Source organism: Haemaphysalis longicornis, unplaced genomic scaffold, assembly GCF_048455015.1.
Source record: "Haemaphysalis longicornis isolate Haplotype H1 unplaced genomic scaffold, Haemaphysalis longicornis Haplotype H1 scaffold_10, whole genome shotgun sequence".
Lineage (NCBI taxonomy): Eukaryota > Metazoa > Arthropoda > Arachnida > Ixodida > Ixodidae > Haemaphysalis > Haemaphysalis longicornis.
Window position 1 is genome coordinate 83,419,175 of NW_027526204.1, and position 72,089 is coordinate 83,491,263.

Genomic DNA, 72,089 nt, shown 5'->3' on the forward strand with positions numbered 1-72,089 from the left:
ACAAGCCGCTACTCCACTGTACTGGAAACATTATGCACTCGGTGTTCTTTAAGTGGCGCCATTTCTCTTTCTTAAAATATTGGTGCATGACAGCTAGGACACCCTCTATGGGCGAAGAACTGGCTCAGACTTAAAATCAGTCGCAGTAGTCGTACTCCCGTCCTCGTCTGCTCTGTGTATAGCTTTACTCAGCGCTACCAATTTTTTAATGCTATGAACAAACTTAGCCCGGCAGCACGCCTTAATAAAAACCTGACTTAGTTTGGTGAGCGTAAGTTGTGACTCATTGACAACATATTCCTGCAACACCGTACGCAAAAGAAACCTTTTCTTGATCCTGACGAGACTGCCAGAACCCATTTTCGTGCTTCAAAATTATTGTGCACGTATCGATATTTCTGTTTGTTTCAGGAACTACCTTTCCTATATGTTTTGCCTGAGCCTTTCAATGCAAACGGCATGTGTCAAATAGAACCTGCAAAGCTGCCGTCGCTTTCCAACAATTCCGTGTGCGCGGCGCGAAAATTTTGCTTTCAAATGCGTAGCCACTGTTCGTTCAACCCAAGCCAAGATTAGCCAAGCCAACACTTGGCGAGCCTAACAGAGAGTGCAAAACTAAGTTGAAGCGTCTAAAAAGCCAGTGATGTGCGAATCGCTTCCCATCTTGTTTTTACCGACACTCCGCCGTTTTCACTCGTACCACTTTCCAGCTGCGCTTTCCTTGGTCGGAAAACGTCTCTGCACTTTCCTGTTGCCGACAACATTCACGCAAGATGCCCGAGTATTCAACCGATGTGTCAGCCTTGCCATTTTTTCTGCACTGATTCGCGGACCTCTTCTGTTCTGCTTGTCTTCTTGCCTTGCGGGAACATTTGGCGTTGTCCGTAGAATTCGAATGGAGAAAGCTCTGAATCAGTTTTTGAGGTTCCTGGATGCACAATTTATCTCATAAACAGTGCCCCTATGTAGGTTTGTTTTTTGCAGGTCAAACGGAATGGGCTTCCCCTATTTGTAGCTTTTTATAACCCACTTCTTTCGTCGTGCGGATTCCACGACTTCTACGGGACCCTAAAGGCGGTAATATTTTATTTAACCGAGTTGCGCAGAGTTGGCTGTATAGGCATCTCTATTTTCGGTCGGCACACTCATTTTCCTTCAATGATGTTTACTGGTAATCAGTGTCAACGCCGCCTGTATTAACATTGCCTGACGCGTCGCGCGCTTTTCGATGGGAAGGGTAGGGACGCTTAGTTCAGGCACTGATCCGCTACGTGGCGCGTGCCGGCGGACATCTCGCCTTGCGACAGTGCTCGCGAGTCGCGAACGCTGCACTCACTTCTACGACGTGTGTCTGTCAGCTTGCCTGTCGGGCTTCAAGGGCCGTTTGGCTTACATCTTAGCCGCGACTTGGGCGCTAGTTCTGTGGCGCACTGGGGATCTCGTTCAACGTGTCGCTCGCTTCATACTTATTGCATTTTTCCAAAGATAAAGACGGAGGCGGACTGAAACAGTGTAAGAACATACTGATTGTCGGGTAGACATATGGCTAACAGAAAAACGATATTTTCGGATGGGGCAGCCATTATTTTACTGGTATTTTTCTTTCTGTAGTATTTAGAGAAGAAAAAATTGCGTGCACGTTTTTTGTTCAGGCGCTCCCTTCTACGAGAACTTTACAATAATATCACATGCTTGTAAACTTCAGAAAATTATAGGAAACAGATAAGGATAAGGATAAGGAAAAGGATAAGCAGCTGGGGTCCCGCCGCGCTGTCCGGGCGCTTCTACAGTACAGTCCTCAATTTTAGAAGTGCGTACCGATGCGGAGTGCGAACAGCGGGGTCAAAACAATACCTAAATGCGGAGGGGATAGAGGTGGATGCCCCACTCAGAAAATTTCAGGGCCTGTGATCCGAGTAGATAAGCCCGCAAAGCCGGCATCAGCCTGCGGCAGCGCAAGGGATTTTTTATCTGTGACAGACCAAGACAGACAGGCATGGTGAAAAACAAGAAGGCGTAGGAGCGCCGTCTCGGGAATGCTAACAAACTTTCCACTATTTTGCGTAGTTTCCGAGAAGCGGCGCTGGCTGGCGGACACGAAAGCACGCTGGAAGGCTACGGAGCGGGGAAGGGTAGGAGAGAGCAACAGGAGAGTGGCTGTTTGGCCATTTTTCGCTCACGCGTTAGGCAATGTTTATACAGGCGGCGTTGTCAGTGTAGTCAGAAGTGTTACCTTTCCGCCACAATTTGCAGTGAAGTCACAGTTACATTTACAGTGAAGTGTGTAAATAAATAAATAAATAAATAAATAAATAAATAAATAAATACAGAACAGCAATTACATAAACAATTTTTGGTCAACGGTTCTACAGGACGTGCGTTGGCTGTGGCATATAGATTCGACAGCTTTAGCTTACCGTGTGTTCCGTGTGTTTCATGAGTGCCGTGTGTACCGGTACCCGATTGCGCATGCGCGCGTGGGCACGGTGCGACGGATGCCCCTCAGAGTAACGAATAAGCGTGCATTACGAGGGACGGACGCCTATCAGCGTGTCTAAGTTACCGTACCGGAACGAATGCACACGTGCCCAGTAGGGTCCCGGTAGAAACAGACCATATGGGACACACAGTACACATGGTCTGCTAAAGCTCTCTAATGATGCATGAGAAGCCGTGTACAATGTGCGGTGGTACGGGAAGTATGGATAGAAACCACAACTGGTGATTCCGTTATAAGGAGAGGACCCGCAACCTCAGGCAATAACTCCTCCCGTACGCACTGTTTGCATATACGTTTGCCAATTTACACCCCATCACTGTTTAATGTCACCGTGGGGCATCCGGGGACGTGTTTCGTTACAGTCCCTATCATCCCTTCATGCACTACGAGTATTTTGGAGACCGTAGGAGTTGCGGGCGCAAGACCACAGACTAAGTCGCATGGCACCCGCATACGTGTATGGTGTCCGGGACGAAAGCGCTGTGCTTGACATAATGCGTTGGAGTAGAGGGAACGGAAGGGGGAACGCCTTTTTCGACCGGTACACCAACGTTAATGTGTCCTTTTTGTTATTTTTAGGATTTACACTGCACTGGATATTTCGTAGTGCGAAACACGAAAAAACACGGCGAAATTATCGGGTCTTTTCCTGCGTGCATGGTTCGTGCAACAACATGTTTTCAGTAAAACCCTCTCTATTCTAAGACTCCTACTTTCATTCTCGAGAAGTTATTAACACAACCTGTAACTAAGCGTCCCGTTATTGCCGCATTTGCCTCCTTTACACATTTTTTTCCTCGGCGGTTTGTCGCGGGCTGTTGCTGATTTTATGGGTGAGGAAAACATGCTTTGGACTTACGGGGATTGCGTTGCAATAACAGCATAATGAGGCATACGTGGTGGGACGCAACCCCACAATTATTGTCAACAAATTAAAACCTTGAAAACAAAATCTAGCTTGGTCGAAGGTACCACCTACTCGTGCCGAAAAGCCGATATCCTCTACTTTCTATGGCAACCACGCTTCGCTGTGCGTGATTATTTTTCTTTCTGGCAGGTAAAGAGAAAACAAAAAAACTTTTCTGCGCCATTTTTAGCGGTGATATATATGTCGGTGCGTGGGGTATTTCAAAAATTACACGGTGGTACTGAACCCTTCGTCCCAAGTCTGGTCGTAGTACCAATGCAATACGGAAGAGTTTCGGGAAAAAAATTCCCTCGCACTTCCCCGAGGGGGAGAGTGTGTAAGTGCGAATGCACGGTTGTTGATTGCGCGATTACGGTGGATATCGTGATCTTAATGAGTAGTCGAGAGATCACACACACGCACACAACTACAAAGAAAGATATTTCACTCGTTATTGCTGGTACCGTTGCCCGGTGCGCCATCATCGTTATCGAGATGCAGGACCAGCGACCGCTCTCGACGACGGCGCGCGCTCGACTAATACCCCGCGGTAACTCAGCTGCTGGGGACGGCTCTGGGTACGCAGCGGCGGACCGAGCAGGAGGCCGGTCGCCTCACCGGCGCCCCCGGCACTCCTCGCGCTCCGCTCGCGGGACCTTGAAGACGATCGTCCAGTCCCGTGTCCCTGGACACTAAGGTCAGGGCGGAACCCTGTGAGGTGCTCCCCCTGAAGCCGGGTTACTTATAATAAAGTCTCTCTCTCTCTCTCTCTCGACTAATACCCTCCCGCGCCACGCGCCACGCGGCCGCTACACGAGCGCCCTCACGCGTCGGAATGCGGAGCGCCCGCTACGCGAGGGAGAGCTCTCCCGCCCGAAGTGGAGAGAAGGCGCCCAACACCCGCAGTCACTGAGCGGAGAGAGGAGGAGGAGAGTAGCGCCCGCCGTTACGGCGAGGGCTACACGAGCGCCCTCACGCGTCGGAATGCGGAGCGCCCGCTACGCGAGAGCTCTCCCGCCCGAAGTGGAGAGGAGGTGCCCAACACCCGCAGTCACTGAGCGGAGAGAGGAGGAGGAGAGTAGCGCGCGCCCATCTCCCCCCGTTGCTAGGGAAGACGAGGAAGACGAGGAGCGCGCGCACCCGCAGCTGTTGCTATGCGGACGACGGCGGCGGACGATTCAGGCTCGCTTAAGAAGTGCATTCGCACTTAAAATGAAAACAAACGGGAAAAAAGGAGCGGTACTTCGCTAGGGAAGTAACCTACGAACTGGGACCTTCTTATGATATCTACAGTTCGTACGTGAGGCTGCGTTGTCCCACGACATGCCCCGGAGGACAACAGCAATACTGAAAAAAAACAGCCTGTGACCATCTGTTGTGGTGTTGCTGAGACCGGGAAAGACAACTTTCCTAACGATCAGTTGCATGCTTAATAAAATGGCGTGTTAAAGACGTTAACGTTAGGAGCGTGTGGTACGAGACGCAACTGTAATTGATCAATTCAGTATGAACTGTCAAGAGTCGTAGACGAGAAAATGCAGAAACGGGTTTTTCAAAGCGCACTGCGCGGCGGTCTTTTTTTCGGAGTCTCTTTTTGCACCGTAGAAAGAGGATGGTATAAGGGCATTAGGGGGTATGAGGGAGATAAAGATAAGCACGCATGCGAGTCAGATGAAACGCAAAAGGAAAAGCGAAGTGCGTATGATCTTCTCTTAGTACTGACACAGCCTGTGCAAGTATTCTCCCACTGAGCGTCTTGAGGTTCCTGTCACTAATAAAAGTGAACGATGTCCAACATTCTGAAGGGAGGATCTACAAATGCATCTGCCATACAAGTAGGGAGAACTGGGAAAAGAAAGATGGCAGTGGGGAATGGAAAAGCTGGCTTTTGGAAATGGACAACACCTCCAGAGTGCAGTTAGCGTGAAGTGGGAGACGTAGTAACGATCTCCAAACAATAAATCTCCCCGGAACAAAAGATAAAAGCAAAAAGAAGTAATCGCGACTGGACGAGATAAAAAAAAAACCTACATAGTCTCTGGGCACTGTTTGTCCGCGATGAACAAGAACTCGAACAAGAGAGAAACAGCTCTCCCGATATAGGGACAGGTCTGGGCACACGGGTGTTTAACAAAAAAATAGGGAAACGTTCCCCCAACAACGAATTTATACACAACCCGATTCGGCAGGCTCTTTCCAGTTTCAGCATGGCGCAGACACCTTTAGCGAAAGGCGGCTGCAGCCTCGAAACAAAATGGCGGATAGGGAATGTAAGGCAGGGGATAGCGAATTGGGGAAGAATGAATGAGGAATGTGAATTGAAATTGGCGGATTGTATTGTGGGTATAAAGAGGCCCAAGCGTGGGACAGGAAGCGTATGAGAGGAGGAGTAGGGGGAAGTAAACGCATATTTGTTACCAGGTTGATGGGTAGAAACATTCGAATAGGGATATAGGAGAGAAGTGTTCAAAAAATGCCCTTGTCTGCTGAGCGAAAGCTAGACGCATGTGCTGCTGCCAAGTTACGCGGCAGAGGATGAAACATGCATGCCAAAGGTGGCAGTCAGATCCCACCGGCACACCCGGTGTAAAGTGACAACCACGTAATAACTGTTTACCAGGGTCATTGTGCTGCGGGTGCAAACGATGACACTTGGTACGGTCATAAAACCTTCAGCGCTAGCAGAGCCTTCAGGTTTTCAGATGCCATCCGCTGGCAACGAGCGACAGAAAACAATGTTCAGTGCGACTTGCGACTTTACAGGGGGGGGGGGGGGGGCTTTTCTATTAGACCCGCTTTGGTCTTCATTCCCTTAGCCCTTGTTATTCTTGAATAGCTTATACTGCCCCTAACCTTGATCATGACGCCCGTTTCATAAGCGAGAGCGATAAAAATAATCGCTAGGTCTATGCGCTACTTTATGAACAAAGCATAATATCCGTTACAACTGCACTTCATAAACACCGAATAATTGCGGATGAGTAAAAATGCATTTTTTTTGGAAAGCGAAAGATTTTTTATTCAAATTATTTAACTTAAGCTCTTTGAATACGAAATTCCAATCATTAAGACTGAGGCTTACGCCGAGATATGTTTGTAACCATTGAATAGATGACACGTATTTGAGGATCCTTCCCCCGTATTTCTTTCGCTACCACACTAAAAACACTAAATGCAGTTAAAGAAAAATCAAGTCCCCTATCTCCGCTTTAAGTCGCAGATTTACAAACTTTCATCGTGCTCTTTTATAGCTCCGGTGCTGCCACAACTGCTGCGCTTCAACAATCCCCCTCCACGCATGCATATTCCGTCCGTGGGATAGTGTACGGGAGAACACAGCACTAGCACTGGAATTTCCACCATCGCACACTACAAGTCACAGAAGAAGGAAACTGGTGCTGATTATGCCTCCGAAAAACCACTAGCTATCTTCTGCTCGCAATACCAAAATATAAAAAAAAATGGCCGTCTTATGGTAATGAGCGGCCACAACTTCTGAACTCTTTACGGTTCGCATCGTTTTTCGGAGCCAGAAGTTCTACAAAAGTGTGGTGTACTACGGTTTCTTCCCCAAAATCGCTTTTTTTTTCGTTTTTACCTTTGAAATAGATTTTGAAACAGTCGGATAGCACACGACGCCACCACCGTCGTGAGGTCGTCTGCTCGCACCCGCCGCCAAAGATCCTGTAATAGGGCATCGTCTGCTACGATATTGTTGCATGCCGCGCGGTGGCATTTTTAAGACCTGCATATGCCATTACTCATCATAAGCAACGAAGAAGCTGAGTGTACCTACATGACACAGAAGAAAGCGTCAAGGAAGCGCAGTGGGACAACGCATACAAAGCCGTGGAGAAGGGCGCACACGGACCAGCGAGCGTTCAACTGCAAAATAAATAAAACGTTGAAAAAAAGAAGGCCAGCTCCACTGGCATTTCAGGCCTGTGATTGCTTTTCACCCCCCCCGGTGCAGCCCTTGCGGATGCACTGGAAAATCGCCAAACAGGGTGAGTCTTCTCATGGAAGTAAAACAACGGGAAGCCGAAGTGGTTGGGTGACAAAAGCTGGAACAAAGGAAGATTTCTCTTTCTTAACTTTTTTTTTGTAAACGTAACGCAGGAACCGTAAAGACAAGTTCGTCCAAACGAACAGATGACAAAAAAAGTTGGGAAAAAAATGACAGGCACCGTAAAATGGTGCCTGCCGCTTGGGCTATGCGACCTGTTCGAGTCTGTTATTCAAAGTCCGTCGCGAAATGCTGACCTTTGGCGTAAATTATGCGCATTGATCAACAGCTGAGAGAGTGAGAAAAGCAGGAATCGTTTCCTTCTTTTTTTCCGCTGTCCTACTCTTCCTTCCCTCTGCCATCAGCGACCACCTCCAAGAGAAGCTAACCCGCCCACCCAGTGACGAAGTGCCTTACGGCCGAGTGAAGGGGCAATTCGGTATCTTCTTGCGCTGTTTTTGTAGTTGGCAATAGCCGGCCTGACCTGAAAACTTGGTTGGCCTGTCTCTGACTCTTGCAAGAAAAGGTGAAAAGGGGAACAGAAATTGTACAGGAGAAGAAAGCTGCCTTTCTTTCTCTCTACAACAGGAATTTCCCAGGCCTTTGACACGCCCGAACGCAACACCTACAAGACACAGGGCTCCATCCAGGCAGACCCCCTGATCTCAAGCGCTGGATATGGGGGCCCCAGCACCGGTCTCTACATGGATTTTGCGCGTTACGGGTGCAGTGTTGTACCTACGAAAACATTTTCTTATGCCGTAGGGCAATCTTTCGCAAAAAAGTTCACCGCGGCGTTTCCCACACCTTCCTCCGAGAGGGGCAACTCTGAAAACCTTCTTGCCCTTTGTATATATTTTCCGTGGAAACTTAAGGGAAATGGCAGATATATACTGCGCTTCTAATGACCCCTAAAAGTACTTTTTTGACAAAACGCATGGATGAATGCGCTTTCTGAGGTGGGGCTTATTTTATCAGGATTGGGAATAATTCCAGGAGGCACCTGTGGCTTTACGTTAAAGGCATTTCTAAACAAAGAAAAAAAATGCTCTTTGTGAAGCGGATAACACAACGCAGAGCACCTTCTGAACTCCTACTCTAAATTACTATTTGTTTCTTTTTTGGGGTCACATCAGTTTCTTTCTTTGCGCTAGCATAGCAAGTACACAAAAAAGTATACAAATCAAAATCTGCACTCTCCGAAAGGTGAAACCCTTTCGAGCTGCCCCTGCAACTTTTTTCCGCCCTGTGTTGGCGTTGGGTTTTTCGGGGTAGTGCTATCCTGCTTCAGATTTCTCTTTCAAAACCATTCAGACAAACAAAGTGACGTTTGCTTCCTGAGATTACAAGGTCAACAAGGGCCGTTGAATTGTGTTAACTATATACACAAACATAAAAAGCCGGAACGAACACTTCCTGTTCTCTGTTCTTCCTGTAAGCTTTTCTGACAGCTGTTGCAGATCCACGGGCATCGCCATCCTAGTCGTCTGCGCGCAGCCACACGCCATTTTCTCCCTCCGTTTTCAATCCTGTGATCCGGTACAAGCGTAGAAACTTTTTCATGTTGTTTCTGCGTCCTGGAGTGTCTTTCAATTAGATTTCACAAACGCTAGAGCAGGAAGCCCAAAAATATCTTAACCAAAAACATCTTCTACAGGTTGACGCAATCAACAAAATATTTCTGTGTCTGATGTTTCTCTCGGGGACAACCCGCATACGACGTAACGCCCCATCCGACCAAACAATAAATCCCCTTTTGACCCTCATAAACCTATTTGCTCACTGCCGTGTCCTTTTAGGAGCGAAGCCCCTTAGGGGCCTTGGGCTGTCGGCGTCTCCTGTCGTCGTCGTCGTCGTCGCATCTTGTAGTCACGGTACTAAAACACTGGGACACTCGTTTTCCAAAGCCCCGCGCTAGAACGCTTCAGGCTTCAAAGACGCGAGACGTTTAGAACAAAGCTGTATACCTGTACCCCCGACGGCTTAATCTCCGCGGGCAAAAACACCAAGGTGCAAACACTTGGATTTAATTGGAAATCCAATCCAATTCAATCCAATCTAATCCAACCCAATCCAATCCAACCCAACCCAACCCAAATCCAAATCCATTCCAATCCAATTTTATCCAGTGCAATGTAATGCAATGCAATGTAATCCAATCCAATACAATACAATGCTCATTGCGCTTGCGCAGCATGACCCTTCAAGGTCCACGCGAAACTGCTCAACCTCCGCCAGTGTAGCTTATGCTACAAAAATGGCATGCTGTGTAGTATGCGTGTTTTTTCCGTGGTAACCGGGTAGGCGAGTGGTCTCCAAAATGCACGCGTGTGAAGTACGTGAACCGCTAGCGATCCGTTTTCTTCCGCCTGTTGAGCGTGCCTGCCGCATAGTTTTGGTGCTTCATAGGCAGCCCACCAACTGCAAGCCCTTCTTTTCCGCATGCAAAAAGCTTGCTTTGCGGCGCAATCTTCACGGTAAAGTAAAGAAGGCGAGCGGATAGCATCCGTTTAAACTATACCGGCAAGCACTCTGTGCCAAACATTCACCAGGACGAAAACTAGCAATTTTAGGTGCCCTTGCAAAATATGCTCGTTGGCGCGTATTTATTGCAGCTGCGTAATGATCTGCGTCGAAAATGGCATTTCCAGTTCGCTTTGTTACCATCCTTGAAAGAAATATTTCTAAGCCCACATCACAGGACAAAGGTTTATGCAGTCGATGGTTTAGCGGGCGCCTGTGTGGTCGGGAGAGGGCATTTGAACAAGAAAGAAGTTCATGAATGTTAAAGCTGGCATAATCGTTACCCTACAATCACGAATTCCAGACGAAGGCTCATTTTTATATCACCGACTGTTCCTTCGTCGGGGTGAATATTTGTTATCAAATTTTACGCAGTGGCTTAACCTTCTAACACAACCATACTAAGCGTGACCTAACTGAACAGGCATGCTTCGCGTTAAAAAAACACTGCCGAAATGTTGATTACGGCGCCGAATAATGTGCACTGCATGACATATATAACGTTTACGTGTATCCTTCGATAAAAGTAAATGCGCTTACGCACATATGGCATTTCAAGAAAAGCAGTCAAAGGAATCTGAACCGGTGCTTACGTGTAGTGAGTGCCGACTGGGTTTTCTAATGGCAGTGCCATTGAATAAATGCGCACGCCTGTATTTCCGACGGATTATTTATAAAAATTCCCGCCATCTCCACGAAGTGAATGATGATGAGAAGGGCGAAGCTAAAATGCTTAAGGGTAAAACCATGAAACATTCTCCCGCACATCATATAAAGACTCGACACGTCAAGCTTACCACCGCTCTGTTGACAAGCCCGTCGACGACGTCGATGGTTGTGGTGATTATGTAGGGCTTGTTTGGGATGATGAGAATCTCCATGGGTAAGTTAGCGAATTCGGTGTGTGACATTTTAGCCACCTTGACCGTCTCCTTCTGCAGACCGTCTTGTGACGCGTACCCCCGGTACGTGTCTTGAGCTCGCAGACGACGAGCGACAACCTCTTCTTCTTCCTCTCCTCCTTCTTGGGTAGCAACGAACGCGTTGAGCGTTTTGACCTCTTCGGACAAACTTTGGTTGGCCAATCCCCAGGGGGATCCGGCCACAATTATCATTGTTGTGCCGGATATAACAGCAACGAGGGCGGAACAGGGTCCGAGCAAGAGGAGCTTTGCCCCTAAAAACCACCCGCCTTGCTGGAAAGGGCACTGCTCTCCACTCCTTGTAAGGATGCGCGAGCGACCAACCACAGTCCCAACCGCATCCCTAAACTTCCACCTCGTTGGGGCTGCAGTAGACAATTGCGGCATGCGTTGGGACCAGGGAAGGATACAGGGTAGGAAAAAGAAATCTGCAGGCTTCAAAATCACCCAGAAACTGTGTCACAGAGCTTAGAAAAAACTCAGGGGACTTAGGTGAGAAATAGTTGTCGGGGACAGCTGTGTTTGCTGCATTGCTGGGCATGACTGCCAAAGGCGCTGACGTCTAATATCTTCAGTCATCTCATGTTTATTGATCACAGGCTTTCACCCCCTCTTGTGGGAATCATTTGTATCGATTATATTTGTCTCAGTTAGTGTTTTGTTCGATGAAACGGCTAGCTTTTTATTATGTAGGAGCCTTGTCCGCCTGTTTGTTGCAGGAAAGAACAGAGTACAAAGCACTAATAAGAATTTCCCGACTGGGGGAAATAAGGTATACGCTAACAGAAAGCCCACACGAGAGACAGCGTATATACTTTAGCAACATTTGGGCAAAACGTAGATGCAAACTTTTTAAATTAGGTCATTAACTACGGTTTAGTGCAAGCTGAAACGTAAGGCTATGTAAGCAGATGAAAGAAAAGAAGGGCATAACTGTGTTAGAGCACTGCACGGGCCCGGGCCGGCCCAAAAGCCCGGGCCCGACCCGGCCCGCGGGCCAGGCCAATCCGCCCGAAGTCGATTATCGGCGGGCCCGGGCCAGGCTGGGGCTCAATCTCACGGGCCCGGGCCGGGCTCGGGCTTGACGGTGTGGGCCTGCGCCGGGCTCGGGATTGAATTCATAGGCCCGGCCGTGAACAGGTCTTACGTGGAAGTGTAGAAAAGAGCATTAAAATAAATGTTCTTAGTTTATTTTTGCGCGCTTCTGTATGTTAGTTGTACGCATTGTTTTAAAAGCGTGTTTTACTAGGTCTGATGGTCACTATACTGTAATTTAATGACATTTTATGTACTGCATCAAACTTTTATATTTTGGTGCATAAGATATCAAAGATACGATTACAGGGAATGCCCTAGCGGGGAAAGAATTAATTCAGCCAACCTGGAGCTGTGCACCCATGTCAATGTACACGTGTGTTTTAGATGTCGCACCAATCAAAATGCGGCTGCTGTGGCTGGTAATCAAGCTCGCGTGCCAAAGGAACACCACCGCTTAACAACCACTGCAGGTGAAATATTTCAACGCACGTACTATTGTGAGCAATATGAAAGGGAACACGGGAACGCGTGGCAAACAGCCTCGAAACAGACTCGGAGCGATACCCGGATGGCGCTGTGAAAATCAAAGTGAGAAAGGAGGGCGCTCTTCCACTTACTGTTGGCACTCCCACCACGCTGGAATTTTTACAAAGCAGCAGATTACGTCATTTCGCCGATAATATGGTATCGTCCGACAGCCGATAAGATGCACGGCGGGAATGAGAACAGTTGTTAGAACAGCGTCCCCCTTTCCACTTTGTTTCCGACGGCGGCCGCTGCGTATCACGCATAGCTGGGTCTGAGGGTGTTTTCTATGCGTTCCCGTGTTCTTTTTCATATTGCTCATAATAGTACATGCTCGTGGAATCAAATGAGGATAAAAACATTTCAGCAATACCAACTTGTGGCCCAGACAACCTCGTCAAGTTGCCAAGAGTCTGGTCTTGAAAGTTGATGGTGTCTCTCATGTTAGAATGCGAGCTATTATTACACCGATGTGGCGTGAACTGCAGACGGTGAAAGCTAAAGTACGTGTACTTTTAAACCCTTAGTTTTTGCGTTTCAGCTCATGACGTGCTTGTACAGACCAGATGCTCCGTCTGATCGCCCGCTAAGAAAACGCTGAACAAATATAATAAACAAATTTTCTTCAATGTCGAAGACCGGACCTGGTCACACAGGCGCGGGCCCTCCATAGGCCAAAAAATAAATGAGCGGGCCGGGCCGGGCCTGGGCTTGAAACGACGAGCCCAGGCCGGGCCCGGGCCCAGGCTCACTTATTAATGCCCGGGCCCGGGTCGGGTCAGGCTTCGCAAATCGGGCTCGGGCCGGGCTCGGGCCTTAAAATCAGGCCCGTGCAGTGCTCTAAACTGCATGACAGTGTTAGAACGCGGGGAAAACAAACCCTTATTGGAGTGCTTGTTATAGAACGGTCCCGGGTCTGGCGGTCCCGAAAGAGTTAATTTGCCAGGTGGCAGTGCGAAACGCTACTTGCTCGTGATGGAATTTGTAAGCAAGTTATACTGCTTACGCATGCCCAGGTACCTCTGTGAGTAAAGTGGCTTCCGTTGGCTTCCAATCCAAAAGGGTTCGTTCCAGCTAATTAAATAAAAATAAAGGATTCACTGATAGTTAAGCTGCGTTACCTGAAAAGTGGCGGCAAATTTCATATCGTGCGAAATTTCACAGCGCAACTTGATATTGTACCTCCACTTGCGAATACACGAAATGTTTTTGTACTTCCGAAAAAGTTGTAGAAAAGCAACAAGAAGTTTGTGTAATAGTGTACCTTATTAAATTTGAAAGTGGCATTCGTTAGAGGAAATGATTTGCGTACGTGAATTTCAAAACGTCATGAATTACAACGGACACACTTAGCGTTGACGTCACGTTAAAACGGAAGTCGTAGAATCATGAATTGGCCAAACAGATATTGGTCAAACAAGAAACAATTGGTCAAACAATTGTTCAAACAAGAAACAACAAGTGACAAAGAGGGAAAACAACTCTAAATATCGATAAGGTGGTTATACGGCTGTTGTCTCCCGTACTGCAAATGTAAAGTACACATAAAAAAATAAACCAGTCCCTGTCAACGTGAAAGCTGTCGAAGTGTGGAGCAGCGATTCGCCAAAGGGGCTGGGGCGCCCTCTCTACTAGTTCCAGTATCAGCCTGGCGTTGGTACCGACAGTAGTCAATAGGTGGTGCCCCAGTCCCTGAAAAGGCCTATAAAGAGACGCTGGGTTACTTTTCATTAATTTGGTGTAATAATGCGTTAATTTATTGTCTTCGTTATTTTGTATTATTCTGTACTGATATTTTGCCTACCAACGACAGCCTCCGTGGCAACGGCGCAGCGATAGGATCATCCACAAGACTTTGCATTTGTAACGTGTGCCTCTGTGGGGACAATGAGATAGACATCAGCTTCACAGCCTGAGGGACCCAGCTTTGATCCTGAACAGGGAAAACGGTTATCTTTTCGAAGCCTCTGCTTGGGTGTGTGACGCCGAGACGCCGTGACTACCGAGGGGCTCGATACGGTCACGAGCTACGACGACAACCCGGGCCCGTACAGCGCTCCGCACTTAATTTGCCAGTCCACTGTATTGACGTCCCCTTAGGTGTGCATACACACGAGTGCTTGGCGTTACACTCGTCGTGAGGGCAAGGGACCACTGCTTTAAGTCGTCTGAATTTGATTGTAGGGTTTAAGGCGCCGACGCAACGCAGGCGATGAGGCGCGCCGTAGTGGAGGGCTCCGGATTAATTTTGACCACCTGGGGATCTTTAACGTGCACCGAAATCTCGTACATACGGGCGTTTTTGCTTTTCACCTCCATCAGAAAAGCGGCCGCCGTGGCCAGGAATCGAACCCGCGACCTCGTGCTCAGTAGCGCAACGCCTTAGCCACTTTTAAGTCGTCTCAACCCGTCAGCAGGTACACTACCTTTGTGGCGCTCGTCACGCAGGCAGTTTCCTCAACAGGCGTTCATACCTAACATCTTTCTTTTTGCTTTATATTTTGAGTTGACATATTTCATCACACACGCACCACTCACCTCGTGTGGCGCTAGGTGCACTGCAAATCCAAATAAAATATATTCGAAAGATGACACGAGCGAATGCCAAATGAGGACTAGAATATGTACGGCGTTAGGCAACACCTGTTGTTAAAAATTCACCTTCCACAGGTGCAGAATGAAGGACAGGTTTGAAAGAGAACTGCTTTTGAGAGAAGGAGAGGTGTCCACGCTGAACATGCGTTCCGGAATCAACAAACTAAGAGAAGAAATTCGCACTTCGCGTATACCCTCGTGGAGGAAAAACGGGCTCGTGCACGGAGCGTGCGCCCTGACAACGGCGCAAGCGAGAGGAGCCCGCCTACATGCATTACTGTGCCGTCATAATGAGGCACATTTTTTTCTTCTCACCTCCACTTTCACTCTGCTTTCGTGCCGTTGTCTATACATCTCAATCTTTCATTGTTCTTTTTTTTTTCATCCCTGCCCTCTCATCTAACCATGTCACTTCCCCCGTCCGTTCTCTTTCTCGTGCGAGAGCTGTGAGAGGAGGGAGAGAGGCAGGTAGAGGTATAGTACTGCATGCAAATGAGCCAGATAATTATATAGCCCTCTTTTCTTCTCTCTGGCTTTTTCTTTCACGCTTGAAATTTAGTTTGCCCCTGACTTCCCCATCCGCGGCAGCTTATAGTAGGCTAAAATGACTGTTCGATATTGCTGAGCTAGTGCGCACGTGTCCATGCTGTACTTGGCGTTGGTATATTCTTCGCGGTGTAATTTTTATAATGACTTCCGTCCTGTCTTACGTCGACCTGAGCCTACAACACTCCGGTTTTTGGAGTCTTTTTGAGGCCTGCGACGGTGCAATATAATTTGCTCGCAACTCGGGCGCGGTTTGTTTGCCCACGCACGAGAAACTGTACCATTCGTTGCAGTTATACGCAAGGCACTTATTCCGCCCTGTTGCTTCGGGCTCCACGCGTGCGTGTTTGTGGATAGTAGGCGCATTAGCATGCAGTACGAATGCGTTCGTCGATAATGAAGTGCCCGCCTTTAGAGTGCCGCTTCATATAGCGCAGAGGAAAGAAATCGACTTGCACCACTCCCTTTCCAAATGAACCAGCGCCGTCTTTCTGTTAGCTTAGAGAAATTAGCATTATGGATTCGGTTCAGCGGCTCATCGTGCGTTTTAATAGATCTATAATGTGTTTGTTTCGATAGTTCATAATGTTTGTCGTTGCAAGCTACAGAAAATTGTCCCTCTAAAAGCGATTCCAACTACGGAATCTCTTTTGTTATTTTCACCCGCGCCAACAACTATCTAGGCACCTATACTAACATTAAGGCCAGCCGTAATTTTGTGGGCGCAAAAAGCTTGTTAGCAAGCCTACACTAATGGCGCTGAGGTACGCTTGCTCAAATCGCACGCGTTGCCATGTAGCTGTCACGGGTTCACACTTCTTGCTTTGGAAGGTTGGCAGAGGAAGTTGTGACCACGGTTTCCGCCAATCGGCTTTCCGGTAGTACGACACCGGCTTCTAGCAATGTAATACATTGGCACCATGTCCGCCCAAATTCCGTGGCGCTGTGCCACCGCGATGGTACATAGTAAAAGCACACACGGTTCAGGAAACAAAAGAGTTGAGGTCACTCTACGTGACTTCGTAGCGTGTTTTAGAGCGGAATCTCGGTACCTTGGAGAAATACCTCAGCGCGCAAGTGAGCGTAGACACAAGGCATAATAACTGCTAGCGCTATCGGGTCAGAGCGTCTGGTACACTGATGGTCTCACTCGTGAGGCAGTGAGCACTGCACGGGCCCGGGCGGGCCCGTAAGCCCGGGCCCGACCCGGCCCGCGGGCCGGGCCGGGCCGCCCGAAGTCGATTATCGGCGGGCCCGTGCCGGGCTCGGGCTCAATGCCGCGGGCCCGGGCCGGGCTCGGGCTTGAATTCATAGGCACGGCCGTTAATAGGTCCGATGTGAAGTGTAGGAAAGAGCATCAATATGAACATTCTTGGTTTATTGTTGCGCGCTTCTTGCTGTTATTTGAACGCATTGTTTTGAAAACATGTTTTGCTATGTCTGATGGTCACTATACTGCAATTTTAATGACATTTCTTGTACTGTATCAAGATTTTATATTTTGGTGTATAACATACCAAAGATACGATTACAAGGAATTCCCAAGAGGGGAATGAATTAATTCAGATACCCTGGAGCTTTGCACCTATGTCTATGTATGTACACGTGTGCTTTAGATGTCGCACCAATCAAAATGCGGCTGCCGTGGCCGGGAATCAAACTCGCGTGCCAGAGAAACACCACCGCTTAATTAACCACTGGTGGTGAAGTATTTCAACGCGCGTAGATACTCGTTGATTCAAATGCGGATCAACAAATTTCAGCAATGCCAACTTGTGTCCTAGACAACCACGTGAAGTTGCCAAGAGTCTGGTAATCAAAGGTGATGATGTCTCTCGTGCAAGAATACGAGCTATTATTACGCCGATGTGGCGTCAACTGCAGACGGTGAAAGCTAAACTACGTGCCCTTTTAAACCATTATTTGTTACGTTTCAGTTCATGACATGCTTGTACAGACTAGATGCTCCGTCTGATCGCCCGGAATATAATAAACAAACTTGCTTCAGCGTCAAAGACCGGGCTTGGTCAACCACGCGCGGGCCATCCCTAGGCCAAAAAATAAGTTACCGGGCCGGGCCGGGTCTGGGCTTGAGATGGCGGGCCCGGGCCGGGCTCGGGTCAGGCTCACTTATGAATGCCCGGGCCCGGACCGGGTTCGGGCTAGGTGTTACGGGCCCGGGTTGGGCTCGGGCTTCGCGAAGCGGGCTCGGGCCGGGCTCGGGCCTTAAAATCAGGCCCGTGCAGTGCTCTAGGCAGTGATACGAGTGGTGAGTGGGGGAATGGAGCGGCATTGGCGCGGCACTTCCGGGGGCGGTGTGGGCAGCGGAGATCGCGTAGGGTAGTACTGACCGTCGGAAAACCTGAAATCTATAAAAACTAACTCCCTTCTATTTCTCTAAAAGTACAAGGTGACTGCAGCACCTTGTTATGAACGAGTTTTTTGTGTGGGGCTTTTCTCACGTCGCAGTGTGAACGCAGGTTGCAAGGGCGGCCGTCAGAAAAATAACTTTTTTGTCGTTTCTTTACTTCGCGAGTACATACTCCCCTTCAAACACAATATCCGCCTACCGTGTACGCTGTTTGTGTTACGCTCGTTCGTGTTGAAAATTTCCTTCGTGCAACGCTCATTCTTTTTGTAGAAACCTTTTAGAGAAGTTTTATATCTGAAAAAAAAACTTGTGCTGCCTCCGAGACCTAGTTCTAAGGTTTCACCTGTGCGCGGTGTCATATGCATGGTTGACTATCGCAGATACTGTAGTTTTGCATGAAACATGCAAAGAAAAGTATAATTCCCGCGTATAAAAACTTTTCTGGAGATGAACCAGATTGTGAGAACAAAAATTAGGTCTTTCGAGGATTGTTTCATTTTCGTTTTTTTTTTTTGCCCTGTTTTAGATTTTTATCATCGCTTTAGGGTCCCTACCAACATATTATCACGCAGCCAAGGACGGTGCAGGTTTCCTTCAAGGCACAAAAGTTTATTGGAGCGATTTAGTGCTCCAAAAAAGAAAATACAGGGCTCCAAATTATACACCAAGAAAATACGTGCTATAAACACAAAAAATTGGTCTCTCTATTTTTCACTGAATTCAGGACACCAGCCAAAAGTAGAAATAGTGGTTGACTGGGAACTGTATATAGACAAGACATTTCCAATCTGCTGAAACTGGTCACGTGGAGAACGCATAATGGCATTGTTCAACAGAAAGAATTTAGTAGTCATATTTGAAGCAAGACATTGGTACATAGCCAGTGGTAGCGTTATACTTTCGTGTTAAAAATGAAGATAGCCAGAATTTTTCTAATAATAGCACATAACAGCTATGCCAAAAAATAAATACAAAGAAAATGTGCTTCCTAGAACTGTTCAAGGAAAAACGAAAACATAGCGTTCCAACAGTTTGGCGTAAGAGCAATGCGGATGCGGGAAAATTTAATCTAAGTAAGCAAAGTGAAATTACGCAAACACTAGATATCTGCCCAACTTGCCTAGGCATATAAAACAAATGACGAAAACTTGGAAGTTTATTTTATGCTCAGTTGGTTGGTGCACATTTAAGGGGCCACGCAGAAAAAATACAAGTTTGTTTCATTCTAAAGACTTCGTGTTTTATAGTGCCTCCAGTGATTTCCCGGATGCGAACGATGTTTTAATCACTCGGAAATAAATCAATTTAGGTTAAAATTTTGATTTTAAGTCTAAATCGTGTGTTTTCGTGGTCTGCAATGACATCACAGGAACCGACCGCTCTGCAGCCGATTGCGAAGCCTTGCTTACCGTTAGTGAACCTAAATAGCACCACCAAATCGCGGCAAGCCGTTTTATGCCTTGGGTTTTTTTGACCGCATTTAATCCTGGCTTGTTTTTCTCCAGGGAGAAAATATTCGTTTCAGAAAACACAGTGGTCGCTAGACAAATATGGTCACGTAAGCCACCGTCGCTTGCGTCAATCGGCCAGTGTCGTCTGTGACAACCCAAAGCCCCGCAGTCCTGTGCAGCTAAACCAAGCATAGTGCCCGCGGTACCAACAGTTGTACGCATCCGTATTTCTATGTTTACGTGTGCTCTCGTAACTTCCACTGTTTGTCCCACCGTTCTTACTGCTTCAACAAGAATGTGCCCTTAATGTAAGAGCAAACAGCTCGCTCGGCAACCTTATAAGCTCTGCCTAATTTGCGTGTGCTTTTGCCGGCCTCCACCAATTGCAGAGGTGGCCGATATGACATCATAGGTTCATGTTGCGGGAAATGAACTAGTGGGTCGCATGACCATTCCCTTGTTTCTAATTATATACCTTATTGGAACGAAGTTTACGTTAAAAGTGGCGTCAGTATGATTCTAACTAGGCAATCTTTTGAACGAACCAAACTTGTGTTTTGTATTCATGGCCTCTTTAAGCACTCCAAGCATAACATAAAAGGTTGATAAAAGCGCAGCGCGCCAATCCGGAGTCGTAAGCTGATTGCTGTTACTTAAGCTGTGGTTTGGAGGTTCGTGCGTAGAGATTATTGCACGGCTTCGAAAAGAAGCGCTCAAAAAGCTCAGGGGCACCTCATTGATTGATTGACTGTGAGGTTTAGGGCGCCGACGCTACACAGGCAATAATTGTGACCATCTGGGTATCTTTAAGGCGCGCGGAAATTTCCAACAAACGGGCGTTTTCGCTTCTCGCTTTCATCATAAAAGCGGCTGCCGCTGCCGGGAATCGAACCCGCATCTTTGGGCTCAGCAGCACAATGCCTTGGTTACTGAGCCACCGCGGCGAGCAGGGACATGTCGTGCCGCTGCTTGATATGCTGTCACGACATGCCATTTTGTCACCGGGCTGTTTTGTCAGCGTGCTGTTAGGTCGCAATGCCGTTTTGTCGCTGCGTTAATGTGCGCTTTCGCCACGGTTCTGCTCTGATGTTTCGCTCACTCGTGTTTCGCCGCTATGCTGTTTTTCGCGGGTTGTTCCGACAAAGTACAGCTTTAGCGGGGGCTGTACTGTCAGGGTGTCAGGCTGCCTGGAATGCTTGAACTTGCTAGCGACTATTTTGCGGACTTGTCCACAATATAGGAGGACAGTGACGCGAGAGATATCATAAAAAGAGAAAAAGACTGAAAACAGATTCTCACTCGCATGCTTGCTCGGCTCCCTGGTGCAGCAGTTGCGATGGCAGCTTGGCTGGAATGCAATATCTGCGCCTTTTTTTCGAAGCAGGCAGAGGCGCAATTGCGAAAGTACGGGTAATTCGCGTGAGAACCTGCGCTTTAGTCTGTTGCGCCTCGACGCTTTCGCGGTAACCTTTCGCGAACTCTCTTTATATGTTTGTATACTATCCTCATAGGCGTTCCTTTCGCCCGATGCCCCTTTTTTTCCACAGTACATTTTTATATGTTTTTCTAGCTTATCTGAAGTGCCGCATGTCTTAAGGACGAGCAGAATGCTTCTGTTAGAACTTCAGCAGTTGCAGCTGAGCAGAAACTCCTTTACTTCGCAGTAAAGCATTAAGCCACGCCAAGCCGATTGCAACGAGCAGATTTGATGGAACGGAGTTCCTCATGCGCCAATGACTGCGTCGTTCAGGAGCAGTTATGCAACTTTGATGGCACGAGAAAAAATACATCGTTGCAAAATAGCGATGCTGTATATATACGGCTGAATGGTTTGGTCTCACTTGGTTCTCTTCTGTAGGTTGCTTTTCATTTCAGCTGCGTTATCGGAAGGTTCGGTAAGGCTCAAGGAAAGTTAACTTTTCAATCTCATAAGTAATTAAAAAGTTTTTAGCGCAACTAAAGGTTCAGGGACTCAATGCAGGATAGGTAAGTTGAAAGAATAGTCCTATAGGAAGTAGCGCCTGATTGCAGGATTCGGGGAAGTGTAGTGCGAATAATTGATACATTTTATGCTAACTGAAAGAATGTAAGACTGAAGTAGTTAATCATTGGCTGTTTACATGCGAATAGTAATCACTCTATTTTAAGGAGGTGATTAACAAGCTACATATGGTGAGTACGCTGTAGCTATTTAAAAGGCGGGAAAATCTCTAGTTAAGTACAGCAAATTGTTTGTTTGTTTACTTGTCTGTTTGTTTGCTTCATTGTTTGAAAAAGTACTGACGACTACTATACTCCCTTACGCAAAATTTCTGCGCAGCGCGAACTGCAGTCTCTTCAACCACGGCGCATATCTGCTCCGTCTCAGGAGGTGATCTCATGATTAGCGAACGCACGGCGCCGCGCGCTACTCGGCTGTTAAATCGCAACGCATCGTCGATTATGTCGTTGCAAATCCTGTTTGAACCTCCCGTGAAAACGTCACCTGGTTAGGATGAGCTGCGAACGAAGATGCGTCTGGCGAAAACGCGAGGGAAGGGGCACTCCTCGGCGGAGGCACACACTGAAAGTGTGAGGCACAGGCAGTGAGTGAGATAACGCCATAGCAGCGCGTGCCGCCCTCCCCCTCACACTTTTGCCGGTCGCTCCGATGAGCATCTCGTGCGGGCTCCGCCTTCTTCCCTCCCCCTCACACTTTCGCTACCTTTCCTTCGGCATTTTCTTTGTCTTCACTCACTCGTTTACAGCGCCGTCGCCATCGCCAAACCCCAGTAGCGACCGTTAAAGTGCTGCGCACATAAAACACACATTCAAACAAGTAAAGCCTCGTGCAGCCGGATATGGCAGTAAAATGAGAAGACTTCATTAACGGGAGGTAAATTCATACTGCGAGGCGCGCCGTAGGCTGGGTATAAGCAATACATTACACATGGAGAGGCGAAATGAGGAAATTCGTCAATGGGAATACACCTTACAAAATAATTAAGAAAATAAGACATTCGAAATTAGGAAATATCAATTAAAGGTGGGCAGACGAAGTAAGCAAATTCAGAGGCAGAGAACGGACTCGAATGGCGCAGGCCAGGAGTGGTTGGAGGTCCATCGGAGAGGCCTTCGCCCTGCCAGGGACCACACAGGATGTTGATGGTGGTGGTGGTGATGACTTGGGGAGCACCTTCAACATGCCCGAAATCGCTAGACACACCGGTTGTGTTTTCTTTTTTTACTGCCAGCAAGGAAAGGGTTAACGTAGCCGCCAATAGGCACCGCCTCGTTGTGTGCAGTAGCACCCCGACTTAAGGCCCAGCCACATGGATGCGAAATCACGCGTCGCGCGAGCATGCGCATCGTTCTTCGGCACCGCGCCGACACGCAGCACAGGGCGAGTAACCACGTGACACTAGCGAATGAACGGGTTAGCCGCTGAGTCGAGGTGCGTTGGTCGACACGTTTGCATGGTCTGCGATCCTTTTAAAGTTTTGTTTGGTGGTTTATGAGCACTATGTTTGATTGTTTAAATGTACTCATGAGGACCCTAGATTGTACATAAGAATGGGCTGGTGATTACGATATTCACTAATGCGATAATTGGGCGCAGCAGCAGTGTGCCGAGACAGCACTCGATCGTGGGTTTTTTTGACGGCAGCGATGATGAGCCTCTGCTTCGGCGGCCTCAGGAACGGACCGCGAACTGCGTCTTAAGCAAATGTCCATCATAGTCACGCGCACACCCCCGTCATGTTTTCGCCACGCGTCGCGCCGTCGAGCGTCTCGCGGTGGCACAGCATACCTCCCCCTCCCCTCCCACATCCCACACTTTCGGAGAGTGCTGGCTCGCGCCGCCACGGCGAACCGCCCTCCCCTCCTGATTTCACGACACACTCCTCCCTTGCTATCGTTCCTCGTCCGCTTTTTCTTTCGCTCGTCGGTTTTGCCATCATAAACTTGGTTACGCCGACAACGCCAGTCGCCACAGTCACCACAGTACACTAACAGTACACCGCTGTACACTAGGCCAATCACCACAGTACACTAACTTAGGTTGCCAAAGAATACTGCGGGTGTGTTTACTTTTGGCCGCATTTGAAAAAAAAAACAAGCAGTAAAAACGCTTCTTTTAAAGCAAAGGTTTTTTATACCAAAGCTTTTACCTCTTCCCCCCAAGGGTTCTTTCGCGACCGTTGGTGTCACCAGAAAACTCCAGTGAACAAATAAAAGAATTCACTGGCACCGCCGGGAATCGAACCTGGAACTAATAGACTAACAAAGCGAGAGCCCGTTGTCTTACTGATTTAGCTACGAGCCCGCGCGAAAACGGGGAAGACAGGTGGTGTACTCACCAAGCACATCTACGGGTTTACCACCTGCGTTCTCGCTGAATGCCACTTGAAATCGTCAAGCGACCACTCACGTCCGTCTAGCGGCCCTGTGCGCACCTTGCTCATGCGAAAAGAGTTACAAAAATTAAAGGAAGCTCACACCAATGCATGACATCTCACTTCTAGTACGCCAATGTGCTAAAGCCTGTGACCTCCAGTGTTCACGTAAAAAATCACAGCTCCTTGTCGTCCGCCCTCACGCCAAATCAAGGAATACATTCAAATACTCCTTGATGGTCAGGCCATCCAAGCCCGAGCATGAAGATCCTGGGCCTACATCTCGAGGCTAATACCAAGAGTGACGTCTCTTTGCAGCGCCTCAAAAGCAGCATTAATCAAATCATACACATACACATCAGTTGCCACCAAGAAGCGAGGCCTAAAGGAATCCGGTACAGTACGATTTATTGAAGCTTTTGTCCTCTCGAGAGTCACTTACGTCTACCCCCTGTTTTTTTCTCGGCAAGGAATACATAGACATGCTTTATATAATGATTAGAGAGGCGGTCGAGCAGGCCATTGGTCTTCTCATGAATGCGTCCACACAGATGCTGCTTAGCACGGGGCTCCACAACACTGTGAAAGAGCTGATAGAAGGCCATCTTTCTAACCAGAAGGTACGACTCAGAACTGCGGTGGATAACCGCATGTTTCACCAGATTGGCTGGGCAGCCCAGAATGTCACTCCGCTTGACGTACTCCCAGACTCTTGGCGATTAAAACTAAAGATGCCCCCTTTGCTTAGTAATATTAACCGCTCACATGACGAAGGTCACCGAAAAGCGCGGGCTCAAGCGCTAAACACCACCCTCGGTTGGGATCATGCAGTTATCTACACAGACGCCTCCAAACATCGAGGGTAGCAATACGCCATCATTGTGGCTACCGCCAGAACCAACCTCCTTGCGTGTACCTCGCTTAGGACCCAAGAAATGACGGCAGCAGAAGAGGCAGCCATCGCCTTGGCTCTCACTCAACCAGGAGTTCGGAGGGTAGTCACCGATTTCCAGCAAGCCTACTGGAATTACCAGTCGGGTTTGGTGTCCTGACCTGCACAGCGCGTGCTAAAAAATCACTCCCCAAACGGTTCCATTCAGCTCATCTGGACACCCCCTCACGTTTCAATGGAGGGCAACAAATACGCCCACAAAACAAGCCTGCGCTTTTACCTCCCGTGCTATGGAGCTGCACGAGGACAGTCACCCGCTTGTCACGTTCAGGGAGATAACCCAGCATTATCGCCTTCTGAGACAGACCGTACCTTCGCCTTACCCTGACCTTTCCAGAGAATAACTACCTTACGGCTCATACAATCCGGGCTCCTTCCCACAGCCTACGCGTCTTCACTTAATGCATCCGAATCGCTACGACGCTGAATTTAAATTTTGCTCAGAAGTAGGAACACTCCCCCCCGCAATCGGGGTGTGCGACTTTAGCCCTGAGCACCCTCCTCTCTTTCCGTCAACTACCCAACAAGAGCAATTCGAGATCCTGCTGTCCAGGCCCTCTCTACCTACCCAGCTTCAGCGGGTGGACAGAACACAGGCCGCGCGGACTGCATATGGGCCCCAAAGAAGAAGGAATCACTCCCCAGGGCTGCACTCTCAGCCGTTCAGAAATCTGACCAGAAGTATTTCTTCCTCCTCCTCCTCTGCCGCAAATCTCGTCGCCTCCGTCCGCGGCGCAGAGACGGAGAAGTCAGATCGTCTAACACCGCGTTGGAGCTTGCTTTAATTGTATCAAAAAGGCTTCCACTCTAGTACTACACCAATACAACTCATCCAAACACCGTTCATGCATCATGCATTGATTTAACCTTACCAAGAATATCTCCTTTAAGTAATAAATGGTGTCCTTAAGTACATTTCACTTCTCTCTGGTTTTACTATTTGTAGAGCGATGTGAGTGACTTTAGGTGACGTCGCATGGGTAATCGTGATGGGTGCCGTTTACAGCTTTGCTTTCCAACCACATTCACGGGGTGGATTGGCGCGATATTTTTATCGCACCGATCTTGCAGGTGAGGCCAATTATGCTGGTACTACAAGCGATGTAACCAAAGCAACCCTATTTCAGTAAACAAAAGCTATCGCACATCAGCGGTCTCCCCCTACGCAGGCCACGGCAGTCCCGAATGGAACGGAATGCGCCGCTAGAATTCTGTCGCTCATTACGCTTGTTCTTCGCGCAGTGGTCTTGCAGATAAGCCAAACCATGTTAATACTACAAGCGATGTAGCCCGAGCTTCCGTATTCAACTCGTAAAGATCTATCGCAAATCCCCGATCTCCGTGATGAAATTCCAGCAAGCCACTAATAAAATGCGCGCTTTTGAAAATATATAGCTTGGAATTATTTTCAGGACAGCTGTCTGCCTTAAAAAAAGAAAAAAAAAAGTTTGTTTGCTGTTGCACGCAATGACCCGAAGTCCCGGCATAAACAGGAAACCCGGACGCTGCCGCCCGCTTTCCGATACTTCCATACGTAGCGTCGACGGCCATATCTGGCGAGCTTTAACATGGCCGTTGCACGCGCGACAGCGCACGCCCCACGCATTTTGTCGGCGCGTCGAAACGCCCAAAATACGCTGCAAGCAGCCAGCGCACCAGATCCTGAAATAAAGCCCATTAAACTAATTTATTGCTATTGCGTTCCTTTTGTTTTACTTTTTGCCAACTTGATAGCTAAATTTTTAACAGACGCCTGTAGTAGGCGACCGCGGGAACGTTGACAAGGGGCAAAACTAGAGGCGTGTCTCGGTTAGATCAACACGCTGGCAACGCAGACGACGTGCCATGGAGGACGAGGGGGACATACGACGGAACCAACTACGGCGACAATCACTCATGTCGTCTGCTGGGGAGCGGAGGCAGTCATTACCGTTTAGCTGCTCGGTTTGCACTGTCACGCTTCTGTCTGTCTACGCATGGAGGCAACGGCCTTTCAGAGACCGCGTAGAAGGTCATCTCAACTTGCGCGTTTTAAATTCGCGCTGTTATTTTGTCCCAGGACGCTTGAGAGGACAGTGGCTGGCTCTGCTCAAGGCGAAGTGCGTGTCAGGAAACGTGAGGAACGACGAGTGAAAGAGGAGGAAGGGAAGTTTGCTACTCGCACGCCACCGCATCTCTAAACTTCGATGCACGGGAGACAGGATGACAACAAATTAAAGACGAGTGTTGTCATCATTCGTACGCAGCTAGTTGTGTGCACTGCGGCATTGCTTGTAGTTGAGTGATCATTCAAATGAACGAGATTCTTCATTCAAGCAACGGTCCGGTTCGCCAGGAAAATCTTCATTGAGAGCGGTGTCTGCACATATCGTCTGTGATTGGCATCTTGCAATAGTTTTACACGAGTTTGAGTTTTTAGTTTTGTAAAATGTAGTCGAAAAATTGCTTTTTTGTATTCAGCGCCAACAACAAAAATTGATTCAACCTACCCGTACTATAATAGTGGTGCGGTGGTTTTTCGGTTGTCGTCCGAATGTCATTTATCTAAAACAGAAGAGTAGAAATCGCCATGCTAAGTCGAAATCGCCATGCTAGGCCAAATACAGCAAATATGGTAAAGCACGCATTGCTGCCCAGAAAGAGTATACACGGAGTTCTTCACGCCTATCTAATTACTGACATGCCTCCCTTGCGTAGATAACTTGAAATGAAAGGAATTTTCACCTTCACTAGGCTGCAGTAGTTGAGGCTTGTATCAATAAGACACTCGGTATAAGCTCGTACGGGATAATGGTAAAGGCGGCTTTTTACACTCTCAGCTGCCACAGTGCTGCACGCATTTAGCCGGAAACTGGGGACGGCGCCGAGAAAATACTCATTAAAGGGGCCCTGAAAGGCGTTTTGAGCACACTAAATTGACTAGCGCAATCGTTAGATTGGGTCGTCAACATCATCTGTGCCAAGTATTACTCTTTTACGCGCAGCGGAAAGCTCACACTTTTGTTGCAAAGTTTGTCGCTTTTTTCTCACCCTTCCCTTCGTGTTTTTGGACGCCGCCATCTTCACATGTCTACATCATCGATTCCCAGATGTTCGTCATGAGCTAGACATCTTGCTCTTGGGCGGCTTTTTCACGCACTTCCGGCAAAGAGATGAGTCGTCTGCTCAGCGTCGGCTCGCCGGCTGATCTGCCAGCGGAGTGCCGGAGTGCTTAACCATTTGTATTGAATGCAACAGGGCCGTAACACGACATGGATATTCTCTTATTTGAGTACGTTCCATAAAGAAAGCGCTGAAGCCCCGTGGCACTTCTTTCTTGCAATCCCAGAGAACGCACTGAGCCGAATCCCGGGTTTGACGCATACATTTTATTCAACTTCCAAACAATCCAGAGATGCGTTTCGAACGAACACAACGTCACAACATGCGTTGCAAGTCCGAACCGCGATTGACAGATGATGGGTTGCCTCCTCCTGTCCGTTGTAAATTCGGCACTCACCTCGCGCGCGGTTTGCGGGGACGAACAGCAGGTCACTTAATTCTGGCGCACAAGCCGAGATGGCTTTTAGCCACGCACACTGCACATACCCCATGCGAGGTTGAGTCGTACGCCGCTCGAGAAAGATAATCCAGACCATGGGAAGCACTATCCACCCGCAGAAGCACAACGTCGCATTTCATCGCGAAACAAAGGCGTCCACAACACACACACACACACCATCGCCTCCTGTAATGCCAAACGCATCTCCCACTTCCAAATAAGAGTGACTAGTATGCCTGCAGTGCCCATATGCCGCGAGGTGGGGCCCCAAGCTGAACCGGGATCACGCGACCGTAACTGACTTCTAGAGCGGTTTGTGCCTTGTTGCCAGGGCAATCGATGTTTTATATTGTCAAAGAATAGGCGCTCGCTCCAGCGCTAGAAAGCTCAGAGCCGCGGCGGAGCATGTTCTGCCAAAGTTGCCACGCGTCGCCCCAAGCTGAACTGGTGTTTTGTGCACGGGTTCTGTATCGGTTTAAAATATCTTTTTACATGCCACCGGCAGGAATTACCACCGCCACAAAATAAGACCGGGCACCAGCGGGGCCACATCTGATACATCGCTTTTTGGATAAACAGTGCGCTGTGCATCCAAGGGAGCGAGCGCACGATCCCCCCGTGCGGCTGCGAGTTCGCCGCCGATAAAGAGTCACGTGCCGCCGACAGCAACTCCAGCAACGTACACCGCGAAAGGGCAAGGCCAAGCCGCCGCACACATGCGGCCAGAGTTTTCGTTCGCTTTTCCAGCCTTGAGCGGAGTGCGGGATTCATGGTGTCAACAAAGCTCGCCCGTAGCAGACGGCAGTGTGAGCAGCGCAATAGCGGAAGTACGTCACCGCCGAGGAGCGCAGCATCATGGGAGGGAAGGCTAGCTCGCCATCAACAGCGGAGAGTAAGTTGAAAGGAGGAGGAAACGCGGCGCGACGATATTGCGCGGTTTTTGATTTACGATTTCTCAGCTAATACTCCTCGCTTTAACAAAATTCTTGCGGGAGGAGATTGCTAATACATTGCTTTATTTGGTTACATGTACATCCACGCATCGGCGGAAGGTATTTCAGGACCCCTTTAACGTTGCAGGCCGTGTGAAGCCCACATACACCAAGTCGAATCCAGGGGTGAGGTCGGATAACGTCGCATGGATCCTCATATTTTGCAACTGCATATGTGAGAAGTGATTGATGAGGGATCAAATAACCAGGATTCCGCACGGTCCCATTGTGTTGGCTATTTCGGGTGACGCCTTTTGTACACAGCAACAGCGACTAGTCTGTGAAGCATTTGCCGGGAAAACCTTGGCGCTCTGGCTAACTGCTCGAGAAAAAAGACAAGTTTTCAATTGACATCCTCTTCGGATGTTCCTTGCTTACTTCTTGCAGCACATAAGCAGTGGTACTTCCCTAACAGAAATGTTTAAAAAAGTACTGTGGATTCACCAATCTGTGAACCCCAAATGTTGCTGGAAAGGGCTAGGCTGTAAAATTGACTTTTGTTTGCACTGCGGCATTACGCGACCAGAGCTCATAATTTCCCTTTAATGTTTTTACACCTACAATGCACCAGTGAGCTGGTAATACCTTGTGGAACTGCAGTTAAAAATTAAACAGGAATTTCTCCGAGAATTCACTAAATGATTCAAAACAGTTTGGAAGTAATCGCGTGCTGTTTGTAGGTAAGTCAGCTGTAAGCCCGTTCCGCCAGCATCACGTACCAAATGCGCTGCTTCAAAGATACTAAACGTCGTGCCGTAACGTCACGTAAAACCTGCCTGACCTAACGTAACTCGATTAGAAAAGTAAACTCAACCTAAAGTAAACCAAAGTTAACCTGATCTAACATATTCAAAGTTTTTCGTTTTTTTTTTTTTTTCAATTTTATTTCACTGAAACTAGCGTTATGCGGCGGGAGGACGTGCAGAAAGCTTCAGCGTTGTACGTCTTCCCATGCTGCTGCATTAGGTGTAACGGCCAGAAACACCACGAAAAAACTGCGGAAATTCAGAAATACTGCTGCAAAGCCATGAATAAGAAGAAAGGAAAAATGTTCAGAAACTGCTTCCAAAGTGTGCATTGTCGGATAAATGCTTATGGCTCCATGCTATACACAGCGCCCCGTGAGGTCGGCTTTACTACAATGACAGAGACATTGTTGGGAAGGGCTCATTTAGTGCGTGATATAAGTAGTCTTTGGAGATTTTTAATACATACCTTCATTACACTAAGTTTATCCCTGTGATGAGCTAAGAACCAAACCCCCTAAAAGTCGGCGGCAGGACTACCCACAAATGTATTGTTAATAAGACAATTTTCAGCGACAATAAGGTGTGCTGTATATGAAATTACGGAGGACCTCGCGCCTTTAATCAAATACCTCTATAGGATCGCGTATTCTTCAATCAAAATATTGGAATATAGCGAATGAGATTTGTTGATGAATAACTCCTTGAATGGACAAAGAACGGAAGAAATTCAATAGTTTACAACGGAACGCGTAGGGAAAGAGGTGAAGTATTTATCTATCTAGAGCGCCGAGCGACTTCACTCTAAGAACTATACCAAATTGACGCCAGCTGCCTTTTGTTTAGATAAAACGCCGCATCTGGCACTACTTTGAGGTCAGCAACGTTTTCACATTGGGTGAACTAAGAACTTTGGGTTTTCTTACCCTAACCTAACCTAATGTAACGCGACCTGAACAATTTAACCCAGCGTATCCTCAAGTAAAGTTAACTACGCTAACCTAACCTAGCATATTGTAATGCACCACGGCTAACATGATCTAATTAACGCAATTCCTCATTTAAAGGTTTTTAAGCTAAACCTAACCGAAAGAAAAACAATAATCAAAATAACAAATACTAAAAAAATGGCAGCATCTCCACTCAGTGGATGATGGCGAGGGTGCGGAGTACGGAGACTCGAAATGACATCTAAGTTGCTCCCCGTGTGACATCCGATTTGCGCCCGACCGTCATTCAATTTGAGCCGTGAGTTTCACCTTGATTATTCCTTAAATGAAACTGCAGCTCACGGCTCAAATCGAATTTCGCTTGATTTTCGCTTGATGGTGGTGTGCTCACGGATGGACGCGGACGGACATTGGGAGGTCCCAAGGTACTCCGCACCATTACAGGCGAGGGAGTAAGCCGTTTGACTCTCGGTCGTAGCCCGATGGGTAAGACGACTGACACTAACTCTGTCTGGTCTACCCGACACATCCTCGAATCCTGCCGGTGCCTCTGTGATTTTTTGGCGATTGTAAATGCTATGCGCACGAACACGGACGGACGTGGTGCGGTCCTAAGGTACTCCGCACCTAAAATTTTACGAGTGCCGTACTCGAGCATCAGCCCGTTACATCCCGAAGCTAAAACGCAACCGCTCCACGATTAAACAGAGCCTCCGGCTTCGGGCCAGTGTGGCCATTTTTTCGCGTTCAAATTAACTTCTTTTGGAAACGTTTCAAAGAAAGCAACATAGTGGAGAAAAGCATAGTGGAGCCGAAACAAACGAAATTCAGAATGCGCATCCGAAAACTGCAGTCCAGCAGGGTGGGGTGGCCCTGCCTTTCCGAAAGCCTCCCCACACTGCCTCTTTCTGTTGTTGTTGATGTTGTTTCACTCACTGCATCCAGGTTTATTGATTCCGACTTGGCTGTCGTGTCGCCTTTTTCAAAACTAGACCATAAGAAATCTAGTCCAAAGCCAAAGCCGTAGCGCGGCTTCAGCCTGAACCGGCCATGGCCAGAGACCCCTACAACAAAGCGAGGGTAAGAAACGAAACCATCCGGAGCGGCTTCCGGCCGTTGCGATTCTCACCGCATCGTCTGGTGCGTGTGTCGGCGTCGTCTCTTTTCAGGAGAACATAAAAAATGAGCTTAGAAGAGCTGTTGAGAACATGAGCAACAGAGCGAAAAGCCAGGATAAAGAAGAAAGCAGACCAGAGAAGGGAAGAGTAGGAACAAGGGGGAGACCGATGCCGCCTCACCAATCGCCTTTCATTGAGGGCCCACTCAGCAATTCCTCTTCAAGCTTCTACCTCCGGCGGTCTCGATCTTACGATATACTTTTTACTGATCGTTTGCACGTTTGGGTTTTCCCTTGGTTCTTTTATTGCAGGACCAACGGGTTAAGTTGAGTAACGCCCAGGGGGTTGCGCCCGCCCATCACCATTTCCTGTTGCTTTTTCAAGAACAAGAATTTGCTTCCGTTCAAAATCGCCACTGGTCTCGTCTCACGAGTGACTGGCGACAAGAATACATTCGCATAAACTCTCTAACCAATAAACTAACAATGAAATGGTTGCTGGAGGTTGAAACAAGCGTTTTTTGGGCTTGAAAATGCACTCAGTGAAGCAACCTATAAGGCACGGTATATATACCTGTTTTTCTGTGTCTCAGTGTTTGTAGAGCGGAAAAAAATAGAAACCTTAACCACGTCGACATATTGCACCCTGGATAAAAGGTATGGGACACGGTGACCCCACAAACTCTCCGAGGTTCATATTACGAGACACCTTATCGGGATCTGTGCCTAGGTGTCAAGTAAGCCTATCTAGCCAATGTAATTGAAAGACTGGACAGTCAGCGGTCTAGCGAAGTGACAGTCTTAAGGCACTGTTCATGCCTGCCGTCATCACAAGGGGCGCTTCTTGAAAGCCGGCCTCTTGCGCACCGTTAGACGCCACCTCGGCTCAACGATTGTGGAGCGAGTTTTTTTTTTTCTGTGCGAATCGTGTGCTGACGTATCTTGGCAGGTTTTTCGCGTTCGCGTTTTTGGCATCCCCTTTTTGCCCTCGCCTTTCTTGCATCATTCATTTTCTTCGATGCAATTCTTAGCACCCGTGGCAAAAGCATTTATGCAATAGCAAGTTGTGTGAACATCAAGTATTTATAGGCAACACACTTCTGGCTGAGGCACTGTATCACTGTTAAGCGCCAACAAAGGCCGAGGCGTTTTTGATGCAAAACATAAGCGTGTAAGGGAAATTACAAGCGTTCTTTTGTTATAAAAATACACGGGGAGCGATTTTTGCTTCTATGAAAACAAAAGTTGCAGGAGTTCCTAGATGAATGCGAAAACGGCTCTGCTACATACAAAACGCTTTTAAAGTTAAATTGACTACTATACACAAGTGCACTGCAGAGAAGATATTTTTTAGACTCTGCATAAGCACTCCGCTATGGGTGTAGAATGGCCGTGGTGCCTTTTATTGAATACTTCCGTAAGACCTTATTTATGCATATTCAGTACTATATAGCCAGCCGACTTAAAGTAGGCTAGCTGTTCTTTGGCGTACGCCAGCGGCGTCGGTACTGCACGGATGACCGCTTTGTGTTTAGTACCGATGCTCGATGGGCTGAAATTTCTTGTGGAAGAGTCACGTATCCGCAAGCAGCCACAGTGAATAGACAGCACGCCATTTCACTTCATAAACATTCGGAACTCGCTCTGTATTTAGAAAAGTCTTCCTGAGGGCATCTACAGGCGAGGGAGTTTTTGTTGGCCGTCTTTGATGCCGCAAGGTCCGGAGGAATGAGGTCACAAGAAGCAGTTGTTTTTCGATCTGCGCTATCGCGGGACAGGAACCAACTGCACGTACCTCTTCTTTGCGCATACCACCAAACCGCCTGCGGACATGTCTTCCTCATCACTTCACAACACTTATAGTATTTTGCTTTTCTTTTCTTTCGGGTCTCCCGAAACACGACCCGCTCATCGACATGGGGGAAAATATACTCTCCGCGCAGAGGAAAAACTTTCGGGTGAAAGATTTATTTTCTTCTGTCTACTTCTTTTTGTTTCTGTAGTTCCTAACTGGATTAGAATTTGCGAAGCATCTGTTGACACGACGTCTGGTCTTCGTGTTGTTTTTGCCCCGAGGCACTGTGATGGGTGTCACGCGTCTACAAAAACTTTGTTCTTTCCCATTTCCAAAAATATTGTTACTTGTGTTTTTTTTCTTTCCTGGGTGTGTTTTTTCTTTCCTCACAGCAAATTTAACCTTATTGGTTCTTGTAATTGCGGATGAAGTTTTTTTTTGATAATGCGGTGCTGTCAAACTGAGTTTCTGTGAACCTTAGTATCTTGTGTACACTTGGGTGTTGCGTACATTTCAGACTATCTTTTTTGACTGTACTGCACTTGTTGCAATTTGAGTCTGTGTTCTTGTGTACCTCTCCACTGCTTTGCCATATTGCCGCTGTGGGTACCAAATAAATAAAAAAAGGTAAAACTAAGAGGCCCAGTCATTTTTTTTTTTCTTTTAAAGTTCGTGAATGCAAAATACAAACAATAAATACAAGCAAATTTTCTCATACAATGTAACGATATTACGATATTTGAATTTAAAGTCAGTAAAGCTGAACTCTGTAAAGAAGCCTTCAAAAAATATTATACAATGAGGTGATTTCAATTTCCAAGTCGCGGTAGTAAGGATGTCCGAGGACAGTTCTGCTATACAGGGTACGCCATCGCTTTTGAATTTCCACTCAGTTCGGGTATTAACATGAGGTGTCGTAAATCTCATCATTTCGATTTCGATATCCGTGGAAGGCAAAGGGTAAATCAAATAAACGCATAAAGGGACTAACCATAGCCAAAATACCGGACTGCCTGTTGATATTTTGTGCTATTTATCTATTACGATTGTGCTATTATGCTTAAATTTGTGAACAGACGGGTTACTTTGTACGCTGAAAATCGGGTGTCTGAGGCCCCTGTCAGGCCACGTCCGCCTTTAGTCTCAGCCTCCCCTTGGTTTTGCAAAGAAATAAAAGTAAAATCAAAATCAGAATATGGGACGGAAAATGTGGCCCAATTTCCAAATATTCCAAATTATTTAGGTCGCTTAGGCCACAACTGAATGTCTTGGCGCAACATATGTGATAATTTTATTGCCTTTAGGGATAGTTGACTACGACTAGCTTGAAGAACGACTCTTTAATCACCCGATAAGGAGTTCTTTAAGTGTATAAATACTCTAGGGAGTGACATGATCACTTTTGGTGCCGTTATGTAAGCAATACCCGCTTACATTTAAATATGCCGACCGACTTCCATACTATATTATGAAGCTCTGACGATGATACAACTTCGCTCTTCCGAAATTCTAACTTTTCTTAAGTTCCCCCGAGCTGGCCCGAAACACGATGCTTCTATCTTTCCAGTAGTTCGTCGCTCGATCACGCCACAACCAACACAGTATTCTAATGAAATAAATCATCGATGCATCCAGTTTATTTGATCCTGTTGTTTTCTTTATGCTATGGTTAGAACTGTACAAGCATTTTATACGATACCTGAGGGCCATCCGTAATTCGTCCACATGTTTCCTCCAGTTCATGTTAGTGAGAAAAAAAGCGTTTCTAGCTGATTCTCTGTTAGAATTTCCGAAGCTAATTTCTACTCTTTTTGGAATATTCACTTTCAGAGATATCGCTTGCATGTATAAACCTCCATTGGTATAATCCCGAGCAGTTTTATCCACGTGGGAAATGTTATGTACACGGCCTGTGTACCGACCGGGTAAATATGAACGCCGGTAGCCTTCGCAGGCTCCCGCCTGAAATTTGCCTTAAACCTAATTTCTGTGTCCTTCCTTCAATTCTCTTCCTCTGCCTTGTGATCATTTTACCCTGCTCCCAACGGGTACGACATTTCTTCCCCGCTTCCATCCTTGTAAATCAAATTACCAACGAAGACAGGACAAGAAACCGGCAAGCCAGCGCGAAGAACCGGGATGATAGGCGAACTACACGGAAGGCATGGGATAGACGGGAACTTTTTCAGCCACACAAAGTCTGTCTCTGCTTGAGTTCCGGGTGACTGAGAAGACTTTCAAGGCACTGCATGCTTTACCATACTTCAGCATATTCATCCGTATCGTTCCTCCCTTACGCTGCCTTTATTGCCCATTTTCCTTTCCTTTCCGCTGATGGCTAAAACAAGCACACTAAAGTTTGGCATTAAATTAGGGCATAACGCAATTGCTGGAAAGAAAATAGCGCTTTATGTTTATAATATTATAACTGTCTTATTATTAGGACAGGTTTTCTAGCCTCCTTATCTTCCCAGTTTTTTTTTTTCGGTGAACGAAGCCGCCGTGATGTCGAGTGATGTAGTTGCAGCCCTTTTTAATCTGAAGCCTTTGCATATATGTTGAATATTTTGTTGAATATGTTGTTGTTGAATATGTTTTGTTGAATATGTTGAATATGTTGAATATGTTGAATATGTTGAATTTTTATTAGCATAATAGGAGCGGTCGCACGTCATTCAGCGAACGGGCGTCCTCCTGAGCTCTGTAAGGTTGATTTTTTGGACACCGTCTAGGCAATTTTTTTATTACTACTCTAGGATAAACTTATCGGCACCATCTTTTTCGCGCTTTGAATTTTTGATTCTCAATTAGACAAATTGCTGTGTAAGAGGGCTGATTAAAATACAATTACTACGGTCTAGAGTTTGTCTCCATATTACACTGTTCACTATGACAGCGCATACTTTACCCGAAAGAAATTATTCTACATAAACATTATAAACATCTAATCGTTAATCTCAGAACAGCAATTTTTGTTTTGTTTTTTTGCAGAAAATTGCATTTTAAGTGAGCACTTGTGTACAAAAGAGTGAACGCTGTTTCGTTTTTGTAGCGTAAGCTACACTGGCTGAGGTTGAGCATTTTCGCGTGTGCCGTGAAGGGCCGCTCTGCGCAAGCGCAAGGGACATTGGATTGGCTTGGCTTGGCTTGGCTTGGGCTTGGATTTGGATTGGATTGGATTGGATTAAACTGGATTGCGTTGGATTGTGTTGCGTCATAGCCGCGGCAGACGCACTGGCACCGGCGCGTGCTCAGGTGTGCGCCTCAATTGCGCAGTAGCCAAGTCTAGCGCTGCGGCGAAGCCGCTTGTTACCGTTTCGCGTGGCTCGTGAAGAGCCGTGCTGAGCATGCGCGAAGAGCCATGACTGGGCAGGACTGGACTGGACTGGACTAGATTACACTGGATTAGACTGAATTGGACTGGACTAGACAAGACTGGACTGTACTGGACTGGACTGGACTGGACTGGATTGGACTGGATTGCTGAACCTTAGCTCACGCTACGTGTATCCTGACATAGCAGAGCTAAGCCACTACTAATTTTTGTTCTGCTTTTCGTTTGAGAAGTTGCCTTGCTTGTTTAGTGATTTCATTGTTTCGTAGTTTCGCTTGTCGCAATGTGGCAAGGATATTACTGAAACATTGCAAGGAATTGGGAACGGCACAAAAAGAACCCACTGTTTTGTATTTTCGTTTACCATAGTTTCGCGCTAATATTCAATAGGAGCACATCTGGAGCTCCAGTTTCTCGCCATTGTGGGAACACTGGGAAGTGTGTTCCATTCTTGCCTAACATGGCCTGCCATGTGGCTGCTGCCCTCTCGCAATTAGTAAATAGCTGTTTGCTTTTTAAAATTACGGTTCAATAGCAATACGCCGTTTCCATTTTTACGCAATTTTATTATTATGCCGTTCAGTATATGAACCGAGGTATAAAGAAAGAAGAAGAGGTAAAAAGACTGTTGGGTAGTAAGAAAATGAGGAGGGAATGAGCAAAAAATAGAAGATAAACAAAGAAAAGCCGCGTCGCCAGGGGACAGGTACGTAAGAAAACTTCTGCTCTGAAATAGGTCGGAAACCGTAGAATAAAATTTCATGATTTGTTTTCCTGCGCCAAGTGGCCATAGTCGTCCGGTTTTTCAAACCGGAGACCAGCTTTCTGAACCCACTGTCTCTTGTGGCTTTTGTTCCACATCTGCAATATATGAGTCAGGTGTTCACACGAGTCACATGTCACATCAGTCACATCAGTCACATGTTCACATGTCATATGTTTACACGGCGACCCCACCGAGGAAATGTATGCTTACGCCCACGGCTAGGAGAGAGAGTGAGTGGCAAAGCGGCTTTGAACCGATTGAGGAAACCAATCCCTGCCCCCACAGTGGGGCGTACCACGTTGCTTTGCGATGCTGGGGCAAACGGTGGGTGGGATGGTGGTGGCCGCGTTCCTGGGATGGTGGATGGCTTGTTCGAGCTGCGAAAACCACGCTGGCTTCGTGCACCGCTTGAAAGTACGTGAAGGAGATACGCCCACCCTCTCTCCCAGCACGGGGGGACAGATTCCTGAACCGGCCGGACGAGCAACTATAGGATAAGTTGAGGGAAGGGGTGAGGGTCACCCAAGCATGAAGCCTTGGGATAGAAGCTTCATCTACCGCAGCAACGTTACGGGTAAGGGAGCAGGCATATAGGGAAATAAGGGTACGCATACCCCCATTACGTGAGGTTTTGAGGCTACGTGAAGAAAGGGAGGATCAGAAGGAAGAGTATTTGTGGAGGGTCAAAGTAAAAAAGGCGAGGAAAAAATAGGCTCGCCATTGTGCTTCGAAAACTTCGACCTTCGCCTTTGCACCCAGCGTGCAGAGGCAAATCTATAAGACCTGCCAGGTCTTGTAGATTCCGTTTCAGGTGTGGGTATTGAGCAAAAAAATTGTTATTACGTGCTCTTCTTCAAATATAGGCTCTGCCTGGGTTTGTATTCACATATATGGTACGCAAAAGCGTAATAGTGGTAGGGAGGCGAATCGGAAGTAGCCTTACCATCATGACGGAGAGCCCCGCTTTGTCCAGAGGCAGCGAGACTTCACGCAGTGAGAAGAAACAAGTTCGTAAAAGGGAAAAACAATAAAACAAGTGCACCTTTCCAAACTCCAGCTCCAAATATTTCTCTTTAACACCTTTTCTCTTTCTTTATCTCTCTGTGTTTCTTTTCTCCGCTATTCCTTCACAGTGAGCCGAAGGCCCAGAAATCATGACTGACAAAACGCATTCAACTCATGTCCCTTCTTGCTTTTTGACATGCCGCGCACACATGAAAATATCGAACGATGCAGGAGTTCAGCGCGGCCTCAATATTCAGAAGACTTAATTCGTCCGCTCCACGCCACCCGCATACTCTTTTTTGTCTTCTAAGGCTAAATCTCAGAGGCTGCTCCTGCCTCTGCATTGCGCACTATTCTACCTTTGTACACAGGTATGTACCCTTTATTTTTATTCCTTTACACAAACATCTGAATTTGTATACTATCCTGTGTACCCGGTGTTCTTGGTGAAATTTCTTATATTGCTTAAGCAAATAGTGCTCGAATCTCGCGAAGGCTAGCTCGCACATCCCGGGATGACTTCGTGTTTTAGATCGCGCCAGGTGGGGAATTTAACTTTGAAATACGATAATATATCTCTCTACCGGACTGCGGAACTTAAAATGGAACTCCGGCCCGTTAATCAAGAGCACGAAAAGGAAGTATCCTAGTTTTCTAGTTCCACGCTTGCATATTTGTGTCATCCCTATTTGTTAATCCATCGAATCTTTGTTCTTTACGTGCGTTTTTTTTTCGCCATGAACATTTTCTTAGCATTTTCTGTGGAGTTGTGCTTTGCAGAACTTTGCAATGTTTCAGTGGTCATCTAAACTCTCTAAAAAAGGGACGTCGTTTTGAAACACATGCAAATGCATGTGTTGTGTAGTTGGGGGGCCGCTTTGATGTGTTTCAGGACGTCGTAATTCGCAGTGTTGCAAGGGTGCGAAGCGACGGGGGGCAGTGGGTGCTGCTTCGGGCCGTTACCGCAGTGCTTTTCTGCGGGGATTCTGACGTCCTGAAACAGCTCAAAGCGGCCCCCAACTCCAAAACACATGCATTTGCATTGCGCTACCTCGTAGTTTCAAAATGACAGCCTCTAGTTTTAGAGAATTGGGCCCATGTAGATAAGTCTGGCGCCGTTTCGACAAAATCTTAAACGTACTCATCTTCGCTTTACCGTTTGTTCCTCCTTTTGTGGTTTTGATAACACAGCTTAGACCTCTTTTTACTTGCCCCCAGAATACCAGCATTTATTTACACTTTTGTGCCTGGATTTATTTTTCGCTCTCGCCGCGAGACATGGGCAGCAGAGTGGAAAACGATTGGCGTGTTACAATCCAGCGCTTGCGCCGCCCAAGAACAAAAGACCATGAGACACTGTTCTACTCGCTATTGTTTTCGTCATAAATTATGCGCCATGAAAGAATCTGTAGAAATTCAGACATTTGTCTGTTGAGGCCGACTGTCTACAATGCGATCTACAAATCTACAAATTTAGGCCGACTGTCTACAATGCGACCTCTCTGCAGCCACATTTGGCTGTAAATAGAGACGTTGGGTTTTGTTATTGTTTTTATGTTTTCTTTGATTCCCCTTCTCCAATGATGTAACTTTACTCGATGATAGCGGTTAAGTTCCTTTATTTCGGCGATTAGGTATTTTCCGGCATATCCGACGCGTAGTGAACGGTCGGGCCGCTTTAAATACTTTTAATGATATTTTGAAGGTTGTTTTCGGGGGCTGTGTTGTTTAGTCTTCATTTTCTGGGTACTACCCATTATCTACATTTACGCTATTACAAAGATTAAGAGTCAGCTTGGAATGGCCGATGGCATAACGAATAATGTTGGCATTTTTTCTAGTTATGTATCTTCGTGGAAATGCAGGGCGTTCCACGGTCTGCCCTTTTAGCAATTTTTTATTAGCGTTTCCGATGTTCCTTTGCGGACCTTTTTTAGCTTTGACTTCTTTCATCGGAGGAAATATCTTAGACGCATATTTATGGTTTCTTCAGTTCATTTTCCTAATTTCTAATTCTTCAATGTGTCTCAATATTTGGTTTTCGAAAATTTGTTCGACCAGTTATCTCCATTACGCTACTATAACAATTTTATGTAATACTTCCACCAATTAGGCATTCATGTGCAATTGCAAGGGGTTACACGGTTTACCAATTTTCGCTATTGTTTTATTCGTGTTCGCAACGTTCATTTCCGGACATTTCCAGTTTAGTCTTGGTTCTTTTTTTTTTCAGATGTGGGAGCTGCATTTTTGTAACTTCGTCAGTACTTTTATTGTGCAGTTTTTAATTATTTTGCAATTTTTTGCTTTCGTGCTTTTTGGAAACACCCCCGGGTGTATTTTTGATTAAACCAACTCTGCTCATCGCTTTTCGTGCTTTACCCTTTGCGCTGAATCTGGCTCGTGTTTTCTGTGCACACAATAATGTTGATATCTATGAGGCATACCAAGAGCTTTAGCAGTTTTGTTGAGTTCTCGCCTATATGTTATTTTTGTCCAAGCATTCCTTCAACTTTATGCCTAACGGTTGAATCAAGTGGCAGGTAGACGCCCAGAGAGACAGAAAGAAAGAGAGACCAAAATTCTCACGTTTCGGTTGCCCGGGGAAGACTATAGAGTTTAAATGACTCTTTATTTATAAATGCTTATAAATACCACTTGCATGATGGGAAGGCCTATTGTAAGTGGTTCTCATGGCCGGACGTCCTCGTCTGTGGTTGAACCAGTGACGCTTCAGTCATGACAAACCTTGCAGCCTTTCATTCCCCTATGTAAAGAGTGTTTTGCCTTCACTATAATGCTAGTGCAAAAGGGCTGCTTTAGAAGAGCGCTGTGGATGGCCAGTCTGCGCCGCCTTCTACATGGAAAAAAAAAGGGAAAATAATACACCCGATCAACCGATGAAAGTACGTAATATGAATAGCAGGGTAATAACGCATTACGGCGATGTATGACATCATAAAAGGCATCGCTTCTCCGCCAACCATATTGCGGAGGTACGGGGAACGGTCCAGAACTACCGATTATTTGCGGCCTCCACCATTCTGCCTTCGATCACACACCTACAACTTTGTTGATTGCCGCAGGGGCAGACACGGCTGCAAAAAACGGAAAAAAGGAGATCCGCTCGAGATTCACAACAGAAATGGGAACCTTATTTACAAAATGAGGGAAAGCACTCTGCCCGAGTGATCGCTGAATTCATTGGATAAAAGGAGCCTGCATGATACGAGTAGCACCAATTTATGTCCACAAGAGTCAGCTTACGCTTCGCGTCCCTCAACTTTGCTAGGGAAGGTGCATCAGGGATTAGGACACCTAATGGGCTACTATCTTATCTAACTAGATTGATTAGTTCGTGACGTAGGCACTGGTGCCAGTGGCCAAGGCAACATGAAGTGGGCCGCCTCAGTAGAGCGGTTAATGCGGGATGTGTATTGCAACCCATAAAAACTTCACTCTTTTTTATTTATTCTTACTTAAATGCGAACTCGCGGGTTTCAATAGATATTAACTCGAGAAGACCCGACGCCCCTCTACCGTTCGGAAGACCTTCACCTTTTATTTTTCTTACGATCAAGCACGAGCGCACGCCCAAACCCGCGCACTTCATTCTCATCTTCCCCCAAGTGCCCGCGCATGCGCCCTTTCTCGCGATCGAGAATCAACAATAGATGCAGTCGGTGACGACCATCCGCACACAAATATATTTCTATTTATTTAAGCAGTTATGTATTCTGAAGTATGAAGTATGTTGGAAGGGTCACCGATTAAAAACTGTTCAAAACCCACAGAACAACAGAGGAAGGCGGTGCACCAGGATCTTCTTCTCGACTTTCGTCTGACCAAGAAGATTGCATGCTTTATCCTTCGCCGGAATTCCGGCAACGCAAAAAAAGTACCACGTCGTCAGTAGAATTGCTGTCACCGCTACGCGTACGCCACACTGCCATGTTTCCGGGAGCAGCGTGTTTAGGGAAAGTGAGTACTGCACTCCTATCGGCTTCCAAATTTTTTCAGCTTGCCAGAACTTCTTCCGAGGGGTAGGTACCACATTCTTGAGTGCCAACACACTTCATTCTAACTGCAGTGTTTCAACGAAGTTTACTGCTACTCTTATACATCTCATTGCAAAGTGACGGTCAGTCCCACGCATACACGGGCTATACAGTCCGATGAATTCTCTTCAAAGAGAGGTTAGTTGCCCTCTTAAAAGAAGTTTGCGCCCGCTGTACCTGAAAATATCCTAACGGTTAGGGTAACATGGCGAATCCGGCGAGTTGGTGTTGACTTCTGGTAAAGCGGCGCTGGGGCGTCTCTCCATTCCGTCAGTCCTTGCGTATTTTCACTGCACTGAAGGATGGGAATAGCGGAGCGAACACAGAATCTTGCACCCTTTTTAACGAGATATAAATACTGCTATTCCGCATTACGCAACCAAGGTTGCGCTTGTTTGGAACGCAACATCCCAAAATTAATACTTTTCTCTCCGTCATTGTGCGCTCCCGCATTTCGCTGCTTCCTTTCTAGAATGTCTCCACTAGTCCGCAATAACGGGCAGTTGTTGCCCACATACCAACCGTATGCCTCAACCAATCGGCGCAAAACCGAGGACGTCACAAGACAGCCAGCGTAGAAGAGTGCGCATGACAACCCTATCGCTCCTTCTAAGGTATGTGACCCTGCACCGGATTCAGCGGCTGTACATCAACCCACAACTCAAGCCCCGTTCGGACGCACGATCTTCCTGATGTTTTCTTAATTGTTTCTTTCCTTATCCTCCTCGCCCCTGCGGCGGACCGAAATGGCTATCATGAAACCGATTAGTCCTTCTTCCTTCCACTGAGTGAATGACTCGTACGGAAGTCAGTAGCATCACATGGACGGGATGGCCGTTGCTTCGTTTTATTGCACGACACTTTGGCCCCCACCCGCTCCCTTAAATGTCCGGGTTTCCTGCATTTGTATTTCGGCAGTTTCACCGTTGGTCGGACCGAAAGAGAAACAGGGCTGCATGAATCTCATTCCATACGTGGAGTCACGTTTTAAAGCGAAGGTTTCTATATCTCCCTGATGGCGCTCGATCGCGCGCGAGAGCGCGGTACAGCAAGCTTTATACAGCGAGTTTCGCAAAAGAATGATAGGAATGAGCGAAAGCACACCAAGCGCCTCAAGCAAAAAACTCTTGCATTGGTCGGAATCGAACCTGGGCCCCTCGCGCTATGAAGCCGACTTCTATCGGATTTCGCCAATACGGCACGTCCGAAGCAGCTTAGATTTTGGACTTACACTTTGACTCAGGTTGCATGATACAAAGCTTGCTGTTTTAACTATCCCTCACTAAAGAAAAAGGCTTTGATTTTTTGTGCAGTTCTGAATAAGACAGGCGAGATGAAACGGCGTCAGCAATGACGCAGATGGGCCTTCGGTTCTAGAACGAGCAACTTTACCAAGCGAAGCTTCTTATTTCCACTGTTTATTTGTGCTATAGATAGCAGGAGAGGATAACCCGCTAGTTGCCATTTCCGACACGTCGTAGACGCTCTAAGCACGGTCCGGAGGTTAAATGGAGGTCCCCTTCACTTAGAATTGTCGGAGCAGCGCTGGCTAACACCCCACCATGGGATACAACTAGCTTGACATACATAACCAAGAAAGTGGAAGGAAGCGCTGCCTCCCATGTAGCCCAGTCGGTATGGCGTTGATCCGGTATTCTGATGGTCTGGGTTCGGGTCCCATCCGGCGATCATATTTTTCTCTGCTTTTTATTCTCGTATAAAAATAGACCTATTTGTAAATCTTTTTTTCTGTCTCTTCCGCGGGATGTTCGTGATTGCTAGCTTCCTTTCTTTTCGCTTTCCCTTAATATCTTGGTTCCTACTATCGCGTTTTTAGGTGCCCCACATTGCTCGCAGTGTTTCTTCGTCTAGCTAGCATTTTTCCTCCTCCCGCTTTTCTGATGGAGGCGAAAAGCAAAAACGCCCGAGTGTACGAGATTTCGGCGCACGTTAAAGATCCCCAGGTGGTAAAAATTAATCCGGAGCCCTCCACTACGGCGCGCCTCATCGCCTGCGTTGCGTCGGCGCGTTAAACCATACAATCAATCAATCAATTTTTCCTCCTCTGTCCCACTGCCCTCCATTCATTCGCGCGCGTGCCGATGCGCATCGTCCTTTTGCATATTGCGCACACAGAGTCAGTCTGCGTCACGTCTTTTAGTGTCGGGTGTGCAGATGATCATCTAACTAAGCCGCAAGATTGATTTTTTTTACAGCAGAGCTGTTTAGGGCGACACAAATCCGTCCGGCGGAGGCAAAAAACCACGAGCATGCGTTTAAACCACGAGGGAACGTTTAACCGTCAAGATTAACCGACTTCTCGGTTAGTCTTTTCCAAGCAAAATCAGTCAACTGACGTATAGGCGGTTGCTGGATGAGGATAAAGTCTTCACCCTGCCGATAACATCTGTCAGTTGTTCCCGCCCGATCCGCCGTTTCTCAAAAATGGCACCATGGTCTTTGGTGATGGGATCGGACTCACAGCGCGAAGTTCGGCGTGATCACTCCAGAAGGTACGCAGCCGCGAAAGCGCATCTCATATGTGTCGGCAAAAATACAGAACGAATTTGTCCGGTTTGTTTTTTCTTATTATTAAGCCGGACCTAAGCTTTCCAAACGGGTTAATTCAAATTGCAGCATCATTCTTGTTCACCTGAGGTGAGAAGGCTGTAGAAGGTAATACGGGAAATCCGCTCTGAGTGGCTCACCTCTAAAGGTTTCTTGGTGCCGGGTTTCGACGCCAAAAATGTGAAGAAAGGAAGGAGTCTCCAAGACACGTTCTGATGAGTGCTAATGATGATGATGAATACGAGGGAGGCAAGTCCCCAGCTTTTTCAACACTCCTATCAGTGTGCAGACGTTGCAATGCCTGGCTGTATACTTATGAGACCACTTGGGCTGTCTACTATAGAATAAAACATCGGATGCGCGCTGTTGGTTTCTGTGGCAGACACCTAAGGCTTGTTTTAGATTTTCTCTTCTTATCGACAGACGAGCTTCCGTTCTCCATTCCTACAATGCGACATCATGAGGAGCAGCAACTCTTGTGGCTACTAGGCCGTGACAGAACCTAAATACATAATGGGTGGGGGAAGGCCATTTAGGCGCAGGCAATAGTGAATCACAGCTTAACGGGATGCGTCAATAACTTCCTTTCCTTCCTCAAGTTTCATTGAAACTTTCAATCTTTAAACAGCGTAGAAGTATCAAATGAAACCAGTTTTCTCCCATCAACAGCGTCGCGGTAGCAGGAGCTGGATAACATCACTTATTCGGATAAAAGCACACTGCAGTGTAACAGCGCAAAGGTTCACTTTTATTACATGTCTGCTTTGTGCTTGATAAAACTGCCCGCATAGCTCATGTGGTAGGGAATCCACCAATAGCTAGCGGTGATCAATTGTCCCCTTGTAACTTTCACTTGTGTGAACTCCACAAGAAAAAGCTTCAAGGTACCTACGCTTTTACTTTGATTGCTATATTATAGTTTGGTACAATGTGTACAGAAATGTAAGCGTAGCAGAGCGCCTTATAGAGATATCAGTTAAGCGAAATTCACCTTGCGCATCTCGCAGTAGTTTCCGAAATACGGCGTTAATTTATTTCCGTAAATAGAAAGTTATCAGACAGGATACAACTATAAAAATTTCTCGCAACCACAGGCCGCGTAATTTAAATATTAGTTGGCGGATTATTTCTGCTCTACTTGATAAAATATAAAAGAAATTTCAGTAAGATTATGGGAGTAAAAATTGTAAGTGGATTTGGTTCTTTCAATTTTGAGCACACCAAGTACAACCTGTGAGAGCGCAATGAACGCGCCATGTCGAGCCTTGGCTTACTTTTTCTTCGTCTCTTACCTGTAGTTCGCAGTTATGTGTTAAAAAATAGTTCCACAGTAACGAACAGAGTCGGTCAAAAGAAGGGTCGGTCAAAACCTAACCTAACCTAACCTAACCTAACCGAACCGTAAACTGGACCCAAACCGGTATTTTTTCCCAAAAGTAAACCAGAACCCGACACGTCATTATTTAAGGACGGTGAACACAAGCCGGAACTGAACCTAAAAGATAAATAACGGTTACCGGTTCAGAACGTAACTGTAGGAACTTCTTCCTCTTCGTACATAGCAGAAGACGCTGATCATCAGCATCTTCACCAGCACGGACCGAGCGGTGGCACGCGCTCGCGCTCCACGCGACCCTGTTCGATTAAAGCCCTCATTATCATCTGACGTGCGCTCTCCGCTCTCTCTCGACGGCTTGGCAGTCGGAGGACCTCGAGGTCCATTACAGTAACGGTTCGACCACCCGCTGTTAAAAATGCGGGGTAAACGACATTCGAGACTTCTCTCATTCGCTCCCCGTTGACTTTGTAACCTCTCAAGCACTTTACTTTTCATATCAGTCACAACACTACCAACGCTCTTTTAGTCCTTAAAAGATGAGGAATGGTATGCGCCCCACTGTTGCAATGGTATGCTATATGCGCTGGTAGCGCGAGCTAAATATCAAACTTTCGGTAGCCGCAAGGTGATACGAAAGATCGACTTTTACCTACCCTGTCTCGACTGTTTAGGACAGTCGGGCCGTAGGATTGCTGCACTGCGCAACGACGAAGGTCAACCCCGAAATATGCATGATTGTTGAATTTCTGAATGGACCTTAAAAAGCTTGGACACCTGGTGCGACCCCTAAGAGAAGCTCGGTGACTGAGCCTTTCTCTGCTGACTGCAAGGATGCGGGTTCGATTGCCGTACCCAGTTACCGTTTTTCTGACGCAGACAAAAAAACCAAGACTAATGTCGACGCACTTTAGAGATCCCCAGGGGGTTTAAATTGCTCTTCCAGCTGTTGCATACGGAAAGGCGTACCCGAGCCGAGCTCCGTCCCCTCCGTCATCCGTGTGGTAGCGTGGTTAATTAAGCGAGCGGCCAGCCAATGTTGTTGCCTTGAAGAAGACCAGAAGCCGTAGGCAAACTTAACTTGTTTACTGCATGGCGAGGGATGAGCCGAAGCCAAACAAGAACAATGCCCGAATGGGCGAGGTTACAGTACAGGACTCGAGCAGAGTGGCAACATTGATTCACTGCTCCAACAGGAATGAACTTCGGTGCTTTGGGCTCGTATTTACACCCAAAGTTCTAACGGTCAAACAAACGTTCCCTCTATATTGTGCACACGACACGAACGGTACAGACACACACAACGCTCTTTCCGGAGTTCGTGAGCGGTCGGTTGTAGCGGCGCACACTGAGTCCGAGAGCGGGGAGAGTGGAGGTCTCCGCAACACCTTCCGCGTCCTTCGGACAAGTTTCTGCATGTCTCGTCTGCCACCGCCGAAGTTTGAATGACGCAAAGAGAGAGGCGACAGCGTTCCGGACTTTCCCAGGCATGTAGCGGCGTGTTTGGATCCGTCGGCTCCAAGCGTGAGTCACCGACAGGGAAGCCTGCTCGAAACGCACGTAGTGGAGGCTTCGCCATACAGCCGAGGAGTGTGGCATAGAGCCCGAAGCATCGCGGCCCGCTGATTCGTAAGACGGCCTGCATTATACGGTTTGTTTTTTTAGCACAGCAGAAGCTTCGGGGCATCAAACGCGCCCGCTTTTTTGTAAGTCTGTTTGCACAGAACAACGAAACAGAAAAAAACCACGTGGTTTTAAATTATTCCGCGCCGAATTGCCACCTGAACAATTCTTTTCTTTTTTGCTACGTTCAGCCATCGAATAAGTAATACACCAAAAGGTATATTTTGCTCTCGACTTACTTTGTCAAAACTTTAGCGCATCCTAACGAGTCATCACGGTGAAGGCACCCAGCGCCGTGGTGCCTAGTATAATGGTCAGTTTATATACGATTGTCTTTTTTGGGCTACAAAGGCTAACATTTTGGTCTGTAAGTCTGTGTGTACGACCCTTTATTCAGCCGTCCGGCTAAAAGTTGGGAGAACGCTCGAACGAGACGAATATGTATACAGGAAAAGCTTTTTTCAAACTACTAAAGATGAAAAAATTCTTCATAGTTGTCAACGTTGTTGAGCAAAAAGCAAACATTAAGGACATTTGAGGCAAAACAATAACACATAACTTACACTTGCAGTGTTATTTTAGTTGAAAAAAGACGTGGGCGTAGTTTTTGCGAAATTGAACTAGAAACAATGCGTTAAAGCAATATTTTATCTGAAAAATACAAAATAAGTTTGCACTGGAGCCTTTGGCTCGTTGCTCTCAACAGTAACAAAAGGTCCCAACAGATGCGAACGCGAGAAATTTGAATTCAAATCAACAAACCGTCCGTCATTGCGTTTGTCATGGGAGGACCGAGACAGGAGTGGAACAGCGGGATAAGTAGGCGGGAGAGAGAGAGGGGAGGCTGCAGTTACGTATCAGGAAATGCAGAACACTATAGTTTTTGGAACAAATTCACCGGGAAGCAGCAGATATGCGGCCATGTTTTTAGGAGACATAGGCCAGACAACTTGGTATTTTTTGACATATCCAAATGAAGATAATAGCTGCAACACAGAAAACTGTTAGCGTATCGCACGCGATTTCTCCTTTTGCAAGAAACTGTATCACCCAACCTTGCAGGCTGTAGGTATGTCGTCTCCGATAAAAAAAAACGGCAATAAAAAAGTACAGAATTTCGATAAACGGAAATCGCTTGAACGGAATTGCCACCTAAACGGAAAAGTAGTCTGTAATGTGGTTGGTTTTGTATTCAGATAACGTAAAAAAACTCTCGGTAATCGGAGCGACAATTTCCGTGTCACCGTGTAAACGGAACTATAAATGAAACTACTTGTGAAACCCATTGACATAATAATCAGCTTTTTACGGTTCCGGCTGTTTTGCTGTTGTTTTTTCTCCCTCCATGTTTTTTTAGCCTCGTTGGCCTCGTAAACCTCGTCTCGTTAGTGGTCAGCCATGTTAGCGCAACGAATGCAACATCGCAGTTCTTGTTAAAGTCGTGCGGTCTCAATTGAAGTCGGCAAAGTTACAGGGCTCAGCTCCTGCCGCCTCGTTTGTGCCATTGCGGTGCTATTCGCGCTTCATTACCGCTTTGCCGTCTTCTGAATTCGATGACTCGTAAGAACTCGCGAAGTTGAGGCCTATAGCCTCCGTGAAGATGCAGTTGCAAGGACTCGAACAAAAATAACTGATGCATTTTGTAGTGCGCAGTGACTCAGGGTTGACAAATCGACTTTATGAATGCTGTGCCTAAACCTTTTGTAGTTTTCTTGCTTTCTGAACAACTATCAGCTACATTCACCTTATAGTGATTAGAGTTCCATAAAAAGGTATTAAGGATGTGTACGCACATAAATTTGCACTTTCACACATCTGTCTCAGTAAACGAAACTCCTTTTAATCGGAACAAATTTTTTCGGTACCTCGAACTTCCGTTTATCGAGATTCTACTGTAGATGAAACCTCCGTAAAGGCAGGCCGGTTCCGCATCATCAAATTTACCAAGCGTTCATGCTTTGCGCTCGTTCTGCTGTTTTGTCTTTTTCAGGGCGGCGTTGTTTTCGGAAAGGGACTTCACTGACTAGCCTAACTCGCTTTTCTACTCCCGTGGCTTTTGCTGTCGACAAGTGCGGTCGACAGTGCTGTAGACAAATGAAAGATAGCCTTCCCAAAAGAGTTCCATCTTGTGCATCTGGCGTTCACTCACCCTTTCAGTTGTAATTGCATAATCTGTTACAAGATCCGGCAATGTAGCGGACGGAGCAGAAACTATGATCAGCCGGAACGGAGGCGTTTTCATATTCACGGAAACATCGATAATAGCTATCTGAAAATGTATTCCGGTGACCACAGCAACAATGAGTGACTCAGCGTTGCCAAAGTTCACTTTTTTACACACTTCTGGCTCACATTCTTTAGAAGATGGTTGCTAACCAATTATCCTAAGGGACCATACAACCAAATTCGCAGGTAGCATTGACATGGGTACTGTAGGATTTCTTTTCTTATCAAACAGCTGACGAAAAGTATGATGAAAAAACCTGCATCGCTGGAGTGAAAATACGTTCTTTTCTACTGCACGGAGGGGACGCGCCGGTACGCATGCCTAACTCCTGGGTTTTTTTGTGTTCAGGCGCCGATAGGAGTGCGATTTCAAGAAAAAAAAACAGAGGAATTGCGAGAAAGCATATCTCTCAAACAATCGCGACCCTTGGTGGTTGCTTTAAGTAGTCCCAAGGACAACAGAGGTATTGGGCGGAAATCTTTTTTCATTATTATCTGGCCTAATTTCTTACTGTTATATTTGAAACTGCCCGCGGTTGAGCAGTTTCGCGTGGCTCCTGGAGAGCCGTGCTGCTCATGCGCGAGCAGCAGTGGCGTCTCACGGCGCACAGCTGGCGCGCCGGAGCCGCCGCCGCCGCCGCCGTAGAGATTGGATTGGATTGGATTGGATTCGATTGGATTAGATTAGATTAGATTAGATTAGATTAGATTGGATTGGATTGGATTGGATTGGATTGGATTGGATTGTGTTGGGCTGGGTTGGGTTGGGTTGGGTTGGATTGGATTATATTAAATTGGATTGGATTGGACCAAATTAGATTGGATTGGATTGTGAATCGTTTTAGCAGCAGTAAGCATGATAATCAGCTAATCCTAGACAATCAGCAACCTAAAAATAACCAGCTAAACCATAATTCACGCTACGTATACCCTGGCATAGCCGCGCTAAGCCAGTGCTAATTTTTTCATCGTTGCTCTGAACTACGAAACCCTCTCTCGCAATCCGCTAATAATTTAACTCTCCGAACCAGTTCATGAACCGAATTAGGTGGTGCTCTAGTCGCACCAGAACTGAACTGGAACACAACTGAGCCCTTAATCCCGAACTGTACCTGAAACGGTGCTTTTTTCGATACGGCACACTGGTAAAAACGCCTTTCAATCACGCTGTGGTGCTGTTGCATGTCTCCACCGTTATGACGTGCCTTATCCACACCTTGCTGTTTTGTCACTAGGCTGCTTTGTCGTTGTTCCATTTCGTCACTGTTCTAAAATAACGTTTCGCTGTTTTGTCGTTACGCTGTTTTGGCGAGGCTCTTTAGACGCAGTGTCACTTTTCGTCTGCAATTTTGTGAGAGTGCGAAATTCGTACCATAGTAAACTGCTTGTGCCGATTGTTTTGGGGCTATTTTACGTACTTGTAAGCAATACAACATGACAGTGACGCGATAAATACAGCAAAAGTAGAAATGGCTGAGACAGTTTTTCACTGGTGCAGCAATGTGCGATGGCAGCCTTGTGGAATGCAATATCGGCGGCTTCATCAGAAGCAGTTCAAGGCGTTGCCTCGAATGCGCTTGCAGAGCTCGGGAGAATGTTGCTTTTGGCACGTATTGTCTGGATTCTTGCCGGTAGCTCTTTGCAGGCTTTCTTATCACTTGCTGATAACACCTTCACCAGCCCCCTTTAGATGAGCCTGCCTTTTTTTCTCCACTGAATTTTCTCGTCTTCCTTGAACTTACCCAGCCTTTTCGCTCAAAATTCGAACCTCTCAGAAACCCAGCAAAGCCACTTCAGGAAAGTGATATTTAGCATAAAGCAAGAAGTAAACGCGAAGATTAAAATACGAAAAGAACGTTCCAGGAATCTGATTATTTGTTATGTAATTCGCTGTCAAATCTTACTCCCCGTGCATTTCTATGGGATAGTTTCTATGGCTCAGGAACTTCTTCGCGCCACGTCCGAGACTTGAAACACTGCACAAAGCAAGTTTTATCCCCCATTATTAGCTCCGCAAAAATTAGCTGGCAAAGCTCCACATGAATTATCCGAAGTGCTGCACGTCGTAGAGACCGGCAGAACGGCCGCGTTAGCAACGCAGTTCTGAGAACTGACCAGAAATTTCCTTAGTTTGCAGCGCTGCAATTAAAGCCCAGCCCACCAAACTTCAATACGTGCATTTGTTAATGCGGAGCCCCAGGGGCACCAGTAACCGCTTTATTCAGGGAAAATTATCCAACGTTGAAAGCAGAATAAAATGTGGTGTTTGTACATAGGGACGCTGTGTACACACGGTAGACTCTTTTCGTGTGTTTGTTCTGCAGCGAAGCTGTTAGCCCCTCGTTGGTCGGAAACTTTGGTGTCGTTGTTGTGAGCAACAAAAAAAAGCCGGCTAACAATTGAAGGCAAAAGGCATATGTTTCTTGGCGATCAGGTATACTGCATAGAGCTCGGTATTCGTTTAAAAAACACAGGTCAAGCCATGAAACCGCATGAAGGAGGATAAGCGCGTGTGAGAAATGGGAAGCTCCCACCCCTGTGTGTTCCTGGTAATGATTGGGTTTCCTGCTGTTCTCGAATTGGCGGGCTGACGTCATTCGAAGCCCCCTTGTGAAGTACAACTAGGAAGTCATTTGAGAACATTCCAAGACTTCCATTCCAAGACCACGTACAGTAAAGACTTTCGAGAAGCACCAGAAATACAGTCAGCGACGAAGGGAGCGAAATCGGCTCGCTCAACAGCGTCGTAGCCAAAACCCAACAGCTCTCGCCCAAGACGCCGAGCGCATGCGTCAGGCTTCAGCGTCTGTAGTGTTTACAACAGCTTCGCTGCAGACACAATTTCGCAGGGTGGAATGGTGGTCTTTTTTTTTCTGCGGTTGGTCCGTTTTTGTTTTTAATTCTGAAATTGAAGAGTGTGGGAACGCTCAAGAAAGTCAGCTTGCGCTTCGGTGACGTGAGCATTTTAGGGATTAATTGAGAGCATGTATGGCTGGGGAACTCTATGGGCGATACGCAATGTGAAAGATAGTCATAGAAGGCAGAGTCATAATAAAGTAGTCGGGGTGGTGTTGCGGGAGGAACTAATCCGTTTTACACAAACTGAAACAATCCAAGACTAACCCAGTTACTGGGTGGCTTTTCACATGCGAGGAGTAATTCCTCCATTGTTAAGGAAATGGTCGAAAAAGTACACATGGTCAGTGCACTGTAGCCAGTCAAGCCGTGGATCGAGTACTGAGTGACGGAAACTCGTTGCTTGTTTGTTTATGTCTGTTTATTGGTTTGTTTTCTGTTTGTTTTTTAAACAACACTCAGTTAAGAAGTCAAGGTTGTGGACCGAGCACACGAGTAAAATGCGTATACATATTCAATTAAGAAGTTTTTTGAAACAAAAATATTGTGCAATTGAAGTCTAGTGATCAAACGACTAATTGCCTTCACACAGTGCAGTGAAAATACAAATTACTATTTGGCGACTCGGCAAAGATGATTGTTCGAACGCAGCTGATAGAGCCGCGAATACCTTCGTTTTTGGTTCCGACATTTCGCAAGTGACAACGCCTTAACGGGCCCAATTAAACCGACACATTGTGCTGAACATGTAACCATTCGATTTGTAGCCGTGATTTGATACAGGCGCTGCTGGAAATAATGCACAATCTGTGTTAAAGGAAGGAACATTTGTCTTGGGGCTTTATTCGCAGCAGCTACGTCTGGGCCATAAGGTGCATCGTTGTCTAGGGCTACGGAATAATTTCAACTACCTGTAGAAGATCTCTAACACGCGCAAAATGATTGCACACGTGTGTGTGTTTCTTGTTTTGCTGTCATCAGTTAAAGGACGCGCGTCAAAAATCTCGGCAGCACTATGAGTTATCAACTGAGCCAGTGCGGCACAGGTTAAAATAAAGCCCAATGGGGCTTTATTTGTTACGGTTTACTATTTCACATCAAAATGTTTTATGCCCGCGTACACCAAGATCTCACCGCCGTCATGACATCGTCATGACGGTGGTCATGACAATGTCATGACCGCCGTCATGAAATGACATCGTCAGACAAAGCTCCAGTGACGTGGCTCCGCCCGGGTTCGAGCCACGAACTTTCTCGCCGCAACGGGAGGTACACAGCGCTATGCCCACTGCGCTGTGAATTCAAGCGCAAGTAGGCCTACGAACACGCCTTATATCTTTCCCACTACCTCATTCATTCAAATGGTGCTGTCGTCTAGGAGAGGCGAAGCGAAGTAGCTCATCATGACGCTAATAAGCGCCGACAGTTGGCGCCTCGATGCCAGTGTCTTCGGGTACGCGGGACGCGGGTTAATTGAGGGACCCTTCGCCACGTACTGCCTACTGCTTTCGGATTCGGTTTCGGGTCGGTTTTTTCAATGGGCTGTGATTTCAGTCGGATTCACGCGATGTCCCGGCGCGTGCATTCGAGTGTCTAACGTTGGTGCCTATAACGGTGCCATACCGACGTAATATAAACAGCGATGTGCAAGTTCATGTGCATTCACTATAAACATTTAAATGTTCCTGTCAAAGCACGTTTCACTTTCGGGTCTTACCGATTCCTATGGAACAGGCATTAACCACATTTCTTTTTACCTTTTTCTAATATGACAGCGACATCTTTCACAGACTCATGCATGCGGGAGGCGGCGCCAAAAGTTTGTATGAGACCAAAGCAGAGGCGCGGCGGCGTTAAATCAACACGTTGGCGAGAACGGCGCCCTGCCAACGCGGACAACGTACCATGGAGGACGAGTGAACAGACGACGGAACCAACTACGGCCACAATCGCTCATGTCGTCTGCTGGGGAGGGGATGCAGCCATTAGCGTTTAGCCGCTCGGCTGGCACTGTCTCGCTCGTCTCTCTACACACACGCACACGCACACACACACACGAGCAACGGCCTTTCAGCCACCGCGGAGGAAGTCGTCTTTACTTGTAAAGTTTGGGATCCACGCCGTTGCATCCCTTTTAGCTCCGGAGGACGTTCGCAGTGCAACTCCGGCCGGAAGTGCATGTGAGTGAGTGAAGGGAAAGGAGAAAGGAAAGTTTATAACACGCCTGGCGCCATATCTACAAACTCTAATGCGAGGGGGAGTAGGGGAGAACAAAGTAAAGATGAGTGGTGGCATTCTTGGGCCGGCAGTTGTGTGCACTGCGGCAAAGTTGGGAGCTACGTGAATTGTCTAGTGGAGGAAATTCTATATTCAAGCACACCTTCGTTCCACTGGGACACTGTTCATTAAGAACGGTGCCCGCAGTAATTCAATGACACCTCACAAGAGTTTCCGAGAAGATTAATCTTTCCTGGTTTTTTTTCTGTCATTCAGTCATCAAATCATTCTTGGAATTTTAACATCAACCGCGAGGGCTTATTTCCCCTACCCCTCGTTAGCAGTGGTGCAGTGTTTTTCTGCTTGTTGTCCACTTTCCATTTATAAAATAAAAAATAAACTTAAGAACTAGGAATCAGCTAGGTCCTCCGTACACAAAGAAAATATGCTGTTAGTATGCATTTCGACCCAGAAGAAACAGGTTAAGGTTTTGGCGGCCATTTTATTACAGAGCCCTTCCCAATAGGCAAACCTGGGAAGAAAGGTATCTCACCTTGCTTTAAATACTAGTGGCTAAGACTTGTATCAGTTAAAAGCTAGGTTTAAGCACATCACGGGGGAAGAGGAGTCTTTTCACAGAGCTGCCACAACGCTGCACACTTTTAAACGGAAGCCGGGAGCAGCCCCGAGACAGTGCATTAACGTACCAGGCGCAGTACCGGCGCGAACATAAAGTCGGGTCCGGGAAGCAGATGGGCACGCGCGCGCGAATATTCACATTTTGCACTCGCATGCTTGTGCCCCATGGAAAGTGATTGACGAGGGATCACGTGACCGGACTTCCACACGCTCGCATCATGTCGGCCAGGCTTGGTTGAGCCTGATGTGCGCGGTTACTGCGTCTGTGGTAGGTAGGAGGATTTGCCGAGGCAACCCTCGCAGTCTAGCTAGCTGTCCACGAAAGAAGACACGTTGCGCTTTCATGTTCCCTTCGTTTGTGTCGTGCTTACAAGCCGCAGCACATCACCTGGGCTTCTACCCTAATCGGGGCGTTTGTGGCCCCACTGCGCTTTCTCTAACCAGTGCACCTCAAACGTGCGTTGTTTCTGGAAAGGATCCTTGGAAGTAGCTTAATGTCTGTGCTCAGCGAATCTAACGTATAGAACTGAGGGTAATACCGTATTTGCACGGCTCTAACGCGCTCCAGATTATAACGCAAAGGTACGTTTACTTAGGGAAATTCGAAAAATACTTAGACGCCGATTCTACCGCAAGACATTACACCACGTATCCGGCAGAAGACATTTTATTTGATGCAGACATATGTGGTAGCAAAAAAATCTCCTGTGCCTCATAAAATTGCTTATCCTGCTCCTGCTGGCATTAAAACTAAGGCGGAGAACTTTCAAAGCCGATTTTGGTGTTCAGACTGATTGTAAGGCACACGCAAATTTTAAGGCTACTACTAGTACAGGAAGGTGCGCGTTAGAACGGTGCACATACGTTATGTTAGGGTACCGGAGCTCACAATTTTAGTTTTATGTTGCTATACCTAGAATTCATGTGTGAAATGCATTAGCTTGCTCGACTAAAGGTACGAAAATAACTCATAAGCGTTTCTGAGAATTATACAAATTGTGCTTAAGTACCAGTAATCGCGTACTGTACTGTAGAGTAATCGCGTACTGTTACCTGTCCTACGTGGTTACGTTCAGTATAGCGGCGTGGAACGCCACTGAAAAACCGCGATAACGGAGAAGTGAAGCTACAAAGTCGCAGTGTTAGTTAAACACACTCTCAAAATGCAGAAAATATGCCCGCTGCTTCCCAAGTTGAAAGTGTGAGATTAATGTGTAAACATCTCTGCTATACACACAGCCCTATGAGATCAGCTTCACTACCATTCACGAACGTGTTGTTGGGCATATATCTTTCCAGGGACTCACACAATGAATTCCTTGGGCTTCTATACAACACCGCCGGAAGACCCCGCCTATCCCTATAACACGCTACACGGCAAACACCTCCACATTTGTGCACACGTGCATTGCAAAGAACACACTTGGAAGGTGCCAGGGGGAGGGGGTATAGGGTGTTTAACATCAAAGTATGAAGATTCTCGCTTCCTTTTTTTTTACATAAAGCTTTCATTAGAGTCCATATGCTACCATCAGAATTCTTGAATGCAGCGAACCAGACTGGGAAACAAGGGTCTCGTTGAATGAACTTACAACGGGAGAAAGGAGGCAATGAAGACCGCAACTTACAGGGGAAGATGTTAATCATTTAGGGTGTTAAAACATGTTTGTTTTGGAATTGTTTGAAAGGCAGCCGGAAAGAGGAGAAAACTAAAGCTGTTTCACTCAACGTGAGAGCTGCCTGAAGTGCGGAGGAGTGTTTCGGCAGTGTGTCCCTTGTGTTATTCGTGTGAGTACCTAGAGGTAATGATGTTTTTTGCAATTTCGGCCCATTTATAGATTTAGTAACGGACGCAGCCTGTATAACATTGCCTGACGCTGGCGGCGTTCTTCCTAATTTCCCGCCAAAAAGGGCTGTGGCGCCCTTGCCTGACTTGTTTCAGTATCAGCCTAGCTTGATACAGAAAATAGTCGAGAGGGCACCGCAGCCGCTGATAATGCCTATAAACTGACATTGATTGGAATTTTCAGTATTTGTGGGCAATTATTGCGTTAATTCGACATTTTTCTTAGTTAATAATATTGTGTACCTACTTGCGGCCCAGCAATGGCAGAGTCCGTGGCAACAGCGCAGCGAAAAGATAATCCCCAACACTTTGCATATCAGTAATGTGTGCCTCTGTGGTTTAATGAGATATAGATCAGCTTAGTAACCTAGTGACCCAGGTTCGATCAGAACCATGAGAAGCGGTCTTCTTTTCGAAGGCTCTATTTGGGTGCGTGACGCCCTGACCATGGACAAGCTACGATTACAAGCGGGGCCTCTAAACAGCTGCGCACTTGAAAAACACTTTTGCGTGGAACGCTCCTGCCTCTCCGGTAACCTTCCGACTCTCGCTTTCTACTGTAGCGATTTCCCTCACTCTATCTTCTTCTATTGATTTCGCATTGGTTGTCGTGTCGCATCTTCAAAAGACAAGCACGAAATCCAAGCCCGAAGGCGAAGGTGGAGTAGGGCAATGCCAGCGATACTTACAATGCGTGGAAGAGAAACTAAATGTTCCGGAACGGCTGCTGGCCATTGCGGTTCTCGCCGCATGGTCGGGCCCGTGGGCTGGGGTCATCTGTTTTCAGCGGAAAACGAAACAAAAAACAAGACGAGGCGTTGAAAAGATGAGCAACAGGGCAGAGGGAGAGAGTAGAAAAGGAAGCTAAGGAACAAGAGGGAAGTCTGCGCCGCGTGACCGACCACCTTTCATTGGGGGCTCGCTCAGCCCTCAATGAAAGGCCATCGGATGAACACCGGACGAGGAAGCTCTTCAGCTTACTCGTCCGGTGTTCTCGATTTTGATGGATACCTTTCGTTGATCGTGTGTACGTTTCTGTTTTCTATGCGTCCTTTTATTACCAAAGCGCTAGATTATTTTGCCCTGCGCTCAGGAGGTTGAGCCGTGCCACGGCCGTTGTCTCCTGTTTTTCGGAGAATTCCTGTTTTGTTTCGTACAAAACCGCTATCGTAGAGGTCTCATGACGGACAGGCAACGGGAGAACTGCGGCTTGGACTGTTTGCACGCAAATGATCCGCCCCGTTTTTATTGGCCACACCCCTAACTGAGATGCAGAGAAGAATGTCGATGCCCTTCTTTTCAACCAACAAATAGTTGCTCCGTTGCCATCTATACCCACTGCAAATCTTTTATATTATTCACCGTTGGTTGTTTTAGCCGGCTTAACCAACGGCACATTATGATGAACACGTCAGAGGATAAACTGCTCGCTCACGAACATCTAAGAAAAAAGAAAGAGAAGATTACTTCAATCAAGCGGGAGGAGAATTACCCACACTTCTCGCTCCGTGCTTGCAGAGGCGCGAATTGGCGCTTCTATTCTACATTAATTGGTCACCCACCCTCGAATGTCAACAGCCACCCGGACCGTAGTCAGCACGCTTGTTGATGGTGTGTGCCGGCTTGATCTCTGAGCAGTCGTTTCTTCCTTCTACTTAGGCTGTGGTTTGTTAATGTATAAACTGCTGATTAGGGAGGCAATTAGCGTCAATGTGAAGGTATACAAGATTAGCTGGATTGCGGAGGAATTCTGAGTGGCTAGTGCAGTTTTTTTATGAGCAGTGTCGCTATCGTCCTATTCCTACGAGACTGTTCATGTGGCCTGTTCACGTTCTGTGAGTAATAAGGATCACTCCAAAAAAACTTTCTGTAAGCGCCACATGCTAATGTTGTTGATAAATGCTGTAGGAATATCTTCATTTCGCAAACGTGAAACACATTTTTTGAATAGCGACAAATGCAAACTGTGGAAGAGCAACTTCGTGGAGGGTTTGATTGATTTTATTATGAGGTTTGACGCACCGACGTTACACAGGCGATTAGGCTCGCCGTAGTGCAAGGCTCCGGATTAATTTCGGCCCCCGGGGGGTCTTTAACATGCGCTGAAATGTTGAACACACGGGCGTTTTCGCTTTTCGCAACCATCAGAAAAGCGGCCGCCGCTGCCAGGAAATGGATCCGCGCCCTTGGCTTCAGCAGCACAACGCCTTAGCCAGTGAATTACCGGGGCTGGTTTCGGGAATGGTATACCGGCGTTATTATAGCAACGAAATAAGACTATCTGGGGTGTTTCGCTTGGCCCTGCTCTGTGTTTGTGTAAAGAAATAAAGACTGTAGTGCTCCCCGTGCACTCGCTTTCCAACGACTACAATTTACACGAACACACCATTAGCAGAATTCGCTGGCCTTTACAGCACATCCATCAGCCATCGCTAAGCAGTTTTGCATTTTAGAAGAACTGCATTAAAGTTTGGCGTCCTCATGGTCTGGTCACATTTCAGACTTCCAAGGTCTTCCCGCCAACAATAGTTCAGTTTAAACCAAGACGGTCTCTTCAATAAACCAGGCTGCTAGTGAGTTGGCGGCACCATGTTTTCATTATTGTTGCACCTTTCGTATACGCTCCAAGCTTTACGGCAACGTCGGTTCGGTCAACATAGAAGCCTAGTGATATTTATGTTTTCCATGATGGCTTGATGAAGAACAGTTGTGCAGAGCCCAAGGGCGCGAACTTGAGTCCCGGCCGCTTGTCTGATGAATGAGAAAAGATAAAAGCGCCCGTGTGTTCGAGATTTTCGGGCATGTTAAAGATGCTCAGATAATCAAAATTATTCTGGCGCATCTAGCGTCGGCGCAATATACCTCGTGATGAATCAGTCAGTTGTTGTGCAATCATTTGTAGAACACATGTCCGCTTTTTTCAAGTTCCCTGTTTGTAACAGACTGAACACTACCGAAACGCATTCGGTGGCAACAACGCTTTCTGCCTGCCCCGAAGCCAAACAACAGAACTCTCAGTAGACTAAACCAGGAGACGCCCTTTTATAATAGCATAACAATTCCGTCACTCTGGTAGCGTTGGACATTGAGTTTTCGCGTATACGTGGCGCCGTATCAGCGCAAGGCGTGTGAAATAATTTAGGCCAATTTGAAATACCGAACGCCTTCCAAAAAAATTATCCTCTTCTTTTTTTTTCATTCTCCATACGTGTACAGGCAGACGGAGGGGATTGACTGAGGCGATTTTTGTTCTTTATTGTTATTAGTACAATGCAACGTCTGCTGGCCTCACGATTTCCACGACGAATGCTCGGTGTAGGTCGCATAATTTACGACTAATCTCGGACGTGAAATAGAAAAATAGGCCAATCTTAGCCTGATCACTGATCATCGTTGATGAATACGAACACATCAACGGAGGTCCTTTGATTATCGCTTCCCCATGTGGCCTTCCGCTTCGCGAAGGAGCAGAGTCCTCACGTCGGAGCTTTTCAATCCGCTGACGTAAATGCTTGGAGAGGGGGGGATTTTACTGCAATGAAACCCGCTTTCAAAGAAAATGTGAAAGCGAGTGTTCTGATCGTCTGATAGGTCATTTGGCTCCTTCCTAGGCGCATTTTCTGATCGCCTGCTGCACCATTTGGCTCCTTGTTAACGTGAATCCCAAACGTTCGTTTCGATCTGCATACCCCTAGGTGCCGCTGTCGTTCCAAGTTCAACTTGCGCTGGCTCGCATATCCAAATCAGCCGCCATTTTCCTATGGGCGAAAACTGTTTTAATTTATTTTAAGAATAAAGAGGCAAGCACCGTAGTTGTTCCCGATGTCAAACAAAATAGACCACAAAATGCGACCTTCGTGTGAAGTTTGAGCGCGAGCAGAGCGGCGGTTCGTTCAGGAAAAAATTTTAAAGTGTTCCAATTATTGTCGCACCACCCTGTACTTCTCACCTGCTAGATAAAGCTTGCGTCCTTTTTTTCTGTTTCATTTCTCCGTCTTTTGAAGCGAAATTACTCGCGAGGCAGAGTATGCAGACTTCACGCGACCAGAGCTTTCTGCGGCTAAAGTGACCTGTTGAACTCACGTGCTATCACGTCCGCTTTTCACGTGATATGACATCAGCGTCACATGAACTGGGCTAACTTTTCTTCAACTGCTGGAAACGTGCTGGCAACTCACTAGGTTCCTAATATTTCGCACCCCGTGGGTTCCTTGAACCCGCCGGACTCTCAACTTCGGAAGTCTGCAAACACGCTTTACTGATTTCGCTGCTGGTTAATTACGCAGCTCAGTGAGTGAGTGAGTGAGTGAGTGAGTGAGTGAGTGAGTGAGTGAGTGAGTGAGTGAGTGAGTGAGTGAGTGAGTGAGTGAGTGAGTGAGTGAGTGAGTGAGTGAGTGAGTGAGTGAGTGAGTGAGTGAGTGAGTGAGTGAGTGAGTGAGTGAGTGAGTGAGTGAGTGAGTGAGTGAGTGAGTGAGTGAGTGAGTGAGTGAGTGAGTGAGTGAGTGAGTGAGTGAGTGAGTGAGTGAGTGAGTGAGTGAGTGAGTGAGTGAGTGAGTGAGTGAGTGAGTGAGTGAGTGAGTGAGTGAGTGAGTGAGTGAGTGAGTGAGTGAGTGAGTGAGTGAGTGAGTGAGTGAGTGAGTGAGTGAGTGAGTGAGTGAGTGAGTGAGTGAGTGAGTGAGTGAGTGAGTGAGTGAGTGAGTGAGTGAGTGAGTGAGTGAGTGAGTGAGTGAGTGAGTGAGTGAGTGAGTGAGTGAGTGAGTGAGTGAGTGAGTGAGTGAGTGAGTGAGTGAGTGAGTGAGTGAGTGAGTGAGTGAGTGAGTTTTCACTGCTCGAACAACCTACCTTTATTAATTTTTTTCTAACCAGACTTTGCGTGAATTTTCAGTGCTTGCACAAAGGACCTCTAATAATGTTTTACTAACCAGACTGCTGTTTTCTCCTTTTCACAGGTAAGTCAAGTACTGAAGATCTACCAGTGTAAGTTTGATTGAATTCAATGTTTCTTTACAAGTCACCATAATGGTAGAGATGGAAAGTGGTAGTATTGCCTGATTATAGGTTCTGTATCGTCTGAAAGAGTATCAAACTTTTAATTTTATCTTGACAAAGATGAAAGCAGAGGCGTTGATATCTCACCACATAAAAATCAAATCTTTATTGTTGTATTATTAGCACTGCTGTACACAGCATGGAATGTAGCACAGCGAGAGGTCTCATGGTGAAGCAATGCAGTAATACCTGTGCAGTGTTAAAAAAACAATGCGCTCCGAAGGAACACTAGAGTGGGAAGGAGAAACGCTTTTTGGAAGTTTTCAAGAATGTTCATCAAAGCAAGCGTAATTTCTAGATTGCAAAGAATACACGTGTTAAGTAAATGCAACTTTCGAAATTTTGCCAGCGTATATTTTGATTTCAGCATTGACGTGTCACTTTATATCTGCATCATAGTAGTTTTAACTGAACAGAGCCTCGTGGGACGCCTGTTGACGCATTAACCTTGGCTGCGTCACCGATGTGGGAAATGTAGAGTAAAGTATGAAGGTTTCAACATTCAACAAAAAAAGATTCAGCAAAAAAGCTTCAGCAGAATAGAAAGGTCGCGCCTGGGATGTGCCCATGATCCCGTAAACAAGCGTTCTATACTTCTACAGGAGCCCTTCATCAACCGTAGTGTTTGTCTCGGGAGGCACGTTTCAAGTTGGCCATTGTTTGGAAAAGCATCAAATAAACGAATAATCAATGTCAATTTCTCTTTAGATAAATATTAGCCAAATACACGAGCGTACTTTAACAGCCCGTTCCGTTAACTCACCTGCTTGAGCGATGCAAAGGGATATACAGGTGCCTGCGCTGCAGCCCATCTTTTACGTATTCTGGGCTGCTTTCCCTTGGCTTCCGGGCCCTTTTCTTGGTAAATGTTTTTAGTATATTTTGTTTTTAGCTGACAGTGAATCATACACCGAATCAACGACGGTGCTCACAACACTGCACGTGCCCCGAAATCATATTTTGCCTTTTTTGGTCTCGCTTTTTTTATATCCGTACTCAACATCCCATGTTGGCGCAGCCCATGGCCAGCCGGGAATTTATTAGCCTCGCGTATGGCCGTTGAGCAGGGTGTGCGCAGCGCTGACTGAACGGGCCATAAAGCCACTCCCTCTCTCCATTCTTTCCCCTCACCCTACGCTGGCCTGCCGTACCTTGTGCAATACCCTACGTGCGAGACCCGCTCAAGCTCACGCGCCTTGTTTGTTTACCGCTCCTTTCAGCATGGGTGGCCACGGCTGCACGTTTATCGTGCAACGGAAAATAGGAAAGAGTGCAGTAGAGTGGCGCCGTACGGTAGAGTGACACCTACGCTTAATCGGGGTGGCTTTAAGTGCCCCCTGGCGAGCTGCTTTGTAAACTAATTTTGCGCGCCATCCATCAGCAAAGAGGGGACGCGGAACCGAAGCGTGATTACCTGCGCCTGTGTCAGCCTACTCATCGCACCGCAGTGCTCGGTGTGCTAAATAACGTCGTCTCTGCTAGGCAATTCCCGGGAATGAGCTCACATCGTTCACTCGCTTGGAAGAGTGGAAACAGAGATAATATTTTAAAGATGGCGGCGATGACCGTTTAATGCATTCGGCTGCATTCGGCTGCTTTCGGCTCTGGTTCTGGAAAGTTTCCGTACGCATGCGCAGTAGTAGCGGTGATCTCTGTAACAGCAGCGGACAACCATAGGGATAGGTGTTTGGAATTAGCAAGGCGTGATGATGATGAACGAATGAGGCTGTATGACTGGGCGAGTATTTCTTTGCTGGTCGTCTGGCCCCCAAAAATTGTCTTTTCAAGCTCATCAGGAACCAGCAAGACAACGGGAAGATTTTCAGGGGCAATGATATGGAAGTGTAGCGGCCAGAGACGAGCGTGAAACTTACTCGGTGAACCGTTATTACATCTACTTTTCCAGAGGTCGTATTTGTACCATATAGCGCGGAATCAACCCCTCGCACCAAAACTGCCCCAAAGAATGTCAGAACCGGTCATAGGTTTGAATGTTCCGAAAGCGACTGTGGTTTCAAGCCTCCCTGCATCCGTCCCAAAAACGGCCACCGCCGATATACAGTATTGGCTGCACGCATCCGTGTATTACAGCTATAAATCGAATGAATGACGAAATATGGCTGCATGCAAGAACCATGAAGTTGCGCCTGAGTTATTCTATAAATCGCCAAAGTAGTTTCATTTCGGTGGTACCGGAATAGAGCATTTCGATGAATTTTTGGAAGGTCAACAACAATACTGGCTCACTTATACCACATTAACCGAATATCGGGAGGTAACGGGCTGCAACTGCACAAACAGTCTGACGCGGGGTTCTGTTGTGCGGCGTCCTTGACCCACTGGAGGTTTTTGACACTCAGGAATATTCAGGAATATTTTCTACCTAAGAACGTATAAGTACTATACTTCCATCGCTAGCACAGTCTCCGTGGCAACCAATGCAAGTTTTGACTTTGTCCACGGCAACTTTCCACCGTACGCGACTGCATCAAAACATGGCGGATGGTGAAGTGAACGCGGGTATGTTCCGGGATTACACTAAACCATGGGTTACGCTTAGGACATTAACGAATTTAACAGGCACAGTCGACTTACCTTAATACGAAGTCAACGGGGACCACTAAAACTTGCAGCATCTCCTGTCTGGGGATGATGCCGAAGGTGCGGAATACGGGGACTCAAAATGACATCCAAGTTGCGCGCCCAGTGACATCCGATTTGCGCCCAGACCATCATTCAATTTGAGCCGTGCGTTGCACCTTGATTATTCCCTAAATCCCTTGATGGTGGTGTGCGTACGGATGGACATGGCGGGACACTGGGAGGTCCTAATGTACTCCGTATCGTTACAGGCGAGGGAGTAAGCCGTTTAGCTCTCGGGTACTAACTCACGGTCGTAAACTAGTGCGTACGACAACTGACACTAACTCTGTCTGGTCTACCAGACACAGGCTCGAATCCTGCCGGTGCCTATGTGATTTTTTGCGATTGTAAATGCTATGCGCACGGACGCGGAGGGATATTGTGAGGTCCTAATGTACTCCGCACCTAAACTTTGAATTACCCGTGCTTCTAATTCAACAGAAAGCACAATCACAGCATTGCCATTAGTCCGCAATACCTCTCTCTTCTTAATTTCCTTCAGCATCTCGAGTTTAGTCGGCAGTTCGAGCGTACGACACGGTTTGCCCTGATAGTTCAGGCGTATCGATAAATGCGAAGCCTGAACCATTTCCCACGCGAACAGTTCCCACAGAGCTGCGCGCAACAAAGAAGATTAAGGACCTTAACACACGGAAAGGCGGCGTAAGCGGGCGCGAGTCTCAACTGAGCTGCCGCTTTGTCGACTGTGCGTTGCCTCAGTTGCAGTGGTGGCGTCATAGCGCGATGCAAGGTGGTGTTTTGGTGGTTAAACCGTTTTGAATTTTACCGTGGGATAACGGTCACCTCGATGCGGTTTATTCGAAATATCTTCCATTTAATGGATATATTGGGCTGTACCTTCAAATTATCAGGCGTTCTTTTTTATTGAATTGCATGGAAAATTGTCCGGACAGGAACATCACTTCCAAATAGCCGAAATTTTATTTAAGCGACTTCTAATCCTGGATAGTCGACTGCACCTGAAAACTGCCGTGCAATGTGCTTCACGTAGCTTGGCCTGTTGTGAGGCTAAACGTTTCGGCTACGTAACGTAAAAGCTGTATTAGAGGCCTAACGAGGTCAATTGGCCAAGGAAGGGTCCCAGCCATAATATCCAAGAGAATAAGAAGACGCCAAGGGGAAACTCTATCGTGATCCTGACATCACACGCCATGTCAGCATGCGGCCGGCCGACCTTTGCAAACACGCCGTTGCCTTACCGGCGGCGCAATAGTCCCCGGCGATTCAATTCAATTCAATTCGTTTTATTCACCAGATAATACTGGTTGGCTGCCTGGGCTATAAGCTGCGGGAACAGCTTGACGGGGGCCCAGACAGCCAGTACAAGGCAGCAAAAAAAAGATACATCAGTCAGCACTGCGCGTGCAATTGGCAATTGCATGCATGTTATAGATAGGAGAAAAAACGCTACAAGCACGTATGCCATTGCAACAACAAAAAGCGACTTCAGATGAGAAAAGAAATAGCAATTGAAAATGCATAAGCAAAATACACAGCCATGTGCAATAGTGAAAAAGGTACAAAAACAAGAAAGCTTTGTATGCATTAAAACTACATATTCACAAACATTTCCCGTAGTTCCCTTAACGAAGGATTGCATAGTGTTCCAAATTTATTCAAAATATAAGGCAGGTTATGTTGCAGCATTTGATTTTTGTAATCTGTGCGAAAACAAGGGCTGTATGGCGGCGCGCCCAAAACAGGGCATATCCTGGCAAATGAAGGCAATAGTTTGTTATTTACTCGATCATAAGGGGTGCGTATATGCCCTTGTACTTGTTGGGTGAGAGTTTTCGATATCTCATTTTCCCTTGATACACGGTCGTGAAACAAGCGAGTCTTTGACAACCCCCCGCCTAACCTGCCTTACTGCGGCAACGCATATTTGTTTGGGGATAATTCGAAAAAGCGCTTGGCATCGCCCAGCTGAGGGGCTCTTGTGCTGCGCGATCCGGAAAAGTCCTCCTCTAATATGGCCGTGTGGCCCTGTTCTTGAGAACAGGGCCACATTGCCAATCGAGCTAATGTATAAAATAAGGAATTATGGTATGTGCAAAGCAGCCGTGCTTGCAACTGGCCCATTAGATGGCCTTCTTACGTAGGTCATCTTGACCGTTCTGAAACTAAACTCCACATCTAGTACAGCAAAAGGAAAGGGCCGCAGGTCATTTTATTGAATGCGTCAGCAGATCCCTAGAGTCCTTAGATGTTTTCCCAGAATAATGAAAAATAAATTTAAAAATTTGTAATTGCAGACAGGCTAACCTTGGTCGTCGTGCTAATCAGGAAGGCGAAATTGCAGCAGTAGCAATCCTTTGCGGCGGTGTTGTGTGCCGTGGGTTTCATGCTAGTGTGGATGCTATGGGTTATATTGCAGTCTTGGGCAAGCAAGCGTTGAGTACATCGGTGGCGGGGACTGGTGGCGTCGTGTCAGAAAACTAAAAAAAATTCCTATGGCCAGTTAGTCGGCCGAAAAACTCTATAAGATCTCTGCACACACGGCGCGTGCGTGAAACCGGGGTTTCATTGGGTCAAAACGGTCACCTGAAAATCGCGATAAAGGAACGGCTCTAGATAAGGCAATGCACGCATCGAACATAAACAAGGTGTACGGTAGTATACCTCTATCTCATAAACAGCGTATAAGCTATACATGTAGATCATTCGCAAACGCCGGTACTCAGTGCGTGAAAAATCGTCGCATGGGTTCGTTCCGCGTTTGTGATTTGGGTCTTTGAACGTTTACCTATCAATTGGACGAAGTTTCAGGGAAGTTTTGAGAACCTTTTGACGCAGTTTTGATGTTAGAATGCTTTCGGGCCTCTCTTAACTTTCCTTAGAAAGAGATCGTAAATTTTTGTGTCTTGACGTCGGGTTTTCCGTTCATGCTACAGTTATTCTTGCTATCGTGTACTCTGTTTCGTTTTTGGCGATCGTTATACGGCAAATGCTTTGTGCCCACCGCTTCTACGAGGATTCTATTTGCCACATTCTTTTAGTCTACTTAATTTTCTGTCTCTTCTTCTTAGCCAGCTTTTCCTTTGAGTCACTCCGCGCACACTGCCTCTTCGTCGCTGGGTAAGCCGGCCGCCAAAGCTGAAACTCTCGATTCATCCTTCCCGCGTTCGTCGACGGTCGATGTGCGCATGCGCATCGCGGAGACCTTGCATACCCGTTCTTTCTTTTGTTTCTGCATCCCCTTCTTTCCCTCTCTCTCAGCTCCCCGCACCGCCACATTTAAAAGCTGGCGGTATTGCCTGCGTGCGCGGAGGTTGCCTTCAGCTCTCGTCGCCTGCAGTCGGCTGGTGCGCGAGGTCGTGTTTCCAACCATTCATTGAATTTTTCTTCCTTTTTCATCGAGTCTGGAGTCATAAAAGGCAAACCGCGATGTAGAAAGAATACAAGATCGGCCCAAATCTACTGCAACCGAGAGAGGGACGACTATGGCTGCCTGTTAGGCCGCCTACCCACGGTTTTCCCGGCGCGCGTGTTCGTCGTCTGCTATCCGCCGCGTCTCGCCGCCGTCGTCGTCTGGATTGGCTACGGCTCCGCTTATTGCGCTCTCTCAAGGGCTTCATCGGATTGCGTCGTTCGGGGGACAGAAGAGCACCATTGCGTAAGCAGAGGAACGAAGCCGGCTACGTAATTTCTTCGCGTTATCGAGTGCTCCCTGAGAAGAGGTCATTTCAGTATCGTTTCTGGGACTTCGTTTTGGGCGCCAAGCTGCTGAAGAAAAAATAAAGGAAGCTCGTTTTGTGATTTCAAAATTCGTTTTTTTCTTCTACCTGTGAAGTAAACGTGATTGTAAGTGGTGCAGCTTCGGTTTTACCCATACCTAAAAACAATAGGTGTGCGTGTTATGACGCCGTGCACATTGTGTGGTTGGTGAACATGCACGACGCCTTCCTACTGTGAAGTTGAGCTGGGGTGAACGCTGTGCCGTCATTTAACCTTTTTGAGCTTACCTGGAAAGAACTCCTGTTACCAGATTCCTACGTTCGTCAGAACTAAAATATGGCTTCCTGCGTGCCACGTGGTTCCTTTGGATTTATAACGACACTTCGGCTTCTGGAGATTTTGCTCCTCTGCGGAGACGTCCTCGCCGGTAGAGGTAAGCGAAAAAGGCACGAATTTATTCTTGCGAGATTCGACCTGGCGACCACCTGCTCGCATGTTATAACAAGTCATGGGCAGCTCTGGCACTAAATTCGAACATATGAACCGTAAACGATATAGTGCATCCAGAACATTTGGATTAATAGGAAGGTGTATTCGTCTCGCTGCACGTTTTCTTTGCAAACAGAAGCACCAATACGCTGCGAGGGCTTGGGGTATGCTGTATCGTGACTGTAATGTGTTGAATGTTCTCAAGGTATTGCATTTTCTCAAGATAGGACGCTACATATCTGGCAAATCGTGAGCAAACTTTCCGAGCAATGAAGCCTTCTCCTGTGTCGGCCAGCAACGACACGTTTGCGATAATAATCAGAGGTATTATTAACAAACCTCAGGCCGATACTATCCCGGGGGTGGTCTTGCGACGGGAAATCAATACGGGTGTTCATGTTAGCTCGAATACATTCGGGAGCTCGCTTTTAAAAACCATTATTCAGGTTAGCTGATTATACAAGCGTTGACCTTGGGGTGGGTCATATTTTGACATTCTTGAGGACATAGGGACATGAAATAATACATTAAAGATAAACGTAAATACAGCCCTCTGTCCGTATCTATCTTCTGCGTGCTATGTCAGTATGCTTTAGCTCAAAAATGTATTCTAGAGTGGTTTTTAGCATCATTAGCACTTTTACAATTTTTCCTGCAAGATAGTAACTATGATACGCAGCCATAATAAATCATTACCGTTAACAAAAAGCCACAAAATGTCTGAGAGAGCGTTCACCAGCCCAGCACACTCGCTGTTCTACCCCACTTCCTTTCACCGAGGGAAACCTTTACGATGATGCATCATGGAAAGACAGGCCTTCCTTTGTTTTTGTTTGGAATTGTTCTGTTTACTATGTTCCCTACCATTATTTATGGTTATCTTGTTTCTTCTGTTCATTGTTTTTTAAAGCGAAGTTTTTTGCCCCAACCCCCAAGGGTTCCGCAGCGACCGCTGGTGTCAACAAAAAACTCCCGCTAACAAATAAAGGAAGTCACTGGCACCGCCAAGAATCAAACCTGGAACGAACCTGGAAGAACTAGACAAACGGAACGAGAGCCCATTGTCTTACCGATTGAGCTACGAGCCCACGCGGAGACGGGAGAGACAGTCGGTGCACTGACCGAGCACACCTGCAGGAATGGACCCTGCGTTCTCGCTGAATGCCACGTGATAGCGTCACGCTACCCCTCGAGCGCTGCGCGCACCTCCCACGGCACTTGTAGCGGCGATGTGCGCGCCTGTCGCATGCGCTGGGAGTTGGTAAAGATTAAAGGAAGCTCACACCAGTGCATGCCATCTCACTTCTCCATCTGTGCCGCCGATTTCCTCGCCTCCGTCGGCGGCGGTAGAGACAAAAAGAGAAGTGAGATCGTCTAACATTGGGTTTCAGCTTCCTTTAATTTTAAAATTCGGAATTTTCACTCATGTGCTTCACCAATACAACTCTACCAACCACCGCTCAGGAATAATGCCTTGATTTAATCTTAGCAGAGGATATCTCTTTCAAGTAATAAATGGTGTGGGTAAGTGCATTTCACTTGTCTCTGGTTTCACTCTTTGTAGACTCACGTATGGTAATTCAAGTGACGTCGCATGGATAATCGTTGTGGGTTTCATTTACAGCTTCGCTTTCCAACCATCTTTACAGGGTGAATTGGCGCACATATTTTGTTTAATAATATTCGCCTCACGTGAAGAGTTGGACAAATTTGGAGTCTCAGCTGTATTTAACCGCTTCCGTTCAGACGTAAAGAAAAGTTCTGCCTCATCGGTACCATAATTCAGATTAAGCCACTGATTTTTCCGGTCTTTCCGTGTATACACGCAATGGTGCATGCACAGTCGAGTTACGCTCCACGCAAATGGTGCACAAAGTGCTG